General features: G+C 38.9%; 1 protein-coding gene and 1 pseudogene across 1 annotated transcript; both read right to left on the bottom strand.

Moving 5' to 3' along the window:
• Positions 1 to 5090: 5090 nt before the first annotated feature.
• LOC121449787 lies at positions 5091 to 26915 on the bottom strand (annotated as a pseudogene).
• Positions 26554 to 42225, bottom strand: LOC121449786. Its single transcript, XM_041654465.1, has 3 exons — positions 41921 to 42225; positions 29614 to 29946; positions 26554 to 26927 (listed from the first exon to the last, which is right to left on the bottom strand). The coding sequence occupies exons 1-3, from the start codon at positions 42223 to 42225 to the stop codon at positions 26918 to 26920; spliced, it is 648 nt and encodes a 215-aa protein (XP_041510399.1). The 3' UTR covers positions 26554 to 26917.
• Positions 42226 to 60948: the final 18723 nt, after the last annotated feature.

Raw genomic sequence — 60948 nt, 5'->3', positions numbered from 1 at the left:
CCTCAAAGGTCTATTGACTCAACTCAAAACAAGCCAAAGTAATAATCTTTCAGAGGTATGCCCTCAATTTCTGAATTGTAGTTCATTCCAGATGTAGTCAAGAGTAACCATCACACCTAATAATGCCAGAAGCTTTATCTCTAATATTTCAAGACTATGTCCACCCAAAAGCCAGCTGAACAAATACAGAAACAATAGGTACACCAGAGTCGATGGGAAAAGTCCACAAGGCCTCAACTATAGAGTGACAGGCAACTGGGAAATGTTTATAGCAGGGAAAATAGTGTCTCCCATGGATGAGCACACCAATTGCTTATTTAATACCAAATGCTCAACCAGGAAAACAAATAACATTATATGGACTGAATAGTTTATTTAGATATATATATGTGTGTGTAGATATGTAGTATGTAAAAATAAAAAGTTATGGATTTGAAAGAGAGCAAAGAGGGTATATGAGAGGATTTGGCAGGAGAAACATCAGGGAGATATGTTCTAATTATATAATGGGTATAAATTAATAATATGTAACAGCAAAACAAGCCTGATCTACAAGAGCTAGTTCTAGAGCAGGCTAAAAAGCTACAGAGGTCTGTCTTGAAAAAAAAAAAGCAAAACAAAAATAAAACAAATGAACAAACAACAATCCAAAGTAAAACCAAAATGAACAAGTTATATACCTGCCAGGGAAATGAGAACTAGGACTCCTTTAAGTTTCCATGCTGCCCTAGCTACAATATCAATCATGAGAAATATTCCTCATGCTGAAATTCCAAAGTAGGTTTCAATGCCACTGAAGAAATGGATGTATTAGGAAAGCGAGAGCAACCAGGCAATGAGCAAAGTATTTTTCATTCCAGAAAAGGCTTTTTTTTGTCCTTGTATAGGCCTTGAAATAACTAATGTTGGCATAAATGTGGGAAAAGGAAGTTAATACACTGCTGTGCAAGAGAGAACTAGAGAATCAAGTTCTGAAATCAATCTAGATGTTTTAAAAAATGAATAAATAAAAAATACTGGGTGACCCAATTAGAGAATTGATGTGTGATATTATTCCTGTGCAAACAATGACAAACATCTACTTATCATAAATAAGGAAACATTGACAAGCCAAAATTGGGAAGACAACAAATTCTAACTTGGTAAACCAACGAGCCACCTTTTTCTTTGTAGAGTTGATTTGTCTGTACATCAATTGTAAGGATATATGAAGTAGTCTCATGGAATATGTCTTACAAGTTAAATATAATTTAAGTAAATATGATTTTACAATTTGAACAGAAGTTTCCACATGGGTAAATAGTCTCGCTCCCAGACACCAAAACTATTAAATGAAACTCTGAACCAGCAGCTAATGTCTATCTGCCTAGGACTTACTGGTCCCCATTGTTAAACCAAGCAAAACAGGTCATTGTCAGTGCTTTCTTTGTCACTAAGTACATGGTGGTGCTGAAGACTCCAAACATTTTGGTTGCAAGAGAGCCATCTTGAACTTGTGAAGGAAAGCTCTCTGCTGGCTATTGTAACCCTGCAAGGTCCTGTGTGGGCTGCAGTCAGGGAAAGGATGTCAATGATCTTACCACTGTAACTGCAATCTACAATAACAACCAACAAAAGATGCATGCAGTGGTACAATACTGGCACAATTGCTTATGGGCATAATCAGCCCTAATCTCAATAGGACTGATTCCAGTTCCACAGAAAGGAATTCTTGCCTGAAACAGCAAACATGGTAGAAGATCATGGGTGGAGATTACTGGTTCAAGGGCAGAACATAATGTTTTGTGAATGATCATATTACTAATCTGTTATTGAATTATTCATCCTCATTAAGATTTGTACTATCAACTTTAGTGAAGGAAGCCTCCCCATACATTTGGCAGTAAATAATCCACACTGAAATTGCTGGTCAAAAAGCACTGAGAACAAACAGTTCTGGAAGAATGAGGCTATTATCGTTACATCATGGTTGGGGGATGGTCCCACTTTTATGTGTACGGGGGTTTTGCCTGCATGTGTCTATGGAGTATATAAATGAATTATGTGCATAATTTCTTTTTTTGGATTTTCGAGACAGGGTTTCTCTGTAGCTTTTGGTTCCTGTCCTGGAACTAGCTCTTGTAGACCAGGCTGGCCTCGAACTCACAGAGATCCGCCTGCCTCTGCCTCCCGAGTGCTGGGATTAAAGGCATGCACCACCACCGCCCGGCTTATGTGCATAATTTAGAAGGCACCAGATTCTCAGGTACAAGTCCCATAATTGGGAGCTACCATGTTAAATGATGTGAATCAAACCAGGGACCCATGGAAGAGCAAACACTGAACCATCTCTCCAGCCCTGATCTTGGTCATTTGTAAACTAAATGACTTCACGTACATGTTGTCACATTCGCATCTTAACCCTACAGTTTCTCGTTGTCTTGATGTTTGTGTGGTTTGACTATAGTTGGAAGATTTTGAAGGTGAATAAAAGATGAAAATTTATTGGAACATTTTGTGTTTTCTTTCATGATAAATTTTATGTATACTGTTTCAGTACTAGGCAAAGGAATAGTCAAATTGAATGTATTTGGAGGTGGAACTTCAAATGAATAAGGTATGGTTCACTTTTATATGGTGTCAAAAGCATGCCTTTTCAGTGTACAACAAAACTAGAGGAAAAACAAAGGCTTTGTCAAAATTTTGATATTACATTCTGTCCTTATGATTCTTTTTGAGACAGGGTTTATGTAGTCCTACCAGTCCTGGAACTCCATATGTGTTCAGTCTAGCCGCATACTCAGATATTCTTCCACAAAACATCTTATGGTCAACTCTCAGAACAATGGAAACAGCTTATGATGTGTAATTCACAATGTTACTGAGGAAAAACTACTCAAAAGTTAACCTCTAGCTGAGGTTAACAATGTTTAATTAAATGGAAAAGTGAAGTCAGCTGTCTTTAATTTTTAACAAATCAAAGGCAACAGGAAGTAAACTATCCCAATGAGAATAGCTTGCAGATGACAACTCAAAGCCTGTATCCACAGCGACACCCTACCTCCAACAAGGCCACAACCACCCCAACAAAACTGTATCTCCATAAAATCTCACTCCCTATGGGGGATACTTTCTTTCAAACCACTGAATTTGACTGCCTAGCTATAAAGGCATGTAATCATACCATAACACAAAAATGTATTCAGTCCAAATGCAAAAGATTCCACTCTATCACAGTCTAAACATTTAAAAGTCCAGTCTCTCCAGAGTCATGTAATCACTTTCACCGTAATTAAAAAAAAAACACACTTCCAACATATAATGGCACAGGATACTAATTACCATTCCAAAACACAGGGAAGAAAGTCTGGAAATACTGGACCAAAACAAGACCAAAAACCCGTCAGGTTTCCAAACTGCATTTCCATGTCTGATGTCAAAATGTTCTTCAGGGCTCAAACTCCCTTCAATTGTGTTGACTGCAACACACTTCTTTCTCATGGGATGGTTCCACTCCCTGTTAGCAGCTTTCTTCAACAGATAGCTCATGACTCTGGCATCTCTAACATCTTGGGGTCTCCAAGGAAATGCAGGCTTTTCCTTCAGTTTCACACAATAACCTCTCTGGGCCTCCATTTATCACACCCTGGACACATGTGTGGCCTTGGTGAGTTTTGTTACTCAAGGAGGAAGGTTCCACATACATTTCTTCTACCCTTGAAGTCAGAATTATGAGGTCAAAGCTGCTGAGTTCTCTTGCTTACTGGGACTGGAAATGGCCCCTTCATCAGCTTTGCTTTCAACAATTTCCTTTATTGCCTAAGGCTGGTTGTTCTGGAACCTGCTTTGTAGAAAAGGCTGGCCTCAAACAAGAGATCTGCCTGGCTCTGCCTTCCCAGTGCTGGAATTAAAAGCATGTATCATCAGTACATCTGGCTGTTTCTTTTAATTTTCTTTCACAAGTTGGAAACTTATCTGGGTAGGATGATGTCCTGAGGTCACCACTCCCATTTTTCTATTTCTTAATCTGTTGATCTCCTGGAACACAGAATTCAACTCCATTCTTGGTGCTCTTTTCCTTTGCAAATTGCTCTACATTTTGTATTTTTCCTTGCTAGACATGCTCATTTCCATTATAAATATTCATTAGAATAATCACTAATAACTATATGGCAGAGTCTATATGAGGCTGTTTTGAGATGCCTTCTGTTAATAAAATTAACAAACTCCAAAACTTTCCTTTAGCCTCACACAGACACTTTGGACAAGGGCAAAAGGCAGCCACATTCTTCACCAAAATATCACAACAATCTCTAGGCCACATACTATATTTTTTACTACTCAATCCAGGTACTTAGTTAAAATCACTCAGTATCACTGTCTTCCATGCTCCTACCAGGATGTCCCATTAATCAGCACTTAAAACAGATAACTACTTTTTAAATACATAGTCACAAGGTCCACATTCCTTCAAGCATTGTCAGGACTAACACTGCAATACTTCTGTCCCTGTTAGGGTTTCTGTTGCTGGTAAGAGACCCCATGACCATGGCAACTTTTACAAAGGAAAACATTTAATAGGGATGGCTCACTAATACTTCAGAGGGTTAGTCCATTATCGTCAGGCAGCATGCAGGGTGACATGGGGCTGGGGTTTAATCCTTACATCTTGATCCAAGGCAACAGGAAGTGAACTCAGACACTGGGTGGTATCTTGAGCATATATGAGACCCAACAAGACCTACTCCAACAAAGCTACATTTCCTAACGGTGCTGCTCCCTTTGGTGGCCATTTTCTTTCAAACCACCGTAACCATGGATGGTATTCTCATGAAATTTAGGATATTGAGCAAGGTAAATGTTTTAATTATAGCTTTCCCCAGGTGGTTGGACAGATAGCTTAATGGTTAAGAACACTGGCTGCCATTCCAAGGAACCAAGCTTCAATTGCTAACACACAGATACAACCCACAACTACCTATAACTCAAGCTTCAGTGGATCGGATACTTTCTTTAGGCCCCCACAGGAGAAGCTTACATACAAGGTACAGACATACATGCAGTCAAAATCCCTAGGCATTTTTAAAAGCTTTCCACACAGAATTGTGGGATTTTAATTTAATATAAACTCTTTAATATTTTCCTAAGATTTTAAGATTCATTCAAGGCCTTTACAATTTTACCTTTATGTTTCCATCATGTATACTGATGTGATTTGTATTGCCATATAAATGCTATGTCATCTTCTTTACAACAGTATTTTTCTCTTCAGTATGAATCTTCTGATGTGTTTGAAGTATTGAACACCCAGTAAAACAAACCTCACATTCCTTACACACGCTTTCTTTCTCGAGTATGAACTCTGTAATGTGTTCTAAGAGTTGAACACTGGGTGAAGGACTTGTCACAGTGTTTGCATTTGTAAGATTTCTCTCCAGTGTGAATTTTCTGATGTACTTTAAGATATGAGTTGCTAGTGAAATATTTTCCACATTCCTTACAAAGGTAAGTTCTCTCTTTAGGATGAATTCTTTGATGTATTTTCAGATTTGAACACCGGGTAAAGGATATGTTACAGGTTTTGCATCTGTAAGTTTTCTCTCTAGTATGAATTTTCTGATGTGCTTGAAGAGTTGAGCTCTTAGAAAAAGATTTGTCACATTCCTTGCATCTGTAAGGTTTCTCTCCGGTATGAACTCTCTGATGTCTTTTAAGATGAGAACACTGGGTAAAGGATTTGTCACATTCTCTACATTTGTATGGTTTCTCCCCAGTATGAGTTTTCTGATGTATTCTAAGATTTGAGATCACTGTAAAGGATTTGTCACATACCTCACATTTGTAAGGCTTTTCTCCAGTATGAACTCTCTGATGTCTTTCAAGACCTGAGCAATGGGTAAAGGATTTGCCACAAACATTGCACTTGTAAGGTTTCTCTCCAGTATGAATTCTCTCATGTATAATGAGGTTTGAGGGGAAATTGAAGAATTTACCACACTGCCCACACTGATGTAGTTTTTTCCCTATGTAGATTGTTTGGGGCAAAAGATTGTATGCCGAGTTGAAATTGTCACCATATTCTCCCTGTCTGTTTTCTCTCTTTGCAGTGTACAGGCTCTCATCTTGAGAAATGTTGGAACATAAATTTAAAGACGCCTCACAGTCTTTAGATTTATAAGGTTCTTCTTCTCTGTGCATGCTTTCATGTCTATCTAGGTTTGCTGAGTTCATAGAGGCATCAACGTGATTGCTGCACCTGTAGATATTAGAGTTTTCTGTAGCTTCTCTTGTTTTATAAAGTGCATATTTGGAGTGGTCATGAAGCATTTTGACAAGGTCATTACAACACTGGCAAGAATCCTTTTCATTCTTCACATGTTGATAGACAGGATCACATATACAATAGTTCTCTAGAAAAAATACAATTCAGATTACTAGAGCTTGTTCCAAATCAAACATTTGATAAATGACTGCCTCTTTAATTTTTCTGTTAAGTCGACCTGCAACTACTTTGAATAGAGCTCCCAGTAGTCAACATATTTTTTCACCTTAATTATATAGATTCTTACAAAAACAGACTGACAGCCCTTGTGGAAGATGAAACAAATATTAGAGAAATTAGTAATTAGTCCTTGGGATTATATTTAGAATGCACATCTTTATTTTTAAATATTTATGTCCTCAGATAATGATGAAAAAAGTTTAATACAATCCCAGGTTCATAGTGTTTGTACTTACTAATGAACAGTCATGAAGAGTACAGTTCAGAAAACCTGATTCCTATTAAGAGTAAAGGGTTACTTAAAAGAAACAAAGAGGGCTGGAGAGATGGCTCAGTGGTTAAGAGCATTGCCTGTTCTTCCAAAGGTCCTGAGTTCAATTCCCAGCAACCACATGGTGGTTCACAACCATCTGTAATGGGGTCTGGTGCCCTCTTCTGGCCTGCAGGCATATACACAGACAATATTGTATACATAATAAATAAATAAATATTAAAAAAAAAAGAAACAAAGAGTTTTTCTTTGTCAGGGATCATAAAAATGTTTTTTCCTACTACCAAACTTTCCATAGTCTTCTCTTATTTCCATGACAGTTTATCAGAGTGCCTACAACTATAAAGTAGGGACATAGAAAACCTGAGTGAGGAATTCTACAAGCAAACTATGCTCACCCACAGAAATCAGGTTGTTATAATTCTCCAACATTACATCAACATACAAAGCCCTCTGAGCAGAGTCCAGGCATTCCCACTCCTCCTGGGAGAAGTTGACAGCTACATCGCAGAATGTCAACAGACCCTGAAAGACAAAGCGCAGTTTGACCAGACAGATTTCTTTATGCATATAAGGAGATTTAAGGAAATTTGAAAGTAGATGAGTAAAGACCACTATTCAAATAATGATTTCTAACATAGTCACTCTATAATGAACATCCTAACTCTATGAAACAGGATTTACACAATATTCTTACAAGCAATATGCATGAAACCAAAAACAGATTATTGTTTGCACATGGCTATCTGCTATGGATGCTGTGTTTGTGTCATGCAGGATTAGATTGTACCAGTCTCAGAAGAAAAATCTGTGATGAGGAAATGTGCTTTTAAATATTGTATCTATATTTAACTTTTTGAATAGTAAACACACTAACAGCACAGGAACAAAATCCAAGTATAAACAGATGGGACTACTTGAAAATAAAGTTTGTGTACATGAAAGGAAACAATCAGCAGATCACTCAGACACCCACAAATGGGAGAGAATCTGTACCAGCGACACTTTAGATAGGGACTCATACCTAGAATTTAGCAAAAATTACAGAAATTAAATTCCAAGGACACAAAACTGCCAATCAACAAATGGGCAAATGACCTGAACAGATTATATTTCAAAAACAGAAACAAATGGTCAATAAATGCTGCAAAAATTGTTTAAGATCCCTAAAATGCCATTATGGACATATAAACAAAAACTACTTGTAAATATTGCCTCACGCCAAGCAGAATGACTATCATTTGCCAATCTGATAACAAATGTTAGAGAAGTGACAAGAAAGGAACCCTTATGAACTTATTGTGTTGTTTGTGTGTGTGTGTGGGGGGGTGCAATTAATAAACTCAAATGAAAATCAGAGAAAAAAAAATCAGTTTGAGGATTATTAAATTCTTAAAGCTAGGAGTAAAGTGGCCCCAGTCCTTTCACTCCTGGGCATAAGGCCAGAAAACTTCACAGCCCACTATAGGGAGTCCCGTGTTTACTGTTGCCGATTCACCATAGCAAAGCATTGGAATCAAACTAACCATGCATCTACAAATGAATGGATAATGAATATGGGGCACTAGTCAGTCGAGGAGAAAAATATAACAAATATGTGAAGGATAATGTGGATTTAGAATGTGTAATATAAGTGAGGTCATAAAGTGCCACAAAAAATCACATTTTCCCTCATATGCAGAATCTAGTCAATGATATGTATTTATGGAAACAATGTTTATTATGACACAGTAGAACAGAGTTAAGAGAACAAAAACAGGGTGAATATCAGGTGCTGAGATAGGACTGCATGCAGTTAATTGAACAAAAGCTTTGAAAAAGGATATAAAAATAATTGCTTTTCTAGTTCTAATTCTGTCACACTTTTAGGGGAACAGGGTAGATGATAATTATTACAAAATATATTCAGGACTGAAACATCAAAGTCGATGTAAGGTTCCAAAGATTCTCTCCCCAATAAAAGTACATAGAGTTGTACAGTCTTGGGGTCTGGTTAATTTTAGAATGTGAATTTTTTGTTGTTTGCAACTGTTTTTCATAATAAAGTTAAAAACAATGTCTCAAAATATAACATTTCCAGAAAAAAACTGACATGACCAATGACCTGGAACACATGTCCTGGAGAATCAGCCATTTCTTGTTTCTCCTCTTTGAGTTTCTCTTTCAGGAACAACGGATGGCTTGCTGAAGAGATGGCTTGCTGCCCTTTCATATAAAGGAGTCAAACAGGAAAAGCAAAATTTAGTAAGGAAAACCGTTCAATAACAACGTAAAACCACATGAAAAACCCAAGAACCAGGATACTACTAGGTGTCTGGTCAATGGTCTCAAAGCCAGGAGAGCATGAAACCACATTTAAAAGTTTATGGAGAAAATCACTGTCAACCATATTAATACTCTCAGATAAAATGGTCCATAAAAGAGCCACAGATTTTTTTTTCAACAAAACTACCAATGAGAAGCCAGTATATTATATTACAGTAATGAAAACCACTTGGAATTATCATGACAACAGACAATAGGAGATAGCAATGGGCAGACAGTGTAGACAGAGTTTAACAGTCTATAAATATACTTCCTGATTCTTATCAAACCTCTATTGACATCATTTTCAGGAATGGACACAATAACACTAAAATGGTGTAGGAGGTTCTTCTTTCTATATGTTGCTTTCACTGCTCAAATGAAGAAACTCCCTTGGCCTTTTGATAGGGCAGAAACTTGGGGGGGAGGGGTGGAGGAGAACTGAATGCTGGGAGAAACAAGGAAGGCAAAGAGAGCTGCCATGGAGTCGCCACAGTCAGACATGCTAAATCTTTCCTGGCAAGCCATGACCTCAAGGTGACATACAGATTATTAGAAATGGGTTGAATCAAGATGTGAGAGTTAGCCAATAAGAAGCTAGAGGCAATGGGCCAGGCAGTAATTTAATTAATACAATTTCTGTGTAATTATTTCGGGTATGACCTAGCTGAGAGGCCGAGAACCGGGCGGGACACAGCCCACTCCCCCTTCCTACTACACTAAAAGGTAAAGAATGTGCTAGCACACCAAAGCTCAAAACAATCTGAAAATAAATAAACCTAGAGGTATTAATTTTCATCCTTTTATATAACACACTAAAACCACAGAAATGAAAATCACTTAATATTTGCATGACATGATCAGTGACGTACATGAATATGGATAGTATCACTGATATATATACTCAAATAAAATTTTATGTGCCTCCTAGTATCAATTCTTTTGCAGAACAGCTCCTTTCAACATACCTTTTTATACCTATTATAGGCATGCTACAATAGGATAACCATGAGATCTTTCTCAGTGGATGGAAGTCTCCAGTATTTTTAGTGAAACAATGTGTCAAAACTGATGTCATGTCCCAAGTCCACATTCACTTGAAACCCTTTCCACTCCTTCACCAGTCCCTGCAACATACCGGGATCCTTAGACACTATCTCCTCTCTCTCCATTTCTCTGGGTTTTTTGTTCTGCTCCAAAGGTGAGCAGGTCTGGGTGATCAATTGACCCTGCACATGAGAAAGAGATTCTTTAGAAAGCATATGGATTTCTAACGCAGTACTGTACACAGTAGATAAAAAGAAAACAAACAAGTGATTTTCCAATTGTCATGCAATGTTAGAATATTTAGGAAGCATTTTCAGTTAGTGTAACTGGAATCCCACCTCCATTCACAGCTCAGTCAAAATTCAGGCAGAAATGAACTAAATGATTGGGATGTACATTGGTGAGGTTCTGAATTATCTTAGGTCCAAGATGATGGAAGCTTCACACCTCCCCAGGGACAGACAGGAAAAGAGAACATTTCATGAAGATTTTCCTTGTTCCTCTGAGGACTGGAGATATGATTTAGTGGTTAAGAGCAGTGGTTGCTATTCCAGAAAACGAGGTTTAATTCAACACACATATTATCTCACGCTTTACTGTTAATCCACTGTCAAGGGATCTGATGTTCTATTCTGGGCTCCTGTATGCCCAGGTACCAGACAGACACGCGGTGTACAGATTACATGCATGCAATGTCACCACAAACATAAACACATAAAAAAAATTTCCAATATTTTGTAGGATTTAATGTTTATATAAACCCTGTGATATTTTCAAAGATTTAGACCTTTATTAAAGGCATTCCGAAGTTTCTTATCTTTGTGTTTCTATTTCATATGCTCTTGAGATTTGTAAGCAGAGAGAATTTCAGATAAACGGTACATCACATTATTCACAATGGTATGTTTCTCTGCCTATTAATTTTCTGATGTGCTCTGAAGTAGAAGCATCTAGTAAAATATTTGTCACATTTTTTACTAAAATAATGTCTCTCTTCACTAGGAACAATCTGTTGTGTTCTAAAATATAAGTTAAAGGCAAAGGATTTGTCACACTCCTTAGGTTTGCAAATTTTTTCTCTAGTATGTTTTTTCTGATGTGCTCTAAGAAATGAGATATGAAAGGATTTGTCACATACCTCACAATTATAAGGCTTCCCTCCAATGTGGATGCTGTAATACCCTTTAAGATTTGACTTTCCAATAAAAGACTTCTCATATTTTTTGCATTTGTAAGGTTTCTCCTCAGTATGAAGTCTTTGATGAATTTTAAAGTTTGAACATCGGGCAAAGGATTTTTCACAAATATCGCATTTATAGGGTTTCTTTCCAGTATGAATTCTCTGATGTACACTGAGGTTTGAGGCAGTATTGAAGCATTTCCCACATTCCTCACACAGGAATGGTTTCTCTCTGATATAGATTGTTTGCTGCATAGGACTGTATGCAGAGCTGAAACAGTCATCATATTCTCCCTGCCTGTGCTCATTCTTTGCAGTGTAGACTCTGTGATCTTGAGTAATGTTGGAACACAAATTTAAAGATTTCTCACAGTCTCTAGATTTGCAAGGTTCTTCTCCAGAGTGCACGCTTTCATGTCTATCTGGGTTTGATAAGTCAGAGGTATCGCCGTGATTACTGCATCTGTAGTTATTAGAGTTTTCTGTAGTTTCACTTGTTCTATAAAGTGCACATCTGGAGGGGTCACGAAGCATTTTGCCAAGCTCATTACACTGACGAGACTCCTTATCAGTCTTCACATGCTGGGGGACAGTGTTACACATGCCATAGTTCTCTGGAAAATGAGTACAAGACTAATTATTTGATAAATGACTCTCTTCCTATGTTCTCTCTTAAGATAAGTCAACCAGCAACTACTTAGAATAGAGCTCACACTACTTGACCTCATTCTTTCACTATAAGGAAGTTGAAACAAATAATTGAGGAATCAGAAATTTCCCTTGGGAAGGAGCCCACTGACTGATTATATATAGAATACCTGTCTGTATTTTTAAGTATTTTTATCTCAGAAACTGTTAAAGAAGAGTATAATCCAATCCCAGGTTCAGTCTCTTACTAACTAATGTACAGCAATGAAGATTATACTGCAGAAGACCAAATGTCTTTAAAGATTCAAGGCATATATAAAAGCATCAAAGGTTCCCCCCCCAAAAAAAAAACTACATAGATTCTTTCAATAATAATGGATGCAAAGCAAGGATTCTGCCAGACATCAGAGGCTCTAGATCATCATTTTTCAACCTGTGGGAGGTGACCATCTGAGAAAACATATCTGATGGCCTTAGTAACTGAGATATCACTTAGTAGTAAAGTGACAGTCAAGAAGTAGCACTCAAAATAATTTCATGGTCGTGATCACCACAACACAAGCTGTTCATTACAGGATCGTAACATTACCAACAGTGACAACTGCTGCTCTAGATCATTAGTGGCAGGGCTATTACAGAAAGCCACTGCTTATTTCTATCCACCATTGACACACATGCAAGGTAGGCAATTACAGAATAATTCTACTTCATGGATTCACATTAGGTTTACAATTTGTCAAATTATTCCAATATCAGCATACTCACATAAAATTACATTTTGTACTATTATTTTAACCATAATTCGGGTGCAATAAGGCTCAATGTCTTCTAACATTTCCAATAGACTGAATCACCCTGGGGCCAGGATGTTATACTAATTTAAATGACCAGGCATCCTTTTATGTGGAATTGGATAAAGCAAAATTCTAGTTTCAGTCCTTGTTTTCTCTTTCACTTGAAATCATTACTTTTGTCCTGCTCATTCACTACCCTCCTCTCCACATTCCAGAGCCATCTCACGTGCTCCAGATACCAGGCCTACCTTGCATACAATAATCCACATATTCTGTGAGGTAGTCCATGACCCCTACTAGAATGTGTAGAGAATACAGACATCTAACACAGCGCTCTGCTCAATACATGAAGAGAACATAAAGTAGAACAACACAGGAATGATTTCCCAATTGCTCCATCCTATCAGAATCTTCAGCAGATTTAGGAAGAATTTTAAGTTTCCATACTCTTAATTTTTCTCACAATTAAAACAATGGCAAAGGCAATGATGGAAAACCCGCTTTAAGATATGGGTGGAGACCAGAACCGGAGAGGGACAGAACCAGCTACCTAGGAGAGAGAGCAAACAATCTCCACCAGGAGCAAGAGCCAGGAGCAAATCCAGTCCAGGGAACCAACCTATTCCCTGGACCCTGGCGGATCAGGATCGAGCCAGCGAGCAAATCCAGAGTCAGACATCTCCAGCAGAACCTCTGCCAGTCCAAGTGTGAGTCTGGGACCTCTGAGAAAGTAAGCAATTCCTCTGTGGATCTGGGCGCACCAGAACTTGGGATCTCCGAGGCAGAAGACCGGAGCCAGAAACCTTTCCAGGTCCAACTCCAACCCATCGATTCCTGCAGGAGGGAATCCAGACCAAGATTTACAAATGCAGGCCAAACCTGGTAACCTAGGGCACATTTGCCCAGAGGCAAGGAACTCCACCTTGGGCACAAAATCCACAGGAGTGGCTCTGAAGGAGCTACCTAGGACAGAGAGGGCCTGAGGAAACAAGATCCACTGGAAGAAGACGCCAGGGATAAGAAGAACTGTGACACAGACTGTACCACAAGGAGAAACCATCTGAACTTTGAATTCACTGGCACCTAGAAGATTATTCAACAGAATCTCAGACAGCCCCAACCACCTATTAGAGGAAAAGATGAATAGAAAAGGTAAGATCACATGCTACACCAGAAAGACCAGAACAACACCAGTAAAACCTAAAGTCCCCACAACAGCAAGCCTGAACAACCAAATATGGATGAACCAGAAGAAAATGAAGTAAAAAAATAACTTCAAGAGAATGTTAGAAATTCTTAAAGATGAAATGAGAAATTCCCTTAAATAAATTGAAGAAAAGAGAAACAAAAAATTTGGAAGATATCAGCAAATTACTTAAATAAAACCAAGAAAAAGAAATCAACCATATAAAAGAAACTATTCAGGACTTGAAAACTGAAATAGAAGCAATAAAGAAAACACAAGCCGAAGGAACTATAGAAACAGAAATCATAAGAAAAAGATCAGGAAACACAAACGCAAGCATGAACAACAGAATACAAGGGATGGAAGAGGGAATCTCAAGCGCTGAAGATACAATAGAGGAAATAGACTCATTAGTTAAGGAAAACAATAAATCTAACAAAAGCTTAACCCAAAAAATCCAGGAAATATGGGATACCATTAAAAGGCCAAATCTTAGAATAATAGGTATAAAAGAAGGAGTTCAACTCAAAGGCACAGAAAATTTATGTAACAAAATCATACAAGAAAACATTCCCAACCTAAGAAAAATATGCCTATAAAGACACAAGAAGCTTACAGAACACCAAATAGCTGGATCAAAAAAAAAAGTCTTGTCGCCACATAATAATCAAAACGCTAAATACACAGAGTAAAGAAACAATATTGGGGGCTGGAGAGATGGCTCAGAGGTTAAGAGCACTGCCTGCTCTTCCAAAGGTCCTGAGTTCAATTCCCGGCAACCACATGGTGGCTCACAACCATCTGGAATGAGGTCTGGTACCCTCTTCTGGCCTGTGGTCATACACACAGACAGAATATTGTATACATAATAAATAAATAAATATTTTTTTTTTAAAAAAAGAAACAATATTAAGAACTGCAAAGGGAAAAGGCCAAGTAACATATAAAGGTTGACCTATCAGAATTACATCTGACTTCTCATTGGAGTCAATGAAAGCCAGAAGGTTGTTGACAAGCATTGTGCAGACAATAAGAGACCAGGGATGCCAGCCCAGACTACTATACCCAGCAAAACTGTCAATCACCAAAGAAGGACAAAACAAGATATTCCATGACAAAGCTAGATTTCACCAATACCTAGCCACAAATCCAGCCCTACACAAAATACTAGAAGGAAAATTCCAACCCAAGGAAGAGGGCTACAACAACAGAAATACAGACAATTGATAATTCATAACAGCAAATCCCAAAGAAGAAAAAAAAAACACACAAATTAACATCACCAACAATGAAAAGTAAATTAACAGGAGAAAGCAACCACTGGTTATTAATATCCCTTAATATAAATTGACTCACCTCACCTATAAAAAGGCACAGGCTAACAGAATGGATACAAAAACAGAATTCATCCTTCTTCTGCATACAAGAAATACATCTGAACCTCAAAGACAGACATCGTCTCAAAGTAAAGGGTTGGGAAAAAATATTCCAATCAAATGGACCTAAGAAACAAGCAGGTATAGCTATCCTAATATCTAACAAATAGACTTCAAGATAAAATCAGTCAAAAAAGACAAATAAGGTCATTTCATATTAGTCACAGGAAAAAATCCATCAAGAGGAAATTTCAATACTGAACATCTATGCCCCCAAATACAAGGGCACCCTCATATGTCAAAGAAACACTTCTAAAGCTTAAATCATACATTAAACCCTACACACTAATAGTGGGAGACGTTGACACTCTCCTCTTACCACTGGACAGGTCAATCAGACAAAAAAGGAACAGAGAAATAAGAGAACCAACAGATGTTATGACTCAAATTGACTTAACAGACATCTATAGAATATTCCATTCAAACAGAAAAGAATATACCTTCTCGGGCTGGAGAGATGGCTCAGCCGTTAAAGGCTAGGCTCACAACCATAAATATAAAGAATATACCTTCTCAGCACCTCACGGAACCTTCTCAAAAATTGACCACATACTCAGTAACAAAACAAACCTCAACAAACAGAAAAAAATTGGAAATAACCCAATGTACCTTATCAGATCACCATGATATAAAACTAGAAGTGAACAACAATACTAATTGCAGGAAACCAACAAACACATGGAAATTAAACAATGCTCACCTGAATCATCAATGGGTCAATGACAAAATAAAGAGAGAAATCAAAGACTTCCTAAAATTCAATGAAAATGACCATACAACATACCCAAATTTATGGGACACAATGAAAGCAATATTAAGAGGAAAGTTCAGAGCACTAAATGCCTATATCAAGAAGCTGGAACAATTCCACACTAGTGAATTAACAGAACATTTGAAAACTTTAGAACAAAAAGAAGCAAACTCAAGTAAGAGAACTAGATGGCAGTAATCAAACTGAGAGCTGAAATCAAGAAAATAGAAACAAAGAAATCACTACAAAGAATCAATGAGACAAAGAGCTGGTTCTACAAGAAAATAAACAAAACAGACAAACCTTTTCCAATCTAACCAAAGGCAGAGAGAGAATATCCAAATTAACAAAATCAGAAATGAAAAGGGGGTCATAATAACAGACATGGAGAAAAATACAGAGAATCATCAGGTCATATGTCTAAAACCTGTACTCCACAAAATTGGAAAACTTAAAGGAAATGGACAACTTTCTGGATAAATTTCACTTACCAAAATTAAATCAACACCAGATAGGCAAATTAAACAGACCTATAACTGCTGAAGAAATAGAAACAGTCATCAAAAGTCTCCCAATCAAAAAAAAGCCCAGGACCAGATGGTTTCAGCTCAGAATTCTACAAGATTTTCAAAGAAGAATTAATATCAATACTCCTGAAATTATTCCACACAATAGAAATAAAAGGAACATTTGTCAAAATCTTTTTATGAGGCTACAATTACCCTGATACCAAACCGCAGAAAGACATTACAAAGAAAGAGAATTACAGACCAATCTCACTCTGAACATTGATGCAAAAATACTAAATAAAATATTGGCAAATCGAATCCAAGAACACATCAGAACCATCATCCTCCATGATCAATCTGGCTTCATCCCATAGATGCAGGGATGGTTCAACATATGAAAATCTGTCAACGTAATCCACCATATAAACAAGCTGAAAAATAAAAATCACATGATCATCTCATTAGATGCCAAAAAAGTTTTTGACAAAATATAACACCCCTTCATGATAAAAGTCCTGGAGAGAGCAGGGATACAAGGAACACACCTAACATAATTAAGGCAATATACAGCAAGCCAACAGCCAACATCAAACTAAATAGAGAGAAACTCCCAGCGATTCCACTGAAATCAGGAACAAGACAAGGTTTTCCACTCTCTCCTTATCTATTCAAAATAGTTCTTGAGATCCTAGCTAGAGCAATAAGACACCAAAGGGAGATCAAGGGGATACAAATTGGAAAAGCAGAAGTCAAACTCTCACTGTTTGCTGATGATATGATAGTTTACATAAGTGATCCCAAAAATTCTACCAAGAAACTTCTACAACTCATAAACACTTTCAGCAATGTAGCAGGATATAAAATTAACTCAAAAAATTCAGTAGTCTTCTTGTACACAGATGATAAAAGTGCTGGGGAAGAAATCAGAGAATCAACACCCTTCACAATAGCCAAAAATAACTCGGAGTAACTCTAACCAAACAAGTGGAAGACTTGTATGACAAGAACTTTAAATCTTTGAAGAAAATGAAGAAGACGCCAAAAAGTAGAAAGATCTCCCATGCTTTTAGGTAGGCAGAATTAAATAGTAAAAATGGCCATCTTACCAAAAACAATCTACAGACTCAACACAATGCCCAGCAAAATTCTTCAAAGACCTCGAAAGAATGGTACTCAATTTCATATGGAAAAGCAAAAAACCCAGTATAGCCAAAACAATCCTGTACAATAAAAGAACTTCTGGAGGCATCACAATCCCTGACTTCAAACTCTACTCAAAGCTATAGTACTGAAAACAGCCTGGTATTGGCATAAGAACAGACGGGAGGACCAATGGAACCAAACAGAAGACCTGGATATCAATCCTCACATCTTCGAACACCTGATTTTTGACAAAGAAGCAAAAAATATCAAATGGATAAAAGAAAGCATATTTAACAAGTGGTGCTGGCATAACTGGTTATCAACATATAGAAGGATGAAAATAGACCCATATCTATCATCATGCACAAAACAAGTCCAAATGGATCAAAGACATCAACATAAAGCCAGCCACACTGAACCTTACTTATAGAAGAGAAAGTGGGAAGTACACTTGAACGCATTGGCACAATGAACCTCTTCCTAAATATAACCCCAGCAGTACAGATACTGAGAGAAACAATTAATAAATGGGACCTGCTGAAACTGAAAAGCCTCTGTAATGCAAAGGACAAGGTCAACAAGACAAAACAACAGCCTACAGAATGGGAAAAGATCTTCACTAACCCCACATCAGATCTCCAAAATATACAAAGAACTCAAGAAATTGGACACCAAAAGATCACAAAATCCAATGAAAAAATGGAGTAGAGACCTAAACAAAGAACTCTCAACAGAGGAATCTAAAATGGCTGAAAGACACTTAAGGAAATGTTCAACATCCTTAGTCATCAGAGAAATGCAAATCAAAACAACTCTGAGATTCCATCTTACACCTGTAAGAATGACCAAGATCAAAAACACTGATGACAACTTATGTTGGAGAGGTTGTAGGGAAAAGGGAACACTTCTGCATTGTTGGTGGAAATGGAAGCTGGTACAACCCCTTTGTATGTTAGTGTGGCGATTTCTCAGAAAATTAGGAAACAATCTTCCTCAAGACCCAGCAATGCCACTTTTGGGTATATATCCAAAAGATGCTCGATCGTGCCACAAGGACATGTGCTCATAGCAGCTTTGTCTGTCAGAGCCAGAACCTGGAAACAACATAAATGCCACTCCATCAAAGAATGGACAAGAAAAATGTGGTACATTTACACAATGGAGTACTACACAGCAAAAAAAAAAAAAAAACGACAGCATGAACTTTGCGAGAAAATGAATGGAGCTAGAAAACATAATTTGAGTGAGGTAACCCAGACACAGAAAGACAATTATCACATGGACTCACTCATAGGTGGTTTTTAAACACAAAGCAAAGAAAACCAGACTACAAACCACAATCCCAGAGAACTTAAACAGCAATGAGGACACCAAGAGAGACTTACATAGATCTAATCTACATGGGAAGTAGTAAGTAGAAAATGACAAGATCTCCTGGCTAAAGTGGAAGCATGGCGACCTTAGGGGAGGTTTGAAGGGGGTTGGGGAGAAGCAGAGAAGAGAGTAGAGAAAATTGTAGAGCTTAATAAATATTAAAAAAATTAAAAAAAAATGATTGGAAACTGCTTAAACTATTGAGTTTCTGAATGCATCATGAAACTAAAGGGTGCATTTTAGTGATAATGCATTTGTGTTTTAATAAATAAAGCTTGCCTGAAGTTCAGAGAATAAAATAGTAGCACTGATCAGTCTTATAGACCAGCGGCGGTGAACACACCTTTAAACCCAGTAGCCAGTTTGCCAAAGAAACTGGGTAGTAGTTGTTCATGCTGTTAACTCTAAATTAAAGAGGAATGTAAGAAGGGAGAAAACAGCTCTAACACATGGGCTCATTCTGAGATTATTGGATGCAGGATCGCCATTTTGGACTGAGGTAGAGGTAAGAGCCAGTTGCTGACTGTTTGCTTTTCTAACCTTCAGGTTGAACATTTATTTCTGTCTCTGGGTTTTGATTAATCATGTTACAGTCCATGACACCTCTCGTATGAAAAATGTTAAAAAAGCAAAAAACAAATACCAAGAAAAAGAAATTTTCTACTATCACGCATTTCCTAGTTTCCTGTTGCTTCCAATGCAGCCTAACAGACAATGAACGACCTATAGCCTGAGTTGGGAATTCTACAAGCAAATGTTCTCACCCACAGAGACGAGGTTGTTGTAATTTTCTAACATCACATCAATGTACAAATTCCTCTGAGCAGTGTCCAGGCATTCCTTTTGCTCCTGGGAGATGTTCACATTCACACCCCAGAATGTAAACAGACCCTGAAACAAAGGGCACAGTTTAATCACATAACACCAGGCAGAATGCTTTCCTGGATATAAGGAGACTTAAGGAAATCAGGGATGTAGACAATGAGAGAAGACAACTACTCAAAAAAGATGATTTCTAATAAAGTCACACTCTATAATGAATATTCTAACTTTGAAAGCAGGATGACATGCATGATAGTTTCACAAGCATGTCCCTGCAAGAAGATATACATTTAAGGTCTGAACACAGTAATCTATACGTTATGGATGCTATGTTAGGTCACATTGGTATTGTCCATGTCTACGAAGGAAAATTCTTGATGAGGACATGTGCTTTTTAATGCAGTACCTGAAGATCATGCTAAAACACTGATACTGAATCAATACTGTCTGTACTTAGGTCTTACAAGACTCTATCCTAACAGGATCAGTTGGGGTGTTTAGATTCTAGGTTCAAAGCCCCATCATTAAATAGTAAAGGGATAGATACAGAAGGCATAATTCGTGATTGACTGGATAGTCAAAGACTTTGGGGGTTTCCCAACAGTAACAAGGTGTGCCACACTGCATACTACAAATTTTAACTTCAATATATAATAAGGTCAAGTAGTCTATAGACTTAATTTCATAATAATATTGAGCTATTTTCAAGCACATAGAAAAATCAGCATCCGTCACATTTGATATAATCCAAATTTTTCTATAAATATTAAAAAGCTGACTTAAACAAATAACAATCTCAGAAGTTTTGAAGAACATTTCACTTCAATTGCAGAATTGTAAAAGTTGATGGAAGTCTTAAAAACACATCAAATAATATTTAAGTTACAGCTCAGCATGTACACATAAGTGTAGTTACTTTGGATGCATTCTGGAGTGACACAGATTTCCTGTCAGTAAATGAAGATATTAAATTCTATCAGAAATATATTAGATTCTTATCTTACACAATGTATATTAATCCATTCAAAATGAATAAAAAACTCATTTAGAACCAAGCAATCAGAAACCAAGAACTCAGGGACTACACATCGAGGTGAGCAAGAATTTACTGATTACAAAGAACATCAGCATAGGAACTAACCCAACTATTAACAGATGATACTCCATGAAGATAAGAGTTTCAATACAAATCAGCAGATTACATAGACACTACACAGAATGGGAAAGAATCTGTACCAGTAGCATTCTGGATAGCAGCTCATGTCTAATTTTCACTGAGAATTACAGAAAGTAAAATTTCAAGGAAATATAACTGCCAATCCCAAATGGGCAAATAAACTGAACAGTTTTAAGTATCGAAACCCAAGTGGTCAATGAATATGGCAAAATGTATTCAGGATCCCTAAAATTCACCCACAGAAGTGCAAACTAAACCTACTCTGACATACTGCCTGACCCCAGGTAAAACAGCAGTCATCTAGTAACCTGACAACAAATGTTAGAGAGGATGTGGAGAGAAAGATACCATTATTCATTGTTGGTGTAAGGGTGGGTAGGTGGGGATGCAAATTAATACACTCCAATGGAAATCAGTTTGAAGATTATTAAGCAATTAAAGATAGAACTAATGTATGACCCAGTTTTTGACTCCTGGCCATATCCCTAGAGAACCCCATACCCCCAATAGAGATATTTATACCTGATATTTACTACTGCTTATTCAAAAAAAGAATAAGGACATTAGTTTATTTATTTATTTGTTTGTTTATTTATTTATTATATACACAGTGTTCAGCCTCCATGTATGCCTGCAGGCCAGAAGAGGGCACCAGATCTCATTACAGATGGTTTGTTTGTTTGTTTATTTATTTATTTATTATGTTCACAGTGTTCAGCCTCCATGTATGCCTGAAGGCCAGAAGAGGGCACCAGATCTCATTACAGATGGTTTGTTTGTTTGTTTATTTATTTATTTATTTATTATATACACAGTGTTAAGCCTCCATGTATGCCTGAAGGCCAGAAGAGGGCACCAGATCTCATTACAGATGGTTGTGAGCCACCATGTGGTTGCTGGGATTTGAACTCAGGACCTCTGGAAGAGCAGTCAGTGCTCTTAACCTCTGAGCCATCTCTCCAGCCCCGAATAAGAACATTGGAATAATAACATTGGAATCAACCAAACTGTCTATCAACAGATGAATGGATAATGAAATGGTATATACTATGAAGTACCATTCACCTGAAGAGAAAAATTAATAATAACATGCAGGAAAGCAGTTGGACTTAGAATGCGTAATAGTTAGTGAGGTCATACAGTGTCAGAAAGAAATCATGTTTTCCCTCATATGCAGAATTTGCCAATGAAATGTCATGTGGGCACAGTACAACAAGGTAAGTAAAGTTAAATATCAATACTGAGGTAGAACTGGATGCAGACAATGAACATAAGTTATGAAAAAGGATATAAAGCCGAGTGCTTTTCTAGCTCTAACACTGTCACAGTTTTGGTTTTTGATGGTAGATAAGTACAACAACTATATTGGATATTAAAACTATAAAATCCCATGTGAGGCTCCAGAGCGTCTGTTCGCAGTGACTACTCTAACTGTACAAAAGTACATTGAGTTGTACAGTGGGCCTGCTTAATTTCAACATGTGATTTTTGTGTTTGTTTATTTTTATGTTTGTAATTTTTCATGGGAAAGCTAAAAAAAAAACAGTCAGAAGCAGAAAATGAAAGGCTTCAAAGTATATCAAACTACAACATTTCCATAAAAATAGGAGGACATGACTACTGACCTGGGGCACGTTTATTGGAGAATCGGCCATTCCTTTATGTTTCTCTTTTTTGAGTTTCTCTTTCAGGAACAATGAGTAGATGGCTTGCTGCCCTTTCACATTAAGGGGTCAAAAAGAAAAACAAAATTAATACTGAAAGAGGTTACAAAACAATGTCAAACCACATGAAAAGATTCAAGAAACAGAATACGACCAGATGTCTTCACCATGATCCAAAACCCAGGAGAGCATGGAGCGAGAGGTAGGGCTTGTAAAGAAAATCACCACCAACAGCACTGTTGCACACAGAAAAATTCTATCTTACAATCGAGGAACACATGAGTGCATTTTAGGACAGTTATGAATTATCACAATTGATTTCATGAATGCAACACTGCAGATAATAAATTACAGGCAGAACATACACAGAAGATTCAGAGGAATTAAAAGGGAACATGGGAAATAAATTTCAAATGAAGAATAGATAAATACCAGAGAACTGGGAAGTAATCATCCATAGGCAAGGCAGCAAAGCATTCTCACAGAAAAGGAAGAGGAATACTATGAATAATTCAACCAGAAACAGCATCAAAAAAGGAAAGAAAGGAAGGAAGGAAGGAAGGAAGGAAAGAAGGAAGGAAAGCAAACAAGCAAGCATAGGGAATAAAATCCTTATGAACAAATAATTTAGGTGCTCTAGAAATCAATATGGAAAACCCTCAATTAAATCAACAAATTCTCAAGTTAATGAATTTAGCACATGACCCAGATAGTCCACTCCTTGGCATATGCTCAAAGGACTTGACATCCTACTCCACAGATACTTGCAAGCCATGCTCATTGCTGATCTACTCACAATAGGTACAAAATGTCCTTCAACGGACAGGGAGAGTGAAAATATGATTCAGCTGGAAAGAAAACTGAAATCATGAGCTTTGCAAGTAATTGGATGGATGCAGATAAGAGCATTTCAAGTAAGGTATTCCTGACAGAGAAAGACTAACATTGCATATTCTCTCTCATAGGAAGTTCCTAGCTCCAAATCTTTAGATTTGAACACACAACTTGGAGTGATGCAGTAAAAAGAAAGCACTATGAGACGTGTGGGTATTAATAGTTGGGAATAACAGGGAGCAAATGATCTAAAGGGGGAAATGGAAACAAAAAAAAACTGCTTCTAATACATAAGTCTGTACATGCAGATACATTTAGAATGAAAACAAAAACCATATCTGGGCTGATGATGCTCCTCACAAGAGCCAGAGATTTTCATACAAAACCACCAAAATCAGGCAGGACACATGCTTTTGTAGTTTGTTTTGGACCGGCCTTGACAAAAATACCTCTTACCAGGTAAAGGCATGGGGATTTAGAAACATAGTAAAGAATATGAAGATGCAAATGAAAATAGCAAAATGGAGAAACATATAGCATAGTATCAGGAGGGAATTCCAGTGAGTACTGAAATTTGCCAGCATTTAATTTCCAATTGCTTAAAATACTCCTGACCCTAAAAGGCAGGAATAGGACAAAAGACTGCATTAACATGATACAAGGAAATGAACAGACCAATTGAAGATCGTTGGCTACATTCATAATTAAACATTTGGTTGCTAGAACAAGTCATGTTCAATCCCTAGACCAAAGCATTCTGTAGGCAAACCACTCCCTGGGTGGGATCCATTGGGAAATGAATCTTAGTTGGATCCTTAGACTTCTGTTTGAGGTAGAACAGATCTACTTCGCTATTCCTGGAGTAGGAGGTCTGGCTATATTAGCCACACCTATTGAGGACAATAGCCTTGAGAGAACAGAACTCTCTGACCTTTGGTAAATGTGGAAACAGGCTCACATTTTCAGGTCTCCACTCTCCTCCCTCTCCTTCTCTGATCTACATCAAAGGTGGGACCTTTGTTTGAGGTGGAAGCACAATAACCTTGAAGGAATTAGAGCTAAGTTCCAACTCCCTGTCCTTTGGTTAATGTGAAAATAGGCTCACATTTCAGGCCTCCACAGTAGTTGTTGGTCACTGATGTCCAAGATACTCAATTCATTATAGGCTACTGCTGTTATCCAAGTTTGCCTCCCAGAGGTAGCTGAGTTCCTACTTTTGAAGACGCCATATATTTTGGACAAAAAAACCCAGAGGACTCAAGATAACTACCTAAACCTCCTCTCTGGGAACTAGCTTTCATTGTATCAGAAGGCAACAAGCATCCTTTCAAAGGTGGGAGTCAACCAACAGTCCTAGCCAGCTATGACATCTATGAACCACAACAATGATCTGCACTGAACGATAACCCTAAAGCAGCAAGTACAGCACAGAAACCTTCATGGTAAGCACAGCTTCAAATTGGATTTAAGACCCTCTCAACAAAAGGGAAATCATGCCTGGCACTGGAAACTTAGCTAGTTTCCCTAGGGTTACTGAAGTCAGGGATCTTCAAAGAGAACCTACAAGCACTGCTTTACTAAATCAAAATAGTTCCTAACTGCATAAATATTTTCTTTACTCCCAAAGATTAATGTAATCCTAACTCATCAAGGGAAGTTCTTTTTCAGTCAAAATGCAGACTTGTGATGCTCAGTCCCCACTGACACATAAGCAATACAATTACCTTTACCTCAGGGTCAGGGTTCACTGAGAAAGAGGCAGGAATGTTGTAAGAGCCAGAGAAAGAGGACATTTGCTGTGATGCTGTGTCTCCTAGAAATATCAGAGAAGCTACAAGCATCAAATCTTACAAAATGGCTGCCTTAATCGAGTGCTTGGATTAAAGGCGTGCGCCACCAGCGCTCCGGCTCCTATGGTTAACTAGTGGCTTTTGAACTCCAGGCAAGCTTCATTTGTCAGAACACAGACAAAATATACTTCACAATTCTATTGCATAGTTTATAGAAAGTAATAAATACTGAAAGTACCAAGAAACAATAGAGAGCCAGAAAATACTAGGAGGATCAAACTTAGAGGTAACCTCTACAGCACATTTATATGACATTTACAGCAGTGGAAAGCACCTGGAATTGTCATGACTACAGACAATAGGAGATATCAACGGGAAGACAGTAGATGGACTGTAACCTTCTGTAAATATATACTTCCATTTTCTTTTCTTTTCTTTTTTTAAGTTTATGGAGACAGAGTTTTTCTGCGTATCTCTGGCTGACATAGAACTTCAGAGTGGCCTGAAACTCAGAGATCTGCCTGCCTCTGCTTCTGAGTGCTGGGATTAAAGGCGTGCACCACCAAGCCTGGCCACCATAGCTCAATTTCTTTTCTGGATTTTTCCAGCCTCGTCTACAGAGCTAGTTCCAGGACAGGCTACAAAGTCACAGTGAAACCCTGTCTCGAAAAACCAAAAAAGAAAAAAAAAAACCCAAAAAACTCGATACAGGGTTTCTCTGTATAGTCTTTGCTGTCCTGGAACTCACTGAGATCCACCCGCCTCTGCCACTTGAGTGCTGAGATTAAAAGGCCTGGGCCAGCCGGGCGGTGGTGGCGCACGCCTTTAATCCCAGCACTCGGGAGGCAGAGGCAGGCGGATCTCTGTGAGTTCGAGACCAGCCTGGTCTACAAGAGCTAGTTCCAGGACAGGCTCCAAAACCACAGAGAAACCCTGTCTCGAAAAACCAAAAAAAAAAAAAATAAATAAATAAAAAATTAAAAAAAAAAAAAAATAAAAAGCCTGGGCCACCACTTACTTTCATTCTTATCAAACTCAGTTGGCATTATTTTCAGGAACGGAGATAAAACACTAAAAGGCAGAGAACGTGGCTAGAAACCAAGGCTCAAATTTATTGTGTAATAAAGCATTTCTTTCACCATTTTATAATTTATTAAAGTCATACATGAAAACCAATTAATATGATGACATGCTATGAAGGGAATGACAGCAACACTCAATGTATAGCGAAATACAATTTCATTTGCCTCCTAGTGTCAATTCTTCCTCAGAACCTCTTCTCAAACCTATAATAGGATAATTGTGAGGAGATTTTTCTCAGTGCAAGTCTCCCAAATTCTTTCTAGTGAAAGAAAATGTGACAAAACTGATCTCATGTCCCATTTCCACATGAACCCCTTACCACTCTTTCACCAATGCCTCCACCATACCTGGATCCTTAGCTACGGTCTCCTCTCTCCTTCCAGGTCTCCTTGTTCTGCTGCAGAGGTGAGCAGGTCTGGGTGATCAGCAAGCCCTGTAATTAAGAAAGAGATTGTTCAGAAAGCATCTGGATTCCTAAAACAGTACTGTGCTCAGTAGATGAAGGATGAAGAGAGGATTCTACAAATGAGTCCAAGTGTCCTGCAATGTCAGAGTACTGGAAACATTCAGAAAGCATTTTCAGTTAGCGTAACTTGAATGCCCCTTCCAGTCACAGCTGAGTCAGAAATCAGTGGTAGAAATGAAACTGAATGGGGGCTGAAGAGATGGCTCAACGGTTAAGAGCATTGCCTGCTCTTCCAAAGGTATTTTTTTTTTTTTTTTTTTTTTTTGGTTTTTCAAGATAGGGTTTCTCTGTGGTTTTGGAGCCTGTCCTGGAACTAGCTCTTGTAGACCAGGCTGGTCTCGAACTCAAAGAGATCTGCCTGCCTCTGCCTCCCAAGTGCTGGGATTAAAGGCATGCGCCACCACCGCCCGGCTTCCTCCAAAGGTCTTGAGTTCAATTCCCAGCAACCACATGGTGGCTTACAACCATCTGTAATGAGGTCTAGTGCCCTCTTCTGGCCTGCAGGCATACACACAGATAGAATATTGTATACATAAATAAATAAATAAATACATATTTAAAAAAAGAAATGAAACTGAATGATTGGGATGAGGTTCTGAATTCATCACAGACCCAGGGCGATTGAAGCCTCACACATCCCAAAGGGAAACACACAAAGAAGGAACATTCCTTGAAATTTTTTTTCCCCTCTGAGGATTCCTCTTTATTCTGTGAGATGTGAGACTCATTCAAACTCTTGCACAAAGCTCACACACTTGCAGATTAGTTTGTTCAGAAACCCCAAGAAACAAGGGAGACTACAAGCAAACAATTCTCTCCCAGAGAAACCAGACCTCTGTATTCTGTGGCATCCAGTACCAGTACAAAGCCTTCTCAGCAGGCTTCAGGCATCGCTCCTCCTGTTGGGAAAAGTCCAGTCTCAACACTGGCTGTCTAAAGACCACAAAGTAAAAAACAAAAGTTTGAATTATTGTGTAGGGGCACACCTTTAATCCTAGCTCTCAGCAGGCAGAGGTGGGTGGAACTCTCTAAGTTCTAGGTCCAACATGTCCCACAGGATGAATTTTTGGCCAGACACTGAGTTCAGTTCTCAAAGAAGCAAACACAAGAACCAAAACAAAGAAAAAAGAAAAACCAACAGTTTGGTCGGCCATGTGTCCATGGGCCGTGTGCTTTTCTAGAACCAAGGAGACAGAAGACTATTCTAGACATTATTCTGATGTAGATGAGTCATTTTCCTTTCCTTCCTTTTTCTTTCTTTTTTTTTTTTTTCAAGACAGGGTTTCTCTTTGTAGCCCTGGTTGCCCTGAAACTTGCTCTGCAGACCAGACTGGCATTGAACTCACCTGACTCTCTAAGTGATGGGATTAAAGGCGTGTGCCACCACCACCCAGTTTATAATGCCTTTTCTAACTGTGAGAATACTGACACCCTCAAACAGCATACTGTGCTTTCCAGACTCCAAGATGCAACACTACCAACTCAGCATTAAAAGATACATTTTGCATTTTGTTTTCTTTTGTTTTTCTTTCTTTTTCGTTTTTTTTTTTTTTTTTGAGAGGGTCTCACCATGGAGCTAGCTATGTGTGTCCTGGAACTCACTATGTACACCAGGCTGGTCTCAAACTTACTAGATTGACCTGTCTCTGCCTCTTGAATGCCGGTATTCGAGGCCTGTGCCACCAAGTCTGGCAAAGACACTTTTCAGAATGCTGTGGTTACATCAGAGCACATAACATCAGATAAAAATTTACTGATAAAAAGTGTGCTTTTAAATGTTAATGCTTACAACCATACTTGAGCTTGAAAATAAATTTATTTTCAGATTCTACCAAATCTGCAAGAATTCCTTTGAGGACTACTATCTAAAAAAAAAGGATGTTGGCTCCTCAGGTCCAGGTACCACGCTCCTGAATATATAAATGGTTTAACAGGGAAATTAGCATGGATGAATGTAAGTTTCAAGAGCTTTGTGCTTTCCACCATAACAAAGGGAATCAAGTTTGCAAAATCAATCATTCTACTAGAGTTTTTTGTTTTGTTTTGTTTGGTTTGGTTTTTCAAGGCAGGGTTTCTGTGTAGCTTTGTAGCCTGTCCTGGAACTAACTCTTATAGCGCAGGCTGGACACGAACTCACAGAGATCCGCCTGCCTCTGCCTCCTGAGTGCTGGGATTAAAGGCGTGTGCCACCACTGCCTGGCGCCAAACTGTTCTTTTTTATAAAAAAAAAATATTTATTTATTTATTTTGTATGCAATATTCTGTCTCTGTGTGTTTGTAGACCAGAAGAGGGCAGCAGAGCAGACCTCATTACAGAATGTTGTGAGCCACCATGTGGTTGCTGGGAATTGAACTCATGACCTTTGGAAGAGCAGGCAATGCTCTTAACCACTGGGCCATCTCTCCAGCCCCCGCCAAACTATTCTTATAAGAATACTCTATCCGGACGGTGGTGGAGAACACCTTTAATCCCAGCACTCGGGAGGCAACGGCAAGCAGATCTCTGTGAGTTCGAGGGCAGCCTGGGCTACAAGAGCTAGTTCCAGGGCAGGCTACAGAGAAACCCTGTCTCGAACCTCTTCCCCCACCTCCCACCCCCCCCCCCCCACCCAAAATAGTTTGGCAACCAGAAGGATCGACCAATTGATTTTACCTAAAATTTACCGACAAGGGAAGAAATTTACAGGACAACTTCAGAACCAGCTTCCTTATGAACAGCAGGGAAACTGCTCGCACCCCTGGTCCCTTCCCTGCTGGGTCCCAGCCCCGCAGCTCCTCTGACATGGGAGACTCCCGGGCGCCGGGCTGCGGTTTCCGCCACTGCGCTGCTGACTTTCCCAGGCCGTCCCGCGGCGACTGCGACTCCGCGGAGTTTTCGCGTCCCCGCGACACCCAGGTCTGCACACGTGACTCTCCACGGTTGAGGAACGACAGCGAATGGGTCCTCTGCGCCGCTGACTTTCCCTCAGCAGTCCACTTCCCGGTCCTTACCCACGAGGTTTCCCAGCTTCCGCTTTCGTCACTCCTCTAAATCTGCCCATGCGCCACTCTTCCCCTACATCCAGCCAATGAGTCACATTCTCTCATTTACTGTTTCCGTTCGCAGTCCGTCTATCCCCCTCCCCTACATCGAACGGTCCCGCCCACTCCGCCTCAGGCTTCCTTCCACTCAGCTCCGGCTGTCAGGCTGCCCTGGACCCGCCCTGCACGGCCTCCCCACAAGCTTGCTGCCAGCCGAGAGCAGATCTGGATTTAGTAGGAGTCTGCTCTCCATATCCGACTCTCTTATCCGGAGTTTTGACCACTCAGTGTTGAATTTGTTCAGTCTAATGCCTCATTATGGGATTTCAGTTCCTGGCCTATAAACGCATACAGGAAAAAAAAAAAAAAAGCACCCAAAAACAAAATGCTAGTTTCCATAACACAAACTACGATGAAATATTGCTCCCCCAAATTTCCATGACTGTGTCCTCTAAGGAGACCAAAGTACATAAAATATGAGAAACAGAAAACACACACACACACCACACAGAAGTATTCTAAATAAGGTCAAAGTACTTAAAGAGGAAGCAAGCTCCTGAAGTCAATGAGGACAGGATTGAAGTGATTGGAGGGCAAGAAAACACAAGCAAATGGCTTGTCCTCGAAAAATAAGGGTAATTCAACCTACACACCCTTTAATCCCAGCACTTGAGAGGGAGGCCGAGGCAGGAGACTCTCTGTGAGTTCAAGGCCAGCCTGCTCTACAAGAGCTAGTGAAACAAGAAGTGGAAAACACAATAAGCATAATCAATGAAAAGCTTCCACACCAGACTAGATCAAGAAGGAGACAGAAGATCAGGGTTTGTAGACAAGATAAGAGGATCTGTATCACTTTGTCACGTAAGATGAAAAACTAGAAAAAAAATCAGATGCCTCGTGCAGGCAGCACTAGTAAAATGTGAACTTCTGCATTGATATAAAAAAATGCAACTTCTGAATTGATATAAAACATTATAAAACTTGATGTCAGTAACTATTGCCTTGGAGAGCATTTCTGGGAAGTTTGATAATCATTTCCTTCATGATGCAAATGCAGTGTCACTAAGAGCCACCTTTATCCCGCCCTCAAAGTTCTCCACCATTAACAGTCAAAAAGCTGGAATCCCATGATTAGCAACATCATCAACACTGAGTGGGAAAGATAGTTCAGGAACTCTGGACGTCCAAGGGAAATAGGTGACAATGCAAGCTGCCAGTCTAAATACTACTGGCAGACAAACAGCACTTGACTTCATCCTATGCTGTACTGCTTTTACCAATACTTAATGATCTTATCATTTTGTTAACTGACAAATGAATTTGTCTCCAGGAAATCATTTACTGATGCTTTTGGATAAAACAGAGACGTTCCTTTTGAAAACGCAGTGGTGAATGCAGACTTGTGGCTATCCCAGACGCAGAAAATAAGTAAGGTGTGTGAGCTCAGCCCTGAACAAGTCAGTTATACCTTCTCATTTATGGCCCTGGGAACATGGAGGAGAAGGAAGAAAGCGAATAAGGGAGCGAGGAGGAAGGGCTAAGCCATGTCATTCTCTAGACTCCACACAGCTGTTGCAATCAGTAGCCCAGAGAAATTGTACTCAGCTACACTGGCCTCACATAAAATCAGTCCAGTCATAATCAGTCTAGGAAGTTTTACCTCTCCGATGTTGGCTATATAAATAGTCTTTGTGGGCTGGGCAGCGGTGGCGCAAGCCGTTAATCCCAGCAGTCAGGAGGCAGAGGCAGGCAAATCCCTGTGAGTTCAAGGCCAGCCTGGTCTACAAGAGCTAGTTCCAGTCCAACGAGGATGGTTACACAGCGATACCCTGTCTCGAAAAACCAAAAAGAAGGCTTTATGAAAATAATTTGTTAGCTGTGTATGTTCTCTTGAGCACCCACATGCTCCAACAAAAATCTTCAAACACAGTTTCACACATGGCCCTTGCTGGTATCAGTGGGCCTGCATAGAAAATGAATGGATATGAACAGCAGCACAAGATTTGTTGGGGGTATGATTCTGGGTTGTAGGAAGGTAAAAGTGGGTGGCATACTTCTGTAAGTGAAACTGAAATAGAATTTTTTTAAAAGAACAAATGACTGTAATTTCTTTCTCTTTATTTCTTCCTTCCTTCCTTCCCTCTCTCCTCCTTGCTTGAAATCAGAGAAATCTGCCTGTCTCTCCATCACAAGTGCTGTAATCAGCTGGGCGGTAGTGGCACAAGCATTTAATCCCAGCACTCGGTAGGCAGATGCAGGTGGGTCTCTGTGAATTGGAGGCCAGCTTGTTCTACAAGAGCTAGCTCCAGGACAGGCTCCAAAGCTACAGAAAAACCCTGTCTCAAAAAAACAAAAACAAAAAAGTACTCTAATCAAATATGTGTGCCTTCACAATTATTAGAAATTAGAGTCAAACTCCAATTTCATTTTTAGTTGCTTTTTAACTAGTTTTGGTGTCAGGTAATACTAGCTTCATTCATAGTCCAGGCACCTCCGTTCCTTTTCTACATCAAGTAGATTCAGTACTGGTTATTCTTTGAAGATCTGGGGAGAATTTTGTGGTGCTCAGTCTGCTACTGGTCTTTTTTTAGGGAGGGTCAAGGAAAGAAATTTATTACTTCTTCCATCTCAGAGCTGCTTATAGATCTGTTTAAATTGTTTATTTCTTCCTGGTTTGGTTTTATTATGTTGTAAATATCTGGAAATGCATTCACTTCTTTTAAGGTTTTCAAATTAGTTGAAAATGAGTCTTTTAAGTCATTAGACATGAGATCCCCACATACACTCACATCTTCTAGGCAAAGTTAGCTTGGGTACTTGTCAAGACATGACTGGAATTATCTGGCGTGAGTGAGAAGGAAACACGGAACACACAAAAAACACATTTAAAGGTTTGTTAGAGCGAGCATGTACAGATCTCGGGATGTCAGTGTGCAGAGAGAGAGAGAGAGAGAGGGAAGGAGGGAGGGAGGGAGGGAGGAAGAGAGAGAGAAAAAAAGAGAGAGAACCCAGCTCTTAAAAGCTGCCTAGGGTTGGAGAGATGGCTCAGCGGTTAAGAGCATTGCCTGCTCTTCCAAAGGTCCTGAGTTCAATTCCCAGCAACCACATGGTGGCTCACAACTATCTGTAATGAGGTCTGGTGCCCTCTCCTGGCCTGCAGGGATACACACAGACAGGACATTGTATATATACACAATAAATAAACAAATATTAAAAAAAGGGGGGGGAGAAGGGTGGGAGAAGGGGGAGAAGGGTGGGAGGAGGGGGAGAAGGGTGGGAGGAGGGGGAGGGAAATGGGAGGCTGGGAGGAGGTGGAAACTTGTTTTTTTTTCACCTTTTCTCAATAAAAAAATGGAAAAAAAAAGAAAATCAAGATTAAAAACACCTTACTACACACACACAAAAAAAGCTGCGTAGTGCATACGCACATCTGTCGTGTCCACATGATGGTGCTCATACATGTGCACAAGGGCTTAGCTGAGTCAAACATGTATGATGCAACCACTCATGTACATGGATCACTTGGGGGCCCTTTAATATCCATGGGGCCATTAGTTATATAGGTATTAAGAATTATAGATCAATAGCCATCTATGTTTGTCATAGTTAGACTAATCAGGTTCTTTAGATACATTGAGATTATATTCTGCATAGATAGATAATCTTCAACCACTTCAAATAGCTGTAGAAAATGGCATTTAAATCACTTCTGTTGAAGTGAGACATGATTGCTCCTGGCAGCACCTCTTGAGTCTCAGCAACAATGAAATTACCTGGCGGGAGTGAGAAGGAAACATGGAACACACAATAAATCCACTTAGGAGTTTATTAGAGGGGCTGCTTACAGGCCTTGGGATCAGTGTGCAGAGAGAGAGAGGAAGATGGCACATTCAGCTTTTTTTTTTTTTGGTTTCTTGAGACAGGGTTTCTCTGTGGCTTTGGAGCCTGCCCTGGAACTAGCTCTGTAGACCAGGCTGGTCTCGAACTCACAGAGATCCGCCTGCCTCTGCCTCCCGAGTGCTGGGATTAAAGCCCTGTGCCACCATCGCCTGGCTCAAATTCAGCTTTCAAAAGATGCCTAGCACATGTTCACAGGGGGTTGGCACGATTATGTCACATGCTGATGACACAGATAACAAACAACTCACGCATGCACACAAGGATTTAGCTGAGTCATACGTGTATGTAACCACTCATGGGTGCACTTGGGTCTTGCGGTGGGGGGCCTGAGGACCCGTCTGCACGTGCTCGCCTTTAGAACCCAGAAGTGCAGCCTTACCTGTGGCTGAATAATTTCAACAGGGTGTGTGTAGCTTTGGAATACGTCCTGGAACTCTGTAGACAAGGTTGGCCTTGAACTCACAGAGACTGCTAGGATTATAGGCGTGTGCCACCACCACCTGTCTCAATGATCATATTTATGGAAGAAAAAAATAACACTTTCTGACATAGAACTTAACATATAACATTTCCTTATATAGAATATTTAGCAAAAAAAAAAAAAAACCAAACAACCCATGAGTTGTGCAATGTATTACATTGAGAAGAAAGAGAAAACACTAATTTAGTCAATATTATTTCTTCTACTTTTACCAATATTATTTAGGGAATGATCATTATTGCCTAAATTTTTTTTGGCTTAGATAATGAACAAGAGTTAAATGCTTCTGTCTAGACCACGTTCAAAATACATGGACAATTGCAACTAATGACTTCAGAATTATTACCTTAACAGCAATAATGATATAATCTTGTACATATATTCTTATTCATTTACCTTCCAGGAAGACTTAACTTCAGGCTAATTAATGGTTGCTTTGGAAAGAATTTAGGTTTGAATTTCTGAACCTCACTGGTAATGACCTTAATGTTATATTTCTTTGGCATCTATTTTTACAAAAAGGTTTATTTATAAGTATTTACATGTATATAATATGGAGTTATAGATATGTTTATTTTTCAAGTTTGTTGATATACCATCTGCTTGTATTTACTTATGTTTTTGTATGCATGCACATCTTGAAAGACCCCAGTGCTGGGCAGTCTTTCAGGCTGAGGAGACCCTCCCAAGGAACAGCGAGTCACTCTTCGGATGCAAATAGCAAGAGGCTTTATTTAATACACAGGTACCTGGGGCGGCTTAGTCTCTCGGAAGACAAGCGCGCCTGCAGACTGGGGGAAGGTCTTTTTATAGGAAAGAGGGCAGCAGAAGCAGATTACAGAAGCAAATGCATCGTTAGTGGTCAGTTGGAATGGGGCAAGGGGCACAGGTGGCTTTTCCTCTCCCAGCACAGATGTATGGGAACAGACATCCTGTTAATTGATGTCCTGTCCTAATCTATGGATATAAAGATCCTGTTTTGCAGCCAGGGACCCTGACCTTACTCTGCACTTACAGTCGTTCGTCAAAAGCTTTGTGAAATGACGTTACAGCAGATAAGCTGGGATCTTTCATAGGGGGAGTGAATTACTGACATTCTAAGTTGGGCACATGTGCTGACTATAGGCATCCCGTTTCCCTAAGCAAACGGGATGTTCTCATTAGAGCAGGCCAGCTGCGGGTTCCTTATCGCTTGGGGCCAGGTGGCTGACCGGCTGACCGCAGATATCTCGCCTGGCTTCTCGCCCTTGCTTTCAAGTCGAACTTCCCTGCTCTAATTACTTGCGTTGCTCCAAAGTTTAAGCCTTGCAAAATGGCATTACTGCTGCTTAGTGAGTGGGGGTCTTTCAATCTGTGTGTGAACTCCATGTATGCAGTACCTGCGAAGGTCATTAAATGACATGGGATCCCCAGGAGAGAGTTCAGTAAGTGTTAGTAGCAATGTAGGGGCTGGAAATTGAACCTGGGTGATCTAGAAGAGCAGACAGAGCTTTCGTCCACTGATCCATCTCTTTACACACTCCTGCACAGTGCCAAATAATATAGCATATATCACAAGAAATTGAAAAGTAACAAATGAATGAAATTTTAGCATCTTAGCACATGCATGTGCATATACAGGAAATTATTTATGATTTTAAGAATGGGCTTGGTTTTTGAAGAGAGTTAATACTTATCTTATTTCTTTCCAATTCTTTCTCAATGGCACATTCAAAGGAAGATTAAGACTTATAGTTATACCTGCACATTATAGCCTTGAGATTTCATTCCTTCTCCAACCTAACTCCAGCCATTTTTTCCTGCGAGGTTTACATCAAAACACCTTAGCACTGTAAGATTCATCAGTCAGGGACCAACTTCCAAAAAAAAATATCTTTTGCCAGGGTAGAGGTGTCGGGATTTAGAAAATATTAGTAGCGAACATGAAAACGCAAATGAAAATAATGAACAGAGAAAAACAGAATAATATTGAGAAGAAATTTCTGTGAGTACTGAAATTTGCCCCTGTTTAATTTCCAGTGGCTTAAAATACCCCTAGCCCCAAAAAGTAGAAGAAAAAGACCTGGTTAAATCCAGACACCTCTAGCAAAAAAAAAAAAAAAAATAGAGCCAAAAATCTAAGCGGTAAGAGAAGAGCCAAAAATCTAGGTTAGCCGGTTCAGTGATTCTGTTTTAGGAACTAGCTGAAGATAAAGTTAGATTATAATCTTGAGAATAATTTTGAGAAACAGGGAGTTATCCCCTTGTGATTATCACTGGTATTTTTAGAATTTTTCAATGATCATTGATATTTTTGAAATTTTCCAATGACGTCCTCCCTACCCACTTGGATTACTGGGTTGTGTTTTTTTTTTCCCCTTAAGTACCCCTTCTTCCAGCTACTTGGCTTCGAACTCTCTACCCCTGCATGGAAAATGAGTTTTGGCCCCAGTGTGCTGGTTCCTGTCAATAAACCTTGTGGGATTGGAGCAAGGATAGTCTCTTGTGAGTTGCTTGGGGTAGAGTTATCCTGAGACTTGAGTGAGAGTCTCCCTGCTCTGGAGGTCTTTCTGGAGTAAGACAAAAGACTGCATTAACATGAAACAAGGAAATGAACAGACCAGTTGAAGGTCAAGTGCTACACCCACAGTTAAACCTTTCTGTTTCTGGAACTGAGCGAGTCACGCTTACACCCTAGAAAAAATATTTTGTCGGCAAAACACTCCCTGTGTGGGATCCAAAGTTATTCCCTTAAGAGACTGGAACTTAGTTGGATCCTTAGACTTTTGTTTGAGGTAGGAGCAGATGTAATTCTCTAGTCCTGGAATACAAGGTCTGGCTATTAGCCATGCCTGTGAGCAACAACCTTGAGAGAGCAGAACTTTCTGGTCTGTTTCTAGGTGGAACCTTTGTTTGAGGTAGAAGCACAATAACCTTGAAGCAACTAGAGGTAAGTTCCAACTCTCTGACCTTTGGTCAACATGGAAATAGGCTGACATTTTTTGGTCTCCACATTCATTTCAGGATCTAGGACCCATATCCCTAGGCACAGTTCTACCTTATCTGGAGGTATCACTCCTTCTACCTATGTGGCTTTGTTGAAATATAAGCCTGAGTCTCACAAGAATGCCCTTTTCAAGGGAGAATATGTTCCCAGAACCCTGTTGCTCTTTCAGACCCAGTCTGTAAGTTTGAAAGGAAAAGACTCCTCTGCCTCCTCCCTCCCTGCTTCAGCACGATTCTCTCAGGTAACAGGTCCGAAGGCCATGTGCATTTGGAATGGGTATGACCCTCAGAGAGGGCACAAAGATAAACATAAATTCACCTGTGACATCACCTTCCTTCAGAACATAAATGAACATTTCTCTGTGGCCTTAATGACACTGAAGTGTTTTCATTGTATTTCTGAAAGTTTCCTGTAATTTTAAATACCTACAAGCAATTAAAAGTTTCTGACTTGGGCTGGAGAGATGGCTCAGAGGTTAAGAGCATTGCCTGCTCTTCCAAAGGTCCTGAGTTCAATTCCCAGCAACCACATGGTGGCTCACAACCATCTGTAATGAGGTCTGGTGCCCTCTTCTGGCCTACAGACATACACACAGACAGAATATTGTATACATAATAAATAAATAAATATTAAAAAAAAAATAAATAAAAGTTTCTGACTTGTGCTAAAAATCTCTGCAGAGCCATAAATATGAGACAAAGGATCAGTGTTTCCAATGTCTCTGGGGCAGAGAATGTCCCCACTTGTAAACAGCACATAAAGCATATGTCTGAATCTTTGAGGACACACATTGTAGAATAATGCTATCCATTAGGTACATAGTCCCATCGGATGGTGTGAATTTGCGAGAAAACTTTTGTACTACAGATTCCTCCTCTAGTTTGTCACAGTCCCCTTAATTGCACAATTAACAAGGCAATTAAAGATATGGAACATCAAGTGAACGGTACAATTAAGAACACTGTGCCCAGGAGTATTAATCAAATCTGTTACAGAATGTTCATGCACATCTACACAAAGTATTTGTAAAATATGTTTGAGAGGAGTAATTCTGAATTGGGAAGAACACTGGCAATACTCTCTTACTGACTTAATCTTCCTCAGAGACTTCATTAAGTCAGTCTACCATGGGAAGTAAATGTGATGAATAATTATTGCTTTTAAAGTACAATTGGTATATAGAAAAGTATATACATACAAATATATTAAGATATTACATGTACAAGTATGTAGACATATATATATGTACATATATATGGGCTATATATATCTATGTATACATATTTGAGTTATATTTCAGGAATAGAAAATATTTTGTAGCCCTAATGTCTAAGAGGATTAAACATGGACATAAATTTAGCCTTTGCATCTAAATTTTGTAATCAATTATATTCTACAACAGAAGAGTGTGGGATTGACTTTTCTGATGAATGCTGTTTGATGTTTGCCTTAACAAATCAAACATTCACCTAACTGAAAGTCGAGCTAAAAATGTGTTTGAAATCAATTAGGAACAAATACTCATTTTACTAACATACTGTGAACCCAGCATGCTAAAAATTAATAGACTTTTAAAGAAAACAATTGAATTAATATCACTATGCTGTGGACTCCTGATGTACTGACTGTATCATGCACTTCTCCCTCATGGCTTATTCATTTTCCTGATGCAGAAATATGTCTGTATGCAGTCACTACATCAACGACCACTGGCTGAAAGCAGTGAAGCATGAGAAACAATGTCCTCAACATGACACAACATTGAAAGCAACACATGGATATATATATATATAAATATATATATATATATATATATGAAACACATGGATATATATATATATGAAACACATGGATATATATATGTGAAACACATGGATATATATATATGAAAAGCATGGATATATATATATATGAAACACATGGATATATATATGTGAAACACATGGATATATATATATGAAACACATGGATATATATATATATGAAACACATGGATATATATATATATGAAACACATGGGTATATATATATATATATGAAACACATGGATATATATATATATGAAACACATGGATATATATATGAAACACATGGATATATATATATATGAAACATATGGATATATATATATATATGAAACACATGGATATATATATATATATATGAAACACATGGATATATATATATATGAAACACATGGATATATATATATATGAAACACATGGATATATATATATATGAAACACATGGATATATATATACATATATGAAACACATGGATATATATATGAAACACATGGATATATATATATATATGAAACACATGGATATATATATATATGAAACACATGGATATATATATATGAAACACATGGATATATATATAAATATATATACAGAGAGAGAGAGAGAGAGAGAGAGAGAGAGAGAGATATTTATATATATAACACATGGTCTTGACTTTTGGTGATCGCCTGAGTTAATGGGGTCACAAAATAATTTTCCCCATGAGAGACTCTTGTAGAGGAATTGATAAGACAACAGTCATTTCTTCCATTTCAATATTGCGTTTGCTGCGCTGGCCAATAAATAGAGAGGATGGCCTTTGTTCAAGATATCAGAAGTCTTCAGATTCTTGGAAACGGATCAGTACCATGCCTGTGCAAACTATAGCAAAGATCAATTGCTTTTATTTTACTTCATATGACACCACTGCACAAGGGATTTTATATAACATATGATATAGAAAAACTAAAAATCACAACATTGTTGCATATCTACACAAGGGGAAGAATTATTGAGGATTCACTAGAAACAAAAGTTAGATTTAAGAAATGAATAAAAGATAGAGAGTAAAATGTGTGAAAAGATAATCCACCTTGTAACCCCAGAATAATTCCTATAAGTATGTATGTTTTAAAAATGTTTACGGGGATCAAGGGTTTGTTGGAGCTGTAGAAATTACCTCAACTCTTTCACTGAAAAATAGTGCTACATTTGCCTGAATGGAATTAGACATCAATGTAAAAGAGTTCATAAAAATTAGCAGATACAATGAATTCTATGACAATAATGTAGAGAACAAAATAGGAATATGTTATTATAGCTGGGCGATGGTGGCGCACGCCTTTAATCCCAGGACTCGGGAGGCAGAGGCTGGCACATATCTCTGAGTTCGAGCCCAGCCTGGTCTACAAGTGCTAGTTCCAGGACAGTCTTCAAAGCTACAGAGAAAACCTGTCTCAAAAAAACTAAAAAAAAAAAAAAAAAAACAAAAAAAACATATGTTATTGTATGGTGATATTTTATTTATGATCCAACAAATAAAACTTGCCTGAAGACCAGAGTGCAAAGCTAGCAACACTAGCCAGCTATATAGGCCAGGCAGTGGTGGCCCATGCCTTTAAACACAGAAATCACACTAGTTAGCCTTAGAGGCCTGGCAGTGGTGGTATTTGCCTTTAATACCAACACTAGAGAGGGATATAAGGCAGGATGAAATGGGAACTCTCTCTTTTCAATGTGAAAAGGTACTTTTAGACTTGGTAACTTTCCTGAGTCTGAAGTAGCCTTACAGGCAAGTGTGCTTGCAGTCACCCATGGCCTCCCTTAGGCCCTTTGATCTTCAGCAGATCATCTGACAGAGATACCTGACACAGAACTGGTTAGTGCCTTCTGATGGACAATCGCATGGGAAAGTTCGCATTTGGCATGCATCAGACTGCATTATGAAGAAGGTTGGCAAACTGCCCACATACGTGAGCACCACCAGTTCACTGAAGACCACCTTACATAAAGCACCTATACAAGTTTGTACTAAATTAGCTACAAAATTCTGGAAAAGGACTAATAAGAAGAAATCTGTTGCCCTTTATTTTTAAAATGTATTTGAAACTAAATGAAGTGAATTGATGTGTTTCTAACTATTATTCTAAAACGTTAATGATTTTGGGGCTGGAAAGATGACTCAGCAGTTAAAAGCCCTGGCTGCTCTTCCTGATGAACAATGTTCAACTCCCAGGATCAACATGGAGGCTATCAACCATCTATAACTCCAGTTTTAGGTCCTTCTAAGTTTTCTTAGTAGCCTTTGTGGGCACTGTATGCACATACATGAAGGAAAGAAATTCACAGCCAGGCAGCAATGGTGCACATCTTTAATCTCAGCTATCACGAGGCAGAGGGAGGCAGATCGCTGTGAGTGTGAGGACAGTCTGGTCTACAAGAGCTGGTTCCAGAACAGGCTCCAAATCTACAAAGAAACCCTGTCTTGAAAAAAAAACAAAAAAAATGGAAAGAAAGGAAAGAAGAGATTCACACATATGAAATGAACAAATTGCCCTAAAACTTTTAAGTATTAATTATTTGATCTCAGACAGAAAGTTAAGAAATACACAATACTAATGAGTCATGAATTGGTATCTAATTATGATTGAGAAGACATCAACAGACATGAGCTGGGATAAACAGTTTCCATTTAGAATGTTCCCCCTGTATTTGTCAGATACATTGTTGGTACATTAGAATATTAGCAATTTAGCAAAGCAAAAAATATCTGCTCTGATTAGTCACCTTTGACTGTGTTGGTCTTCAAGGACCATGCCACGCATGAGTCCATGTTGATCAGGGCGGTGGGTTCTGCCATTTGGAGCCATGGAGACATTCAGGTACAGGCCACTGCCTAGGGCAATGTCTACCTCATGACCCAGTGAAGGCTGGGATCTTGGCTGGTGTCTATGGCTCCTATGGTCACCGAGGGCTACACAGTTGCTTGAGGTCTGGTTAGTCACCTGGAACCATGCTGCCACTAGGGCAGTGCTGATCTGGATGGCCTGTGCTGTCACCAGGCCATGGCCATGTCGGCTACCAATGGCCATGTTCTCCTTAATCATAACCTGAGCTGTGGTCTAAAACAACTTCTAGGCATAACTCATAGTCCTAGCTGTGAAACATATTTTTGTATATATTTTTACTCATCAAAGTTCTGCATAAGCTTACATCATTATCAATTATATGGCCCAGCTTAGGGAGAAAGTCATCTTCATAATAATCTACAGGTAAAAATGACCAGTGGAATGGAAGGTTTCCATGAGACAAAAACATCACCATACAGGTAGTGAGGAATCTCCCTACACCCAATTTAGCCATGCCAGGTATCAGAGAAGGATTGTAACAGCAAGCATGTAAAGGGCAACAAATAAGCAAGATACATACATTTGATCTCAGGGGACTTGCCTAACCAAGATTTATCCATCAGAGGGTAGCCTCCTGGTGGGCTGACATCTTAAACCTCAATCTCTACCCTGCTGTCCCTCTGGCATGGCCATCGGCATGCCATCCGGTTCCCCAAGAAATCACACAGATGTAGATTATTACTTATAAATGCCCACATTAGTTTGGCTTATTTCTAGCCAGCTTTTTTTTTTTTTTGGTTTTTTGAGACAGGGTTTCTCTGTGGCTTTGGAGCCTGTCCTGGAACTAGCTCTGTAGACCAGGCTAGTCTCAAACTCACAGAGATCCGCCTGGCTCTGCCTCCCTTTGCTGGGATTAAAGGCGTGCGCCACCATCACCTGGCTAGCCAGCTTTCTTTAACTTAAATTTTGCATCTCCCTTTTGCCTCTGGGTTCTTTCCTTTTCTTATTTCTGTGTATTTTACTTTCACTCTCCCTCTGTGAGTCCCCATGATGTCGGGTGACTGGCCCCTAGTGTCCTCCTCTGCTTGCTCTCTTGTTCCTCCTTCTCTTGCTCTGTTTTCCTTCCATCTATTGTCTCTGACTTCCAGCTCTGCCTATTCTTTCTCTGTCCAGCTATCAGCCCTTCAGCTCTTTATTGGATCAATCAGGTGTTTTTGACAGCAAAATAACACATCTTCACAGAGTTAAACAAGTGAAACAAAAAAAAATGCAAAACATTTTTCATCATTAAAGAAAATGCTCCACAAAATGAACAAATGTAACACACCTTAAAATAATAATCTATTATAAGAAAGTTTGCCCTTGCAGTTGGGAAAGACAATTCCACCCTTCACCATAAGCATGCAGCTCACCTAACTAGTTGGGAAGTAAACTAGAACTGACCCTGGGGAAGGGGAACAAGGTGAATCAACCATGTGAGCATGAGTGCAGGGAAGCAGGAAAGCTGAGCCATTGCCCACCCTCATCTACCATGCAGTGGCACAGGTAATAGAAAGATGCCCTCTCTATTCCACCCATCATTACCTGTGGCAAGTGAGATATCTGGCCCCTGGGTACTGATCATGAGAGAATGAGCCCTGCCCCGTCAGCTATAGCTGACAGAAAACTGAACCCTGCACTCAACCTGGACAACACAGTCAAGTTGACTCCATTGTCAGGGGCACAAGTGTACCAGCCCTGAGGGCACGAAAGCAGGAGAACTAACACACTGCCACCCCTTCACATGCCCCCACAGCAATCAGAAGAAAGGGCACCCAACCTTGTCTGGTCAAAAGTATAGAGCCTGCTCTGTCAGTATGAGTGAGGGAACCTGAATCTGAGGACCCAAGAGCAGGAGAATGTGTCCCACTCCTTGCTGTAAGCTGCCTCAGATGAGCTAGCTGAGGCTATACTGGAGAGTTTGTGTGGGTAGTGAAGATGGAGTAAAGCTAGCAAACTGTCCAACCCACCTACCAACCAGGCCCAGTACCAAGGCTATGAGTTGGCCCACCTGTCGGATCCTGCCCACTTTGAAGGCCATCAGTCAGGTTTCCACATTTCAGCCACATCTGTTGGGGTCCAGACTAAGTGGGTTTGTACATTCCAGGGTAGGGCTGTGAGGATTAGAAATGCTAGGCAGAAAGAACAGAGACACAGAAGAAAAAGACATATAATTCTTCCATGATACATACTGCATTTCCATGGTCCAAAAAAACAAACAGGGTAATTACCTCTTCAATACCTGAAACATCAATAATTATATCCTGAATTAAGTATTCTGTTGCTTTGTCAGAACATGCAGCAACTACGTCTTAGGCAATAATCCTTAGGTAGTCACATCCTGGGTCAAATTGCCTGTCACAACCTTGAAGGAGCAAGAATAGGACTAAATACTTTGGTCAAAGTGGAATAGACCCACATCCATGGACTTTGACACCCATCCCAATATCCACCACATTTATGAACCATTGGGGCATGTGAAGTGAAGAAATATACAGACCCAAAACAGCAGAATCTCCATGACACACGAGAACAGGATATCAAAGAGAGGCCCTAGTGAGAGCCCATTATCAGTGGTATGGTGGAAGGCAGAGGTCTTATGACAGAGCAGTGACTTATGACAATGAACACTTGTAAGTAAAGATGAAAGGATTAAAGGGTAAACTAGGTAACTCAATGGACCACACTACAACTTCCCCAACAAGATTCTTTTTTCTATTTTTGTTTTGCTTTTCTTTGTTTTATTTGTCTTTTTTAAATCTGGTTTTGATTTGGGGGAGAGAAAAGATGTGATGGGACAGAGATATTTTGGATCAAAATGCATGATGTGAAATCTACAAAGAATCAATATGTCAGGGACCATTGTCCTGAAGATGATAGCAGGGACCATTGTCCTAAGGATGTTTGCAGAGAGCCCGACACCCCAACTACTTAGAGAATTATTTGTTATCCGAACCCGCCCACATTCCAATGATCTTGAGAACTGTTTTTTGATGGAATCACAAAAGAAAGGTTTCCACTTGCACAGGGAACACCAGGTGTGCTGACTGGTGACCTTTGCTACCCTGGCAAAGTTCCTTCCTACCCCTACCCCCACCCCAAGCCAAATTCCTCATTCAAGGGCTTTATAAGCTGCAACCATTACCCTAATAAATGGAGACCTTGACAACAGAACCTTGCTTGGTCTCCTTTTTCTCTCCCGCCCATGATTCTTTCAGGTAGTGCCTCTTCAGACCATTAATAACTGGACCTGCTGAACGAGTCATCAATAAAAGGAAAAATATCAGCTAAAGGCTTCCAATATTATTTGGTGAAATTTTAGCTTAGAAGTTACTGGAAGCTAGTCTCCTAAGCAACTACATTTCAAAGATTTAACAGAACAGAAAATAAAGTGCTGGCTCAGACACAAAGGTTGTTGGTTATAGCTATTAATTGAACTAGTGGTAGCTCAAGAAAAAATTTGCTCTTGATCCCCAACAAGCCTATGACACATCGTCAAGAAGTCCTAATAAGTCAATAAACCTTCTAATTCTTCAACACATGTGTGTTTTTCTCCAGCAAAACCAATTTTGCAATATTAAAAACCTGAGTATGTTTTGCATAAACATGTTGCTCCAGATCCTGAGTCCTCCATTCAAGAGTTAAATGGATGGTAGACAAGCTTGAACTTAAGGTATCTGGAGTCTCCAATAATTTGTTAGGAGCATCAATTATCCTGTAGGTTCAATATCCCAGAGAAATTCAGACCCACCCATGATATATGGCACTTATGACTTTTTCCTGTTTTTATGACTATTTCACTTTTTAAAAGAAGATGTCAGATCTGGAAATCCTTCTTGGGATAAGAAATGCATTCATATAAGAAAAAAGACCATTCAGTTATGCAAACAAAGGATTGCCTCCATGCAAGTCCTCTTTCCAACAAATTTCTGTATATTAATCTTTTATTATGGAACAAGTATAGGCTTTACTCTGTTTTCAGATTTTCTCTATAATAAATCTCTCAAGTTTCAGTGAATATTCATAGCTCCAAGATTATTTTACATATCTCAGTCACAGAAAGAATCTCAGTTAATACTAGGTATCAGGTTAGTAATTAGATTTCAACAGGTGTTAATTATCCTGCAGCATATAGAAATTTTCAGGTCAGTAATGCTACTAGTTGCCACAAGGTGGCAATCACAGACTGCTTCTGTAAGCTCCAATATGCTGTGGGATAATACTCTTGTACACTGTAAAGATTTGTCACTGACATTGTTTTATTAAAATGCTGATTGGCCAGTAGCCAGGCAGAAAGTATAGGCGGGACAAAGAGACTAGGAAAATTCTGGTAAGAGGAAAGGCAGAGATGCTGTATTATCCAGATGGAAAGGAACCAAGATGAGAATGCCTTACTGAGAAAAAGTACAAAGTTACATGGCGAAATATAGATTAGAGTTATTGGTTAATTTAAATTATAAGAGCTATCTAGTAACAAGTCTGAGCTATAAGCCAAATAGTTTATAATTAATATAAGCCTCTGTATATTTCTTTGAGACTGAAATACAGTCTCAAAGGCAGAGGAATAATCTCTGATCATCTTTCCCCCAGGTGTCTGTTATCAAAAACAGTTTCAATTTTCTTGGTATCCCCTCAATTGAATGTCACAGTTTGGAGCATCTGTTATCTACTGAGTTCTCTGGAGACCAGTATAGATGGTGAAATTCTGATGTCTGTCTTCCATACACTTTTGATGTATGCTTGCATCTTTCTATTTCAGGATTAAGCAACGTGTCTTGTGACCAAATCTGGTTTACCTATTCCTGAAGTGAAAGCTTGCCTTTTAATCTATTTACTCATATTATGTGACCCCCTAATCATAAATTTATTTTTGTTTTTAATTCTAATTTCCTAATATTATATCTCTCATTAGAAAACAGAAAGGTGGTGGTCCACTCTTTTAATCCTAATACTTGGGAGTCAGAGTCAAGTGGTTCTTTCTGAGTTTGAGGCCAGCTTGGTCTTTGGAGTGATTTCCTGGACAGTCAGGACTACATAGGGAAATACTTGTCTCAAAAAATAAAAGAACTCCTACTAAACAAAAGCACCTACCACCACCAACAAAACCCACAAGAAGTTTTATAAAGGATAAAATGTAATCATGCAATATAACAACATATTAAGTATATAATATAATATAAAGAAAAACCCTACAGTGCTGAGGAGTTCCATCCAGAGGGCTGAGTGTGTGCTATCCCAGGGCAGACTGTCCAGGAAGAGAGCACAGTCCCCCCCCCCCCAAGATCCTGCTGCAGGGTCTCCTGTGTTCCACTCCACTCTGCCCTGCCCCCACATTTGCCCTCTTGTCTGCAGTATCCTTGGACTACCAGGAGGCCCTGTGTCTGTGCTGAGGAGTTCCATTCATACAGGCATAGTTCCTGCTCCTTCACTGAGGTGATTCACTCAGAAAGTCAGTCACAGCAAAGACTGGACCAAGACACTAAGACTCTCCTGGCTCCATTTGAAGGAAGAGATGGACAGGCACCAATGCAAGATTTCCTCCAACAACCTGAAAGGCAAAATGACATCAACAGAATCCAGGGATCATGAAACAAGAAGAATTGAACACCCTACTCCAGAAGATATAGAAGAAGTTGACATTAAACAGAACATTATGAAAATAATAGAGGAACTTAAACAGGAGGTGAAAAACTGCCATAAAGAAATGGAGATGACAAACAAAAAGGCAGAGGAAATGAATAAATCTCTCAAAGATACCCAAGAAAAACAAACAAAAAAAAAGAAATCAAACAGGTAAGGGAAACAGTTCATGACTTGAAAAATGAAATGGAGGTAATGAAGAAAACACAAACCGAGGGAAGGCTGGATATGGAAAATCTGGGAAAACAAACAGGAACTACTGAGACAAGTATTACCAACATAATACAAGAAATAAAAGAAGGAATCTCAGACACTGAAGATACTATAGAGGAAATAAACTCCCTGATTAAAGAACAAAACTAATCCAACAAATTCTTAACACAAAACATCCAGGAAATCTGGGAAACTGTGAAAAGACCAAATCTAAGGATAATAGGGGTAGAAGAAAAAGAAGAATTACAGCTCAAAGGCCCCCAAAATATAGTCAACAAAATTATAGAATAAAAGTTTCCCAACCTAAAGAAGGATACTACTATGAAGGTACAAGAAGCATACAGAACACCAAATAGACTTGATCAAAAAAAGAGAATCCCCTCTCATATAATAATCAAAACACAAAACATACAGAATAAAGAACAAATATTAAGAGCTGCAAAGGAAAAAGGTCAAGTAACATATAAAGGGAAACCTATCAGAATTACACCTGACTTCTCAATGGAAACCATGAAAGCCAGAAGGTCTTGGATAGATGTGCTGCAGACACTAAGAGACCATGGATACAAGCCCAGACTACTATACCCAGCAAAGCTTGCATTGACCATCGATGGAGAAAACAAGATATTCCAGGACAAAAACAGATTTAAACAATACGTTGCCACAAACCCAGCCTTTCAGAAAATACTAGAAGGAGAATCACAAACCAAGGAAGCCAACAACAGCTGTAATAACACAAGCATCTGACAGCCCTCCACCAGCACAACTCAAAGAAGGGAAACACACAAACTCTACCACCAGAAAAATAACCAGAGTTAGCAAGCGCTGGTCATTAATATCACTTAATATCAATGGACTCAATCCACCTATAAAAAGGCACAGGTTAAGAGAACGGATACGAAATCAGGAACCAACTTTCTGCTGTTTACAAGAAACATACCTCAAACTCAAAGACAGATAATACCTCAGAGCAAAGGGTTGGGAAAAGGTTTTCCAATCAAATGGTCCAAAGAAACAAGCAGGTGTGGCTATACTAATATCTAACAAAATTGATTTTCAACTAAAATCAATCAGAAGAGATGGAGATGGACACTTCATACTCATAACAGGAACAATTCATCAGGAGGAAGTCTCTATCCTGAATATCTATGCCCCTAATATATAAAACACCCACATATGTAAAAGAAACATTAATAGAACTCAAAGCATACATCAAACCCCACACTCAAATAGTAGGAGATTTCCACAATCCACTCTCACCAATGGACAGGTCAACCAGACAGAAACTTAACAGAGAAATAAGAGAACTATCAGATGTAATGAACCAAATGGAACTAACAGACATCTAGAGAACATTCCACCCAAACAGAAAAGAATATACCTTCTTCTCAGCATCACATGGAACCTTCTCAAAAATTAATCACATAATTGGTAACAAAGCGAACATCCATAGATACAAATAAATTGTAGTAATCACCTGTGTACTATTGGATCATCAAGGAGTAAAGCTAGCATTTAACAACAATTCTAACCCCAGAAAGCCTACAAACTCATGGAAACTGAACAGTCAACTACTGAACCACACCTGGGTCAAGGAAGAAATAAAGAAAGAAATTAAAGTCTTCCATGAATTCAATGAAAATAAAGACACATCATATCCAAACCTATGGGACACTATGGAAGCAATGCTAAGAAGAAAGTTCATAGCACTAAGTGCCCACATAAACAAAATGGAGAAAGCACACATTAGAGACTTAACAGCATCTGAAAGCTCTAGTAAAAAAGAAGCAGATTCACCCAGGAGGAGTAGAAGACTGGAAATAATCAAATTGAGGGTTGAAATCAACAAAATAGAAACACAGAAAACAATCCAAAGAATCAATGAAACAAAAAGCTGGATCCTGGAGAAAATCAACAAGATTGACAAACCCCTATCCAAAGTAATCAAAAGGCAGAGAGAGAACACGCAAATTAACAAGATCAGAAATGAAAAGGGACATCACCACAGACACAGAACAAATTCAGAGAATCATTAGATCTTACTACAAAAACCTATATGCCACAAAATTGGAAAATGTGAAAGAAATGGTCACCTTTTTAGATAAGTACCATATACCAAAATTAAATCAAGACCAGGTGAACAGTTTAAATAGACCTGAAAGTCACGAGGAAATAGGAGGTGTCATCAGAAACCTCCCTACCAAAAAAAAAAAAAAAGCCCTGGACCTGATGGTTTCAATGCAGAATTCCACCAGAACACCCAAGAAGAGCTGATGCCTATACTCTTTCATGTGTTTCATAAAATAGAAACAGAAGAGTCATTGTCAAACTCCTTTTATGAAGCTATAGTCACCCTGATACCAAAACCACACAAAGACTTAACCAAGAAGGAGAATTACAGACCATTCTCACTCATGAACATCGATGCAAAATTCTCAATAAAATAATGGCAAACCACCAAAGAACACATTCAAAAAATTATACATTATGATCAATTAGGCTTCATCCCAGAGAGGCAGGGCTGGTTCAATATATAAAAATCTATCAATGTAATCCATCATATAAATAAACTGAAGGAAAAAAACCATATGATCATTTCATTAGATGCTGAAAAAGCATTTGACAAAATTCAGCACTCCTTTATGATAAAGGTCTTGGAGAGATTAGGGATACAAGGTTCATTCCTAAATATAATAAAAGCAATATACAGCAAGCTGACAGCTAACATTAAATTAAATGGAGAAAAACTCAAAGCCATCCCACTAAAATCAGGAACAAGACAAGGCTGTCCACTCTCTGAACAGAGAATTCTCAACTGAAGAAGTTCAAATGGCCAAAAGACACTTAAGGCCATGCTCAACCTCCTTAGCAATCAGGGAAATGCAAATCAAAACAACTTTGAGATACCATCTTACACCTGTCAGAATGGCTAAAATCAATAACACCAATGATAGCCTTTTCTGGAGAGGATGTGGAGTAAGGGGAACACTCATCCATTGCTGGTGGGAATGCAGACTTGTACAACCTCTCTGGAAATCAGTGTGGCGGTTTCTCAGGAAATTCGGGATCAACCTACCCCATGATCCAACAACACCACTCTTGAAAATATACCCAAGAGATGCCCTATCATACTACAAAAGCATTTGATCGTTGCAGGGTTGGTGAAAATCTTCTCCCAGTCAGTAGGTGAAGGCATAAGTCACAAACAATGCCACACCAGTTTGGAATTATGATTAATATGGTGTTATTTATTTAAAGGGGGAAAAAACTTACAGATCACCCTCCGCCCTCTGCGCAACAAGGAAAGGAGTCTAGTCGCCAGTGGAGCAGGAAGTGAAGAGAGAGAGGAGAGGGAAGTGGCCGCTTTTTTAAAGGGAGAGAGACCACGCCCCAATGGGCTGCTATCTCAGTGGCTATAGGCTGGAGGAGGGAGGACCTCCCGCAACACCTCCCCCTTTTGTTTAAATAAGAGAGTTCTAAACCTACTATGAAAGTATATACAATAAGTACAAATATCCTATTCTAACTAGCTTAGGTCTTGTATAATAAATAACTTGACCAAGTCATAAGAGAAAAGTAACTACTTCTATATAGTCTTCAACCCCATTGAAGATCTGAGAAGGGAAATTATGTTACCTGGGTAATTAGGAAGTTCAGTAAAACAACTTCCAAAACATGCAACAGATCACAGAGACAACTAGCTACCTGGGCAATCACCCAAAGTCACGTTAGCAGTGTTGAAGCAACCAACTTTGGCTAAGGCCTAACATAACTGACATACCATTTCCAAAGGCAAGCAACTTTTCAAAACTATCTTGCCCTGTCTTGGCAGGATATGACAGTCCTGTTTTATCCATTAATGCATGCTCTGTATCTTTGTCAGTGGTTGAGGTTTGGGCATTTCTTTGCCCAAGGCCAGTTCTGCCAAAAAGAAAGGCTCCAGGTTTAGTGTCTTGGTGCTCAACATTCTCTCGGGAATAGAGTGGTGTTGCCAGGAGCAATTGTGTCTCACTACCACAAAACTCTGAGTTAGATTAAAGGCCATTTTCTACAGCTCTTTGAAGAAATTGAAGATTATCTATCTATACTGAGTATAATCTCTATATATATAAAGAACCTGATTAGTCTAATTATAAATGACAAACTTAGATGACTATTAGTCTATATAATTCTCAATATCTATCTAACTTAAAGACTAAGACAATAAACGACTGTAAAACAAATGAGGACAATGACCTCCAAATATAGACAATGTATAAATATACATTGCAGTAGGTAAATATATATCAATACACAAACATTATATAAGTATCTTAATCAGAGGTAGGAATGTACATTGCAATATGGTAAATATATACTATATATATATCAATACAATATATGTCAGTACATAAAAAATGTTTTAAACAGAGGTAGAAACATGCATGCATACAATAGTCAATATAATTTAACTTTGTATTATATATACAAGAATCGATACAAATATATTTGTCTAAAAACAGTAACTCACAATTACAAATCTATTATCCCATCATGCCTCTTTCTTTTTTCAAAATGATCCCTGACCTTAAAAAATTCCTCCCCCAACCCTCAATCGTATACTAATTATAATCGACCCCTAAATGATGTCCCTAAACCGAAGGGCAAACTTTACTGGGAGAGGGGACGTCGTCCTCTAGAATTACTTCCAGCTGTCATGGGGGCGACGTTCTTTCTGGGGGATCCTGTGAAAGTAAAATGATGGTTAAATTTCAAGATCAATGTCTTTTAAAATTGCCAATAGTCTCTGAGTATTTTGTGCAGGTCTGGCCAAAATGTTGTATAAGATGTGCACGATTTCAGCTAACCAAGTTGGAACTGTCTTGTGCAGCTGGTACCCAAAGCAGGTCTTGTAGTAGCGCTATCAGTATCATGACATCATATCAACCAGGTGGAGTTGTTGTTATGGGGCCCCATCTTCTTCCTGGAAACTTCAAATGTCACTTCAGGAAAAACTCATTGTTCATTGTGAAAAACTTAAACATTAATCATATAGACATATATAGACATATATATATATATTCAATGAAAGACATGATAGACATATTCAATGAAAAGTATGATAGATATGAAGAAAAGCAAAGATGTTTTCTAAACTTATATTTCTTTCTGTCCCACATCATGGGTCTTGACATGAGACAGAAACACCAGAAACTCTGGGTTTTTCTCTTACTAACAGACTTGGAATTGGAGAGGGACTGAGCCAGAGTCCAACTTCAAAACCAGCTTTATAAATTCAGAAATATAGTTTAATATTACTTACACAACCCATTCAGTTTTCTTGATATTTCCTATTGGACAGGTATTTTTCCATCTGTCAGTATCCAAACATCCAGGGTCCCTTGAATTTCTCAAAGATGAGTGTTTTCCTGTGGAGATAAGAACAGAACCCTGCCCCCATTCTATATGTTTTTCTTACCACCTGTATGAATATCATCATTGTGGATGAGTTGTCATTTCTCCCTTCCAAGAGGTTTCTCCTCTTCAAATCGAAACTTTATTAATTTTGATGGTATCCACAATTTTTCTTCCCCTGTGGAAACAAGAGCAAAACCCCTTCCCCAACGTAGCACATCTCCTGGCTTCCACTGAGAGGTCAGCACATCTTTGAAATAAATCGGTTGATTTAGTTCAGCAGACTTTTCCATTATCCAATGTCTTTCTGCTGCTGCCGTTCCTTTCTCATTAGTGTTAAGAAAATTCAAGGTTAATAAAGCATTATGTAATCTATTTCTGGGGGTATTTTCAGTCCCTTTCTGTTTGTTCAGCATATCCTTTACAGTACGATTTGATCTTTCTATAACTGCCTGACCTGTAGGATTATTTGGTATACCTGTAATGTGTTTTATATTATAATAATCAAAAAAGTGTTTCATTTTCTTAGATACATATGCTGGACCATTATCTGTCTTTATTTGTGCAGGTATAACCATGATGGCCATAACTTCCAATAAATGTGTGATTACTGAATCAGCCTTTTCTGAGCTCAGGGCAGAAACCCATTGAAAACTTGAATACGTGTCTATGGTGTGGTATACATACTTTAATTTACCAAATTCCATAAAGTGGAACACATCCATCTACCAGATTTCATTTCTCTTAGTGCCCTTTGGGTTACTCCCTGCAGGCAATGGTGTTTGATTATAGAAAGAACAAGTAGGACATCTCTTTATAATGTCCTTAGCTTGTTGCCAAGTAATGGAAAATTCTTTCTTTAGGCCTTTACTATTGACATGATGCTTCTTATGAAATTCTGAGGCCTGCAACACACTTCCAATCAATAATACATCAATCTCAGCATTGCCTTGGGCTAGAGGACCAGGCAGACCTGTATGGGACCGGATGTGTGTTATGTACATCGGACAAAGCCTGTTCCTGATTATGTCTTGTACCTGGATAAACAATGAAGTCAACTCTGTGTCATCTGGTATAAATTCAGCGGTTTCAATATGCAAGATAACTCTTTCTGCATATACTCTAACTATATTAAGAGGTTCTTTAAAATCCCTTAGCACCATAAGAATGGCATATAATTCTGCCTTCTGGACAGAATTATAAGGGCTTTGTTCCATCTTACTCAATTCATCTGACTTGTAACCTGCTTTCCCTGATTTATTTGCATCAGTATAGAACGTACGGGCTCCAGTTATTGGAGCATCACGTACAATTCTAGGAAGAATCCAAGAAGTTCTTTGTATGAGGTTAATCTACCACTTTTGGGATAGTTGCTATTAATTTCTCCCAAAAAATTAGCACAAGATCTTTGCCACGGTTCATTGTCTTCCCATAACTTCTTTATTTCTTCAGTAGTAAAAGGCACTATGATTTCTGCTGGGTCTATACCTGCTAGTTGACGAAGTCTCAGCTTACCTTTTATAATTAATTCAGAGACTTTTTCCACATAAATTTTTAATTTTTTACTTGGTTTATTAGGTATAAATATCCACTCTAAAATAATATCTTCCGTCTGCATTAGAATCCCTGTAGGAGAAATTCTGGAAGGCAATATGACTGGGATGCAGCTAAGATTTGGGTTCACCCTATCCACATGTGCCTCCTGTAATTTTTCCTCAATCATTGTCAGTTCCTTTTCTGCTTCAGTTGTCAGTTTTCTTGGACTATTCAAATCTTTATCACCATCTAAGGTTTTGTTTAAATGAACTATTAGATCAGGTGTTATCCCAGCAGCTGGTCGTAGACTGGAAATGTCTCCTAACAATCTTTGGAAGTCATTAAGAGTCTTTAACCGGTCTCTCCTAATTTGTGCCTTTTGCGTTTTAATTTTCTCTAACCCTATTGTGTAACCTAGGTAATTAATAAATTTCCTCTTTGAATCTTTTCAGGGGCAATTTGTAATCCCCACCTAGGCAAGACTTTCTTTACTTCTTCAAACATCCTTTCTAAAGTATCTTTAGTTGAATCAGATAACAAGATGTCATCCCTGTAATGATAAATTATGGACTTGGGGAATTGTTTACGAATTATTTCCAATGGCTTACTTACAAAATATTAGCAGAATGTAGGACTATTGAGCATACCCTGTGGGAGGACAGTCCATTGATATCTCCTATTAGGCTGAGAATTATTATAAGTAGGCACTGTGAAGGCAAATTTTTCTCTATCCTTTTCTTGTAACGGTAGAGTGAAGAAACAATCTTTCAAATCAATAACTATAAGAGGATATGTTTTGGTAACAGAGAAGGCAAAGGAATTCCAGATTGTAGTGGGCCCATAGGTTGAATTACTTTGTTGACAGCTCTTAGATCTGTCACCATTCTCCATTTAGCAGATTTCTTTTTTACAACAAACACAGGAGAATTCCAAGGGCTGGTTGAGTCTTCAATATGGTGAGCATCTAGTTGCTCTTGCACCAGCTCTTCCAATGCCTGTAATTTATCTTCAGCTAGAGGCCACTGTTTGATCCATATTCGCTTCTCAGTTAGCCATTTTAAAGGTAGGGCTGTTGGTACCTCTAAAGGTTTGGTATTTGCTGTATGTTCTTGTACAGCCTGAATGGCTGATGACCTTTTTCCATAATACCTCATCATATCCTTCCCAGAATTATGAGTTCCTGGAACTACAGGAATGTTAATCTGGGTATTCCATTGCTGTAGCAGGTCAAGGCCCCATAAATTTATGGCAATATTGGCTATATATGGCCTTAGTCTTCCTATTTACCCTTCAGGCCCTATGCATTCAACCCATCTTGTGCTTTGTTTTACACGAGATAGGGTTCCAATCCCCAGGAACTGAACATCTACCTCTTGAAGAGGCCAATTCGGATGCCAAGATTCTGGGGTAATGATACTTACATCCGCACCTGTGTCTAATAAGCCTTCAATAAAAGTGCCATTTATACAGACTCTTAGCTTTGGTCTTTGATCATTAATAGAAGTCTGCCAAAATATACTTTTACTCTGTCCTACTGGGTTTTTTGACTCATCCTCCACACGTAGTTCATCATTTAGACCAGTATTACTTTTTACAGCAGAAATTGGAGCTTTTAATTTTCTTGGTGAGGCACGTTCTCCACTGTGACTGGGAATGACTGGGCCACTGTTGGTTTGGGGCCCTGCGAGAGGCCCCTCAAGGAGTTTCCCGATGGTATCGGGTTGCCTTGTTTTTGTGTTGTTGACCCGCATTCGTTGGACCAATGTCGGCCTTTACCACATCTCCTACATATACCTGAAGGCCTAGGTCTCCTATTTTTGTCATTCCCAGAGGAGATAATATTCCTAGAAATTCTGTGCCTGCAATACCTTTTCAGATGTCCTAATTTACCACAATTAAAACACCTGGCAGTTTGATGTCTCCTCATTGCTGTGGAAATCGCTTCTCCTACCCAAGATTCATCGTTATAGCTAAACGTCTCAACATTCTTCGTATGCTGAATCCATTCATCCATAGGTGCTGATCTAGACTTTAAAGGCCCAATTATCTTTTTGCATTCTATGTTTGCATTCTCAAAAGCTAGAGATTCAAGAAGTATTCGTCTAGCTTCTGGGTCTGTTACCCCTATGTCCAGAGCCTTAATTAATCTTTGCAAAAAGTCAATAAAGGGTTCACTCTGTCCCTGCCTAATTCTGGTATATGATTCAACCCTTTTTGCTGGATCTTGTATCCTATTACAAGCATTTAAAGCTGCTTGGTGACATAGACACAGTACTTCATCATCATAAAGAGCTTGGACCTGTGGATCAGCATATTCTCCTGCACCAAGAATTTGATCTTGGGAAACCTCGACACCTTTTGCTCTTCCTTGCTGTTCCACATGTTTGGATTCTTCTCTGAAATAAATTCCAAACATCAAGGAAGGTCCATTATCTAAAACTGCAGACACTAACTGATGGAAATCATGGGGGGTAACTCTAGCATTAGAAGCCCAAGTCCTTATCATTTCCTTTAGGTATGCAGAGTGCAAGCCAAAATTAACAATAGCTTGCTTAATTTCTTTTAGATCATTTATTGCTATTGGCGTCCATCTAGCTTCTCTGACTCCCTTTGGGCCTTTAGAAGTTGACACTTTGTCAGAATTAAGTATAGGGTATGCCGCTAAAACCTTGGGTAAGCCAGTTCTAATAGCTGGTGTTGGCATTGTATCCTGTCCTTGTTCCTTATTACTCTGTTCTCCAGCTCCAGTCATTTCTTCAATCATTTCAAGTCTTTTTATCATTGTCTTTATTATTGTCTCTTTTGAATCCTGAATCTCCTGACCTGCATGAGTTTCTATTAAAGATTGTATGGTTCTTAGGAGTGCCATGATCTTCCTAAATGATAGAATATGCAAAAGAATACTGAAACCTAGTAACCAGTAAATTAAGTTATCCCCATACTCAAATAAACCTTGCATGATATAACCCATTGTATTGGTAACCAGAATAGTAAAATTCGAGTTGGAAACGAAAACTGCCATATTACCTATTATCCAGCAGGTGGCGCTGTTGCCAAGTCACGACGAAAACAGGGTCCTGTTTCAGAGTCCTCCTAGTATTTGTTAAAAACTGGAAAATGTAAGTTGCTCAACAAAGTAAATGTAATTAAATCAATTCCAGAGACGGAACCAGATACCCAGAATCCAGGGGTAGAGAAGAGCAACCTGGAAGCTGCTTATGCCTCCACGTGACAGAGTCACCCTGAGGGGTTGCAGCTTTCAGCAACAGCGTGCTGTGGTTCGTGCCACTTAATAGCTGTGCTTGCGCCGGGCGGTGGTGGCGCACGCCTTTAATCCCAGCACTCGGGAGGCAGAGGCAGGCGGATCTCTGTGAGTTCGAGACCAGCCTGGTCTACAAGAGCTAGTTCCAGGACAGGCTCCAAAACCACAGAGAAACCCTGTCTCGAAAAACAAAAACAAAAACAAACAAACAAACAAACAAAAGAGCTGTGCTTGCAAGGGAGATTTAAAAACGACTCAGAAAAGAGCAAACCACGCGGGCAGAGACTACGCCGGACTGTGGAATTTAAATCCACGTGGGGAGGCCAAGGCCGCCACTGCAAGGCACAGGCGGTGGCTGAGGAAGGGAGTGCTCCCGCCAAGCCGAACTCGCGGCCAGCAGCCGAGCAGGGAAACTAGAGGTTCTAAAACCAAACGTTGGGTGCCAACTGAAGGCGTAAGTCACAAACAATGCCACACCAGTTTGGAATTATGATCAATAGGGTGGTATTTATTTAAAGGGGGAAAAAACTTACAGATCACCATCAGGCATCTGTGCAACCAGGAAGGGAGTGTAGTCGCTGGCCGAGCAGGAAGTGAAGAGAGAGAGGAGAGGGAAGTGGCTGCTTTTTTAAAGGGAGAGAGTCCACGCCCCAATGGGCTGGTATCTCAGTGCCTATAGGCTGGAGGGGGGAGGACCTCCCGCAACAGGTGATTGTCTTTTAACCTATATTTCTTAATTATACACTACATTTTAAAATGAGCTGCACAGGGGCTTGAGAGATGGCTCCGTGGTTAAGAGCACTGGCTGCTCTTCCAAAGGTCATGAGTTCAATTCCAGCAACCACATGGTGGCTCACAACCATCTGTAATGAGATTTGGTGCCCTCTTCTAGTGTGTGGGCATACATGGAAGTTGAATGTTGTATACACAATAAATAAATAAATAAATCTTAAAAAAAATAAAAATAAAATGAGCAGCACAAACACAATACCTTAATCAAGATCAGAAATATACATATAACAGAATTGACCTTAAATTTATTTTTTTTGTTTTGACCTTAAATTTATATCAATAAACCAAGATTCATACGAATGCAAAGTATTCGTCTCTCTATAACATATCCCCCTTTAAATGTAAACAAACATTTATATACAATCATTTAGGGAATTTGGGCATAATCCTCTCCAAACTGCTTCCTGCTTTTTGTTGAATGAAGTATTTTGGGGAGGAGCTCATGATGACCATTTAAAGGGTCTTGGTTCACCAAAAAACATTAATCTGGAAAAAATCTACAGGTTTTCATATTGTGTGTAAACAAAAGCAGAACTTCTTTTTCTAAGCAACAAATCCTTAGACCCAAACTTTGAAGTCAAGATACCTTTAGAATATATATACTGGTTAAGTTTAATAGTCTGTACAATGAAATGTCTCTCTGTACTTAGCTCATTCAGAGTCAAAAAAATCAAAGAAAATGCAATAATATGCATAATTCAGACTCTCCATATATTTTCCATCTTTACATGGCTTATTTTGCTTATTCTATTACTTTTTCTACACGTTTACTGTTTCTTTAAAGACTTTGATTTATTTTTTAAAAACAATTTACCTCTTTTTATAACTCTCTGTACTCTTTTTCTTCTCTCTCCCACACCTACATACATTTATCCAATTCTGTGACTCATTTAGAGATCATTTTTTTTATTTGAATCTGTCTTTCTTGTGTATCTGTAATTTTCTGACCAGAAGCACTTCATAAAATGCTAAGCTGCAGCCTACTAGTACTAAGGCTGCTTTGCCTTTTGGCTTTGCCAAGTCCAACATGGTGAGGCAGAGGTCTGTTTAGTGAGAGCCATGCTCACAGCCCCATTTTCAGGCACACAGTGGGTCTATGTTGCCATTAAGCAAGTTGTAGCAATCTTCTCACAAACCCCATTTAAATGCTCCATAGCTGGACCTCTCAAAATAGTACAGACTTTTCCAGCCATTTGTACTGACAAATGAGGAAGCTGCCATTTGTAAAGAAGCCAAGCAGTTTTTATTACACCTCACTCTTTTTTATTGATTTTTATTGAGCTCTACATTTTTTCTCTGCTCCTCTCTCTTAAAGTAGCTGCTTCATCCCTGCTCACCATGAGCCCTTCTAGAAAAGCTAAATTGTGGTTACCAAAAGCCACGTTTAACTCCATTCTTCTGTGTCTAAAATTCCTTTTTAAGCCTTCTCAGGTTTTTATGTGGATGTAGTTACCCATGTCGGTGTCCCAATTTGTTGTAAGAGGCTGCTTGTTTGTTTCACGGCTGCCCAGACTCCCAAAATAATCACACAGAAACTATATTAATTAAATCACTGCTTGGTCAATCACTTAAGTGTATTGTTAGCTAGGTCTTACATCTAGTATTAACCCATTATCTGTATTTTATATTTAATCACGAGACTCATGGCCTACCAGAAAGTTTCTGACATATTTGTCAGACTCCACCTGACTCCACCTCCTTTCTTCCACGATTCAGTTTATTTTTCCCTGCCTAGCTCTACTCTGCCCTTTCATAGGACTAAGACAGTTTCTTTATTAACCAATGGTATATACAGCATACATGAAAAATACCACATCAGTCATGACTTTTGGTCCTTATTTGAGTTGATGGGGGTCACAAACCAATGTTTTCCATGAGAGACTTTTCTAACAGATTTGATAAGACAACAGTCATTTCTTCCTTTTCAATATCGTGTTCATTGTGCTAGCCAATAAATAGAGAGGACGGCATTTGTTCAAATTATCAAACATCTTCAGATTCTTGGAAATAGAGCCATGCCTGTGCAAACTATAGCAAGGATCAATTGCTTTTACTTCATATGGCAGCACTGCACAAGGGAATTTTATATA

This window comes from Microtus oregoni, unplaced genomic scaffold (assembly GCF_018167655.1).
Source record: "Microtus oregoni isolate MIOR12 unplaced genomic scaffold, Mior012 000006F_ref0000085, whole genome shotgun sequence".
NCBI lineage: Eukaryota > Metazoa > Chordata > Mammalia > Rodentia > Cricetidae > Microtus > Microtus oregoni.
The sequence above is the reverse complement of the archived record's forward strand: the minus strand, read 5'-3'. Positions and strand labels throughout refer to the sequence as shown.

Bases quoted from the DNA above. Each gene is read 5' to 3' on its own strand.
- LOC121449786 (XM_041654465.1), bottom strand. From the start codon at position 42,225: ATGGCCATTGGTAGCCGACATGGCCATGGCCTGGTGACAGCACAGGCC. The intron at 29,947-41,920 runs GTGACTAATCAG...CTCGTGGGTAAG, and splicing joins GAAGACCAACACAGTCAAAG to GACCGGGAAGTGGACTGCTG.